Source organism: Mchenga conophoros, linkage group LG7, assembly GCF_057382185.1.
Source record: "Mchenga conophoros isolate Kocher_MC1m ecotype Shallow Benthic linkage group LG7, M_conophoros_male_GT1.1, whole genome shotgun sequence".
NCBI classification, from domain to species: domain Eukaryota; kingdom Metazoa; phylum Chordata; class Actinopteri; order Cichliformes; family Cichlidae; genus Mchenga; species Mchenga conophoros.
This window is the reverse complement of record NC_140532.1, coordinates 17,416,716-17,471,345: the sequence shown is the minus strand read 5'-3', so window position 1 is coordinate 17,471,345 and position 54,630 is coordinate 17,416,716. Positions and strand designations below refer to the sequence as shown.

The 54,630-nt window shown below is 40.8% G+C and overlaps 4 protein-coding genes across 6 annotated transcripts; all 4 read right to left on the bottom strand.

Annotated features, from left to right (window-relative positions):
- Positions 1-12,228: 12,228 nt before the first annotated feature.
- LOC146569946 (potassium voltage-gated channel subfamily A member 1-like) lies at positions 12,229-20,376 on the bottom strand. The gene is made up of 2 exons (XM_085282638.1): positions 19,524-20,376; positions 12,229-18,885 (listed from the first exon to the last, which is right to left on the bottom strand). The coding sequence occupies exon 2, from the start codon at positions 18,630-18,632 to the stop codon at positions 17,157-17,159; it is 1,476 nt and encodes a 491-aa protein (XP_085138764.1). The 5' UTR covers positions 18,633-18,885; positions 19,524-20,376; the 3' UTR covers positions 12,229-17,156.
- On the bottom strand, positions 19,976-24,698 carry LOC146569945 (shaker-related potassium channel tsha2-like). Its single transcript, XM_085282639.1, has 2 exons — positions 22,981-24,698; positions 19,976-21,807 (listed from the first exon to the last, which is right to left on the bottom strand). The coding sequence occupies exon 1, from the start codon at positions 24,426-24,428 to the stop codon at positions 23,001-23,003; it is 1,428 nt and encodes a 475-aa protein (XP_085138765.1). The 5' UTR covers positions 24,429-24,698; the 3' UTR covers positions 19,976-21,807; positions 22,981-23,000.
- A 10,806-nt stretch (positions 24,699-35,504) lies between these two features.
- Positions 35,505-42,211, bottom strand: LOC146569944 (galanin receptor 2a). 2 transcript variants are annotated; one of them, XM_085281115.1, is made up of 2 exons: positions 42,196-42,211; positions 35,505-36,707 (listed from the first exon to the last, which is right to left on the bottom strand). In XM_085281115.1, the coding sequence occupies exon 2, from the start codon at positions 36,683-36,685 to the stop codon at positions 35,762-35,764; it is 924 nt and encodes a 307-aa protein (XP_085137241.1). In that variant the 5' UTR covers positions 36,686-36,707; positions 42,196-42,211; the 3' UTR covers positions 35,505-35,761. The 2 variants fall into 2 exon arrangements, with proteins under 2 accessions (XP_085137241.1, XP_085137240.1); XM_085281114.1 differs by lacking the exon at positions 42,196-42,211 and adding an exon at positions 37,141-37,274.
- Positions 41,350-43,645, bottom strand: LOC146569943 (parathyroid hormone-related protein-like). 2 transcript variants are annotated; one of them, XM_085281116.1, is made up of 3 exons: positions 43,289-43,645; positions 43,019-43,124; positions 41,350-42,502 (listed from the first exon to the last, which is right to left on the bottom strand). In XM_085281116.1, the coding sequence occupies exons 2-3, from the start codon at positions 43,120-43,122 to the stop codon at positions 42,106-42,108; spliced, it is 501 nt and encodes a 166-aa protein (XP_085137242.1). In that variant the 5' UTR covers positions 43,123-43,124; positions 43,289-43,645; the 3' UTR covers positions 41,350-42,105. The 2 variants fall into 2 exon arrangements, with proteins under 2 accessions (XP_085137242.1, XP_085137243.1); XM_085281117.1 differs by lacking the exon at positions 43,289-43,645 and having other exon boundaries at positions 43,019-43,173.
- Positions 43,646-54,630: the final 10,985 nt, after the last annotated feature.

The window sequence follows — 54,630 nt, the reverse complement described above, 5'->3', positions numbered from 1 at the left end:
GGCGCCGTTTCTGCTCAAGTGGAAAAAGATCGGCACTGAAGAAGGCACGATGGACTTGCGGATTAGTTTATTGATTTGCTTGCTTTGATGAAGCTGCATAATTACGTTCATCATAAGGCTAAAGAGGATGGTGGATGACTAAGGTGTAAAGGTTAGAGGTAATTCGTAGAGAGGTATCGATTTTTGCAGCACATCGCAAAACACCTGGGTCAAAGCAGATCATATTGGATCATAAAAGAACGTTTATGCTTATGAGACTTTAAATTCCAGGCTTCTTTTGTCTGTTTTTCTACAAAACCAACTCATTTTGCACTGAAGTAAAAAAAAAAAAAAAACACACATGAAACTCTGCTCAGGTGTTATCTCTGGATGAAGCAGAAAAAGCCCTGATTTTTCACTCTTCCACAGAGCTGTCCTCTGCAGGGGTTCAGTCTGTTAAACTGCTGAAGCCTCGCTTTCCTTGAGGACTGCAGCTACAGTATATGAGGATGTGTGCAGAGGGCACAGTAGCTGCAGTCACTGTGAAGTATGACATTGACAAATTATTGACCCTTACTAAATTAGAACTTTAAACTTAAAGATATACACAAAATACAAAAGTATGAAATACTAACACAGAAAAAGCCTGTACAGAAATGATGTGTGGAAAATAAAAGGCTATTTTTTTATTGTTTTCCGTGGTGTCTCTCTTAGATACAGGAGCAGGAAAATGCCCAGCAGTCAATTCCATTTATTTGACAGGAAGTGACATCAGAGGTTAGGGGTAGCAGCATACTGACCTTGCTGTACAGCTAGTCTTCTTCATGTTACCTGAATCAACCAAAGTCTTCAGCATATCAGAAACCAAGTTACTGGTCTTCAAACCGTGCATTTGTGTCAGACAGGACAGTCTAAACTTAGTTTTAGGCTATGCAGTCTTTCATATGACAGCGTTATGATGGTCAGTGATGTACATGTGTAATTTCCTGGCCCTGGGCTGGTGCCCACTTGGGAAACCTGCAGGGACTGCTCTCAGCAGAAAGCACTCTCTCCATTTGTCAGCCTCTGACAGGCCCTCTCAGCAGTGGAGCTGCATGCACTGCAAAAAATGACCATTTTCACAATCTGTTTACTCTCATATTAGACTGATAAAAGTGGAGCAGAAATCTGAAACTGGCTAATAAATGAGTTGGTGAGCAGAAAACTAGACCACGGCCTTTGTGACAAATAAGTCATTTTAATGAAAAAACAAGGAAATGACTTTTGATAAAACATTTAAAGAAAACCAGAATGGTCCACCACAGTCAGCATGACTGGGCCAGGTAACACTCCATGTTACCTTATTTGACAGAACATTTTCTGTATATTTATCATAATACACATAAAATCCTTTAATGCTTGGATAAACAAAGCTTCAAATAACAAAACTGGTCTTAAAACCAAATAATTTGCCTTTGGGTCTGACTAAAGTATACAGAAAAAAACTTATCAGTGTTCCAAAAGCATAATGAACATATTTAACGGATTAATAATAAAATCAGGAAAATTAATCAATAATAAACATGAAATATTTTTTTAAAAATGGAATCATAAGAAAACATTACGGTGAATATTTTAGACTGAATTAAAATCTGTTACTTTTTCATAACTCAGTGAACGTATTAGCAGTTGCCTATTTATATTTTCCCAACCACAAATAGCAATGTAAGGAAACATGACAAGTCTGACAATTTAAGACACCTGGTGCACAAATTTAAGAGATATTTTATTTAGCTGAACAGTTTAATGAAAGAAATACTTTTTGCAGTGTGTACAACTCTAGACTGACCCACACGAGCCTTTACTGTAAATCCTCCAGCAGTCCAGTTAATGTGCCCTGGCCAGGAAAGCTGACATGATCCTCTATCATCACAGTATGTAATGGCTCCGCCATATGGGATCTGTGTGCAGTGCAACATGCACAGCAGCTTAGATCCAACAATGTCGCTGCATCTTGTCCTCTCCTGTGAGTTCAAACTAAGGCCACACCTTGCAAATGTCCAAGTACTTCTGAGCCTCTGAAAACGGGGGACTGTGGATAAAAGTGGCTTTAATTCCTAAAACAGTTCATGCTTCAAGTATGCACTTCTGTTGCAGCTTGTTTGCTTTAAAATTCACTGCGATGGTGTACAGAGGGAAAAATTATCCCCAAAATTTGCCATCGTCTAAAAACATGCACTAAAATCTACCTCCGCTTGCAGTAGGGAGTAGATTTCATCACAGTAGATGTCTTTCTGAAAGTCCTGTAACTAAGTTTAAGAGTATAATTCACCCACTGTTATCATATTCAAGGCCTTGTACCAACACAGAGCAGAGCAGCTACCTGAACGCCACTCCAACAGAGCTTTATTATCTTGTTAATAATTTTACCTCCTCACTATGTATGACTTTGGATACTGTAGCTGCTGTGAAAAAGAGAGCCTCAAATCAGAAGTACTTGACTCCCTGGAATAACTCTCAAATGGGCACCTTAAAGGAGGTAAGTTGTAAACTGGAGAGGAAAATCAAAAATTTAGAAGAACATCTTTTATCCTGGAAAAATAGTTTATAAAAAAGCTAGAATATTCATCATTGATTGAAGAAAATAAGAACAACCTTAGGTTTCTCTTCAGCACTATAGCGAGGCTGACAAAAAGTCAGGGCACCATTGAGCCAACCAGTCCTTCAGTGATAACTAGTAATGACTTCATGAATTTCTTCACAAATTTTTTTTTAATTATTAGAGAAAAATTACTCATAATCATGTCACAGATGTAACATTATCTACTTTCAGTACCATTGATATTCATTTACAGTCTTTTTCTCCAATTAAACTTTCTGAGTTAGTTCAGAAATTGCTTCCACTATGCGTGAAAGGGTTAGGCCAATCTCCAACCTTCTATTCATCTCAGAAATTCCTGAAAGAGTAGTTGTCAAACAGCTAATAGATCATCTGATCATCTGTAGAGGAATGGCTTTTTTTTTTTTGGCTTATTTAAGTTTCACCCAGGTTTCAGAGCTCATCACAGCACAGAAACAGCTTTAGTGAAGGTTACAAATTATCTTCTTATGGCCTCTGACAGTGGACTCATCTCTGTGCTTGTCCTGCTAGACCTCTGTGCAGCATTTGATACTGTTGACCATAACATGTTATTAGAGCAGTTGGTGCAAGCTGTAGGTATTACAGGTACTGCACTGCAGTGGTTTGAATGATATCTATCTAATAGACTTCAATTTGTTCATGTAAATAGAGAGTCCTCTTTACACACTAAGGTTAATTATGGAGTTCCACAGGGTTCAGTGCTAGGACCAATTCTGTTTACATTATATATGCTTCCCTTGGGCAGTATCATCAGAAAGCATAGCATACATTTTCACTGCTATACAGATGACACCCAACTTTATCTATCTATGAAGCCAGATAACACACACCAATTAGTTAAACTGCAAGAATGTTCGAAAGGCATAACGACCTGGATGACCTCTGATGTTCTGCTTCTGAATTCAGATAAAACTGAGGTTATTGTACTCGGTCCTGAAAATCTTAGAAATATGGTATCTAACCAGATTCTTACTCTGGATGGCATTACCTTGGCCTCCAGTAACGCTGTGAGGAACCTTGGAGTCATTTTAGACCAGGATATGTCCTTCAATGCACATATTAAACAAATATGTAAGACTGTTTTCTTCCATTTGTGCATTATCATTTTGAAATATCCTGTCTCAGAGTGACACTGAAAAACTAGTTCATGCATTTTTTTGCTTCCAGGCTGGACTACTGCAATTCATTATTATCAGGATGTCCAAAAAATTCCCTGAAAAGCCTTCAGTCCATAATGCTGCAGCAAGAGTACTGACGGGGACTAGAAAGAGAGAGCATATTTCTCTTATATTGGCTTCCCTTCATTGGCTCCCTGTTAAATCCAGAATTGAAAAGGTCATGAGTAATTAGGCCCCTTCTTATCTTAATTACCTTATAGTACCATATCACCCTATTAGAGCACTTTGCTGGATGTGGGCTGGATCAGGTGACCCTGAATCCTCCCTTAGTTATGCTGCAATAGGTGTAGGCTGCTGGGGGATTGCTTACCATCCCATGATGCACTGAGTATATCTTCTTCGGTCACCTTTCTCACTCACTATGTGTTAATAGACCTCTCTGCACTGAATCATACTTGTTATTAATCTCTGTCTCTCTTGCACAGCATGTCTGTTGACCTGTCTTCCTCCTCTCATCCCAACCGGTCGCAGCAGATGGCCCCGCCCCTCCCTGAGCCTGGTTCTGCTGGAGGTTTCTTCCTGTTAAAAGGGAGTTTTTCCTTCCCACTGTCGCCAAAGTGTTTGCTTAATGGGGGTCATATGATTGTTGGCATTTTCTCTGTATGTATTATTGTAGGGTTTGCCTTACAATATAAAGTGCCTTGAGGCGACTGTTGTTGTGATTTGGCGCTGTATAAATAAAATTGAATTGAAACTGAATTGAACCTAACTGTATTTGTCACAATAAGATGTGTTAAATTGCAAGGGTAGATGGAGGTAGTTGAGTTAATGGAATAATTTGCCATTTTGATGAAGATTCTGGTCAGTTAACATTCTCATGTGTTTGGTAAATATCAGTCAGCAACTTACTTTTTAAAATGGAGACACATTCTCTGGCCTAATGCAAAAAAACTCCCACCCAGCACTTTCAAGTACAGTAATTACATTTCTGCTTTAATCTGTATTACAAACAAAGTTTAAAAACAAGAAGTTATGTGCTGGGGTTTATTTCTTCCATACTCTTCACTGGTTCCTTGTTACCTCAGTATCAGTACAATATCATTCTAAAACTTCGCTCTCATAGAGACAGCTTACTTGTGCTTCCCAGAGTTTCCAAAAGTTAATTAGCAAGTAAAGTTTTCAAAGGCTGGACCAGTCTGTCTACACAAAGCAGACAATTTAGCAAAGAACCTATTTTGAATTTAATCTTTGGGCACTTTGGTACTGGCAGCCTGTCACAAAAACATGTTATTTCTTATTTCTTGAATATAGAAAATGTAACAGTAAAACAGTATGTTTGCATCCGCAAGTGGACTCTCAAAGAGCTACTAGCTGATATTTTGGTATTTCTCTGCATGGTTAAATCTGAAGAAATGATGAGCAGTACCTGAAAGTCATCTCCTTAAAAAATAGAAATAATCTCCCAGAAAGCTCTGACACAGGGCCAGAGAGAAGCATCTGGCCCTTCAGCTGATCCATGTACTGTTTGTAACAAAACAAACAAAAAAAACCCCAAACAACAACAACAACTAAGGTATGCCAAATTACACAATAATTGGAATAACAATCAATGGCCACAGGTCTTATGGATCCAATTTTAAAATTTGTGGGTCAAATCATTCATTCATATGTAGGCTTGCATTTCAGTCAGTGGTGTTGGAGATCTTCCCAAAGATGATGTATCTATAATTTATGGAATTATAGATGTAGAAAAGTAAGATCAGATTAAGATCCATCATGCGATACTGTCTGGAAAGCGTCAGATTGGCAGCAGCTTCATTTTTCTGCATGACTGTGATCACAAACACACTCCCAGTAAAAGCATATCTGGATAGAAAAACAAACAATGAAATGTTATCGGTTATGAATTGGCCTCCCTAGGGCCCAAACCTGAACATTATTGAAGCAGTCTGAGATCCTAGTGACAGACAACAGAATAAAAGGCAGCAAGCATCCAAAGAAAAGCTTTGAATATCCTTCAAAAAGCCTGGAAAACTATTCCTGAAGACTACTTAAAGAAATTATAAGAGAGAGTTCAGGCTGTGTTGAAAAATAAAGGTGGTCATTCAAATGATTGACTTAAGCTTGTTAGAATCATACAGACTCTGTTTTTGCCTTATATACTGTATTTCCATGTATATTTATGCATGTTTCAATAAACCACTCCACCTATTTCCCATTTTTCTGGCAAAATATAAAGAAATGAGAGTTGACTCGAGACTTAAGACTGAGAATTTAGCTGAACTCAGAGCGTTTTTTTTCATAAGGGAGAGGTGAAATAGATGTCCTGACTTTTGGCTCTCTTGTCACCACCATGAGAAAGTTGAACCGAGTGTATCGAGCCAACAAATAATCCAGCACTTCTGTCTGTATGATCTACCAAACATCATCTCCAGCATTGCAGTGACCTTTTCTGGTGGCTCAGACCCGACTCAGCATGCCCAAAGGGTTGTCGGGTTGTGTATATCTCAGCAGTGCTTCACATGGTGATATCCTTTTGTGGTTTTGTATTTGCCAGCCTTCTTGAGTTCAGCGGTGTAATTGAAGCAGGAAGGTCACAGCGGCAGTTTTGTTGATGTTAAGTTTTGAATTTTCTCCCTCAGACAAGTACGCTGACGCTGCACACTGGGCAGGAGAAGCATGTGAAATGAGATCCACATCACCCAATACCACAAGGACATATTCACACTGTGAGCACTGATAACGGATTCTACCAAATCTTGAGAGGATTTAAAGAAAATGTCCATAACAAAAAGTATTTAAACTGATGTGTTTTGAGCTGCGCGCTGGTCCACCGCTTTGGTCCAAACTGAAAAGCTACTACAGGTATTGGACTGAGTGGTTTTGTTGTTCCCAGGTAAGAAATGACTTTGATGATCCCCTGAATTTTCATTTAACAACACCACAACATTTACTTTTATGGGTCAGAGTGAACTCTATCAACACGTTGCTTACAGACAAGTTCCCCTGAGGGACATTTGAAGACCTTATTTGACCTGGAAAACTAATGAAGCCTCAGCTCTACTTCGTGTTTAGTGCTAATACTCAAATTCTGAGGTGCTAAAAGCAACAAATATTCACTTTTGTTTTTTTGTTTTTTTAAAAATGGAGTGTTTTCTGCAACCTGTTGGGGGTGAGGGGAGGGAGAGGGGACGAAAGAAAGACTGTTAAAGACTAATAATAACTAATTTATTCATTTTTAGACATATACACATAACATGCCTCTTTCATGCATCCACCTGTAGATTCCAAGGGGATATTTACTCATCACTCCCAAGTTTCCATGTCTATTACGTCTGTCTTGATGTCAAATTAAATGCAGTTATCTACTGTAATAAATAATTTTAAACATGAGAGGTGGTGTCTTTAGGTTCAGCTTGGGGTGCCAAACTATATGTTAACATGATGAGTGAATAATGGAAACTGAGTAAAGTCATGAGATTAGCGGCTGATTTCGGAGTTTTTCTTTGGGAACTTTCCCCTATATGAGCCACCAACTTCACTGGATCTTCTGTATCGCCACAGAAATGTGGGGCTGTCAGTGGCCTGAAGTGAAGTAAAGAGATACATTTAACTGCACTAAGTTTCACAGAGACCATTTGTGGACTTCTACGAGGACGAGGAAATTATGGATATGCCCTTAATTATTAAACAAGTGTGTCAGCAGCTTGGTCTGATGGAGGTAATGCAAAGAGGAAGTGGGCCAGCGAGAGGGCCTCAGCGACTGGGGGTGGTGGTGGTAAGAGACGGTGGTGGGATTGGACTTTGGGCCCAAGGGCTTTGCCTCAAGCATGGGAGATCCAATAATGCTGTCACAGCTATTTTGCACATTGTTAACAATGAAGTACCTGTATGATGCTGTTAGACGTGGGCTGCTTTGCACAGACTTGTCACTGATTTGGAGCTATAAATTCAACACCAGAGGACACTTGAGATTTGATATAGAGAAATCATACGATACTGTGCATACACAGCTGACTGGGCCTCAGTGAAAAGGCCCTTGAGAAACATTTTGGATGACATCGACAGGAATGGCATTGCATTTTTGTACGAGGGCTGTGGAATGAGTGTCTGTCTTCACAGAAATCAATCTGGGAATATCAGGAAGCCTGACTCAGGTGAATGGGCCAGCCGTTGTGTGCGAGTATGTGTGTGTGTGTGTGTGTGTGTGTGTGTGTGTGTGTGTGTGTGTGTAAGAGAAGCAGAATGAATAACAGAGAGAAGGAGGTAATGAGTACATGCAGCCACAGTACATCTCCATGCAGACCCAGCTGTAAGAACTTTTTGATCATGCATTTGTCTAACAGTTAACTAATAAAGTTTAATTCTCTGAGACGTGCTTAAGTGGTTGCGAGCTGCTCTAAAGCTTCCAGGGAGAAGGAGGAGGGATGCATTGAGCTCAGCTGAGGCCTGCTTCACCACAGCACTTCTGACTGTGCTCAGCAGGACAGTGGCTTAAACCCTCACAGCTTCAGCTACACTGAGGATGTTTCCTGGGTACATCTGTTCTACAACATGGCACTGCAAACAAACATCTGTGTGTAAAGTGAACTTTCTAAAGCAGGGGTTCACTAAGCACCCATTTGAGAAGCTGGTGCATGGATTAGTGTAATGTGTCTATTCAGAGAGCGCTGATTTATGCTGATGATTGTCATTTTTAAGCCAAAGTGGAAACAAAGGTGAGATCTTTTAGAGACCATGTCATGTTTCTTGACTTTTAAATTCTTAGTCAATATACAGTTGGAAAAGTGACTAATAGTAATTTGATCGCTTGTAGAATTTGTAAGTTTGCTCACTTCCAAAGAAATTAATTGACTGGACACTTTATTTTAATGGACAGAGACACAGAATATCAGCTAAAAAAATCCAGAAAAAATGCATTACATGAAAAATATAGACTCATTTTCACAAAGTGAAATAAGTTTTTGATCCCTAAGCAATACACGACTTAGTACATGGTGGAAAAGATCTTGTTAACAAGCAAGATGCTTCTTGCAGTTGGTCACCAGGTTTGCACACATCTCAGGAGGGATTTTGTCCGACTGCTTTTTAAAGAATCTCTGAATCCTTTACATTTCTTAGCTGCCACTGGGCAACTTGAAGCTTCGGCTCAATCCACAGATTTTCTAAACGATTGAGGTCTGGAGACTGGCTAGGCCACTCCATGGCTTTAATGTGCTTCTCCTTTAGTCTCCTTTGTTGCCTTGGTGGTATGTTTTGGGTCATTGCCATGCTGGAACATGCATTCACAACCCATCTTGAGTGTTTTAGATGAGGGAAGGGAACTCTTGTCCAGTATTTTGCAGGAGATGGTCCCATCCATTGGTCCCTCAGTGCAGTGAAGTTGTCCTGTAGCCTAAACAGAAACACAGCCCCAGTGTTGTTTTACTGTGGGGATTTTGTTCTTTGGATCATACTCAGCATTTTCTTCCTCCAACACGACACTCCCACATCGATTGGGTTTTTTCTTCATGGAACTTTTTGTATTTTGTTTAAGGTGTTTCATCAATTATGATAAAGGATGGTTTTTGGGTTAATATTCAGTCAACGATGTCCTGCAGTCTGGTCTTCTCCACTCTACGCCTTAACACACCAACTCTATTTTTTTCTGTTAACGACATTTAGAAGGCTTTGATAAATAGAACGGACAAACTGAAATGATAATGCTTTCTCTATCGTATGACATGAACTGCGGAACCAAATACTTCATATTCAACCTTTGGTTCATAGCCCTTGGAGATATTTGTTTCCTATTGTAAACAAGTACCCTAACACACAGCCCACACACTAACATGTGTGTTAGTCAATGCTTTGTGTAGTCTGTTTTCTTTGTGCCACAGTGTTTTTACAAATCATGTTTGCTGCCATAAATACACCTTCGTCCTGCGTTAAATATTCACTAGATTACCAAATCTTAGCTAAAAATAGATCAGGACAAATGGACAATTTACTCTTGTTTGTTTTTTAAAGATAAATTATTTATGGGTTTTGTTACAGAAAAATAGAGGCCAACATAGTCACAGAGGTGCAGACAGCACACAAACCCTCACCCTACTCCATTCACAATCCCAACATGCTAACCAAAATAAAAGCATCAAACAAAATAACAACAAAATCTATTCTTATATAAAGGTAAGACTGGTGTAGAAATTTATAGTGCATCATTTGCTGTTTTGGACTTCTGGATGTCCACATGTTGTTGTGATTTGTTGTGATTTGAGGCTGTACATATAAATACAATTGAACTGAATCGTTATAGCTAAAGAAAAAGCAAAACACGAGAGGTTAAAGGTTACAATCATAGGGATGTAGTCATGGTCAAAACGACCTGGTCCAGTTCAAACTCAGCATCAGAATGGGGCAGAAAGGTGATTCACGTGACTTTGAACTTGGTGTGTTTGTATGTCCCAGACAGGTTACACTGAGAAAAGGTAGATGTACTGGGATTTTCCCACACAACCATTTCTGGAGTTTAGAGAAAAAGGCAGTTCTCTACTTAAATGATGCCAGAGGTCAGAGGAGAACAGTTTATAATTTGGAATTCATCAAGATCTTGTTTACTGTGTTATCCTGAACTGTAAAAGCAGATTTGTGCCTCCAGTGTGCTCAAAAACTGAAAATATTAATTACTTAACTTAAATACCAGTGACTCATTAAATAATAATAAATGGTAAATGGCCTGTATTTGTATAGCGCTTTTCTAGTCCCTAAGGACCCCAAAGCGCTTTACACATCCAGTCATCCACACATTCACACACTGGTGATGGCAAGCTACATTGTAGCCACAGCCACCCTGGGGCGCACTGACAGAGGCGAGGCTGCCGTACACTGGCGCCACCGGGCCCTCTGACCACCACCAGTAGGCAACGGGTTAAGTGTCTTGCCCAAGGACACAACGACCGAGACTGTCCAAGCCGAAGCTCGAACCGGCAACCTTCCGATTACAAGGCGAACTCCCAACTCTTGAGCCACGATCGCCCATATAATAATTATGACCTTATTAACAGCCAATCAGTTTGGTCCCATGGTTAAGCTGTAGCAATGCAACACTCCTTTGAAATCAAATGCAGAATTGTAAAGTAAGGCAATATTTAGCTGACTAAACAGCTTTGAATTGACTCTTTCTGTGGGATCAACAGTCACTTTCATTAACTTTATTAATGATGAACTCACTGCACTGTTATTTTGGATCAGTCTTTGCTGAGAAAGAAACAAAACAATGTCAGAGTAGTCAAGTATTTATTTATTCATACCAGATATAAATGGCCAACAATTTAGTTATGGAAGTATTCAAATGAAAATAAAAACTGGATGCTAAAGACTGAAAACAGAAAAGCTACACTGCAAATAGGTAAAGGAGACAGGGAAAAAAGTGGGCCTGAGCGTGACGGCAAAAGATTCGTGTTTCAGTGGAATCTTGGGATGCCTGTGTTGGTTTAAATGCATGTAACAGAGAGTAGAAAACTAACAAGAGTGGTGTGAAATCCTCTGCTGTTACCGAGCCCCTCTTTTGCACGCTGCCTTCTGTTATTCCAGTCCAGCGGGGCTTACCAGCAGAGAGAGTGAGAGAGTCTATGTGCAAGAAGAGCGGGACCAGCGCCAACTCACCCCACCCTTACTGCTGCTGCCTGCAGAGTGAGGAGTGCTGCATTTCCTGAGGGCAATGCAGAGGAAGGGAGAAGAGGCTCGCTTCTGTTCAGGTCACCGTACGGCAAACAAAAAGCAGGGAAAGTGAGATGGGCAGAGTCAGGTGGACAGCGGTAGACAAGCTGCAGCATTCACCAGGATGGCTCTCTGCTGTAGGTGTTAAACGCACCGTCAGAGGACAGGAGTGGGAATAAAGCTTTTTTCTTTCTTTTTTTTACATTCAAAAAAACTGCACCCACTTCTTTAACTTTCTTTGACTGCTCTGTGACCGGATTCTGTCAGACACTCACAAAATCAAGATGTTTTAGAGTATGGTGAAAATGCGATAATTTATGGAGAGCAAAACCGCAACACTGATAACAGGTCAGCAAATATTTTGATAGTAATTGTAGAGCAGGGGTTTTAGACTTTCACTCTGACAAAATTAGCGGTTTGAGCATGTTGCTTTGTGGCTTCAGGACATACTGGTGTACACTTTTCTTTATATTCTGTCATTTTATAGAGCTAGGAAATTGATAGATAATGAAAAGGTGGCTAAGAGTGAAGCACTTCAGGTGTCTGACATGTGTAACAACTCGGAGGTGATGACAGAGGTAAGCAGCCCCCCTCCTGGGACAGGAGGATTAGTGTAGACCCATTACCTTGCCCCCATGAATCACTGTTAATGGCTTCAGTGATAGGATCCAGTAGTAGTGAAGGTATTTAAATGGAGACCTCAAGTTGTGCTGTTAGAGCCACACGGTAAAGTGAAGTCTTTTATGAATAAGCTCGTCCACGCTGCAGATATACGCCCCCATTCCCAAGCTGAAATGAGCATACACCATCTGATCCTTAAAAATTTATTGAAGTTAATGTCAGATGAAATCATAAGTGATATAAGAAAAAAACAAGTAACCCTTGCATAGATCACAGACCATGCCTTTGTCGTCATCCGACAAACTGAACACATTGTAGCATAACCCTTGGTAAACACAACATGACAATGGCGGCTGGATTGGACAAACACAATTTGAGTTTGGCTCGCTCACTGGATGAAAAGAAGAGGAGACGAGTTCAACAGTCCTTTAGGCGCTTTGCTCCAAAAAAACAAACAAAAAAACAGGTCCTTCCCCATCGGTGAATAAATGTACAGTCCTGACAGAAAAGACAAACTCGTAGCCATTCTCATACAAACAAGAACTTCTCCCAGTATTGTCACCTTTGGCAAGTGAGATACACAACATCGCAACATTCAGTCATGTTCAGTGCCTCTTTATAAGCAGGCAAAAAGAAATGGAAAAAAGCAGTCCAACATCGAGACTTTTAATAAACAAGTATGCCTTTAAACCAGTGAAGTACAGAGGAGGGTGTGTGGCACAGGCCCTGTTTAGACAAGCTGGACACGTTTCCCACAACGCTGTCGTTACAGTTTAGACTGAGATCAGAGGGGGCGAAATGTCGTTCGAGAGAGGATTTCAGTCCTACAGTGGAGATAAAGTCTAAGAAACTAGCCCTTGACGTCCTTGCTCACATTCAGAGCCTCGCAAGCACAACCTGAACATCACGCACAGACGCTGACAAACGCCGTCTCAGTGATGAGGTCAGCGCTAAAGTGCTTTTAAGAAATCCAGCAAAGGACACGACAAGTTCTGAACAGGGCCTTACAGGAAGCCTTGGTGCAGATGAAAGCAAGGGTTTTCTTTCTTTTGTTTTTTTTTTTCTTTTAAATGATGCAACTGTATTATAGTTGATCCACAGTTTGAAAGGCAAAGCTCATGCATTCTTCCATCAATCATGCAGTTTTTTGCAATTAGTAGACTTCTGTAGAGATACATTTTAGCAGTAGAGATTTGGAAAAAAAAATGTGAACGTGGTGATTTTGAATGAATCGTGGTTTTTTTTTTCATCATCTTCTTGGAACCAAAAAGACAAACTTTTTTTTTTTTTTAAATATATATAGTTTGTACACTTCTTGTCCATATCATCTAGTGTAAAGCACGTGGTCATAATACAGTAGTTTCATTATCATGGCTTACTTGGAGGAACATTTTGTTTTGATATTCCAGTATAAGGCATGTTCTTCCTAAATCATTCATGTTACGGTGCCACCACAAGTCAAACAAAACAAAGGAAACTAGGAACACACTTTAAAATTGTTTCTCATATATAATTGTAGTATATATTGGTTACTTTATCTTACTGTAGCTAAACTGCATGTTATTCTCATGACATTTTGTGATATTTTTTTCTTAATTAAATGTTTTTTTTAAAGATCTTCTCACTCATGTTTGTTTGCAGAAGCATAGCATCTGACAGGAAGCTAAACAAATGAGGATGTAAAATAATTTAGGCACCTTCTCTGTCTTTCTCTCTAACAGCTGATTCTCTGTAAGTGTGCTCTAGGCTCTTCCTTTGGGACTCTGCTATAAGTCTGACTGAACCCTTCGGGCGGCTTTGTTCCTCGCAGCGAAACTTCAGTCCGACCGGGGAGCTCAGTGGGAACGGCCACTGCTGCAAAGCCTACATTTGGATTTCTCACAAGAAAATGTCAGCCTCTACAACTGACCCCTCTGACCTTTGCAAAAAATCTCAGAACGAAAGACAAGAGGTTGGTACATAAGCAGCCCTGTTGTATCTGTCAAGTGTTTTTCTGACATTCAAAGTTGTGTTCCCATTTTTACAAAAAGCTTTTAAGGAACAGGTTACCTCTTATTCTATTGCTGTTAAGAATGCATGTTTCAGTTGGGTATTTGAATGTGTAGCACCATTCACACATGCCCTCAAAGCAGGAGTAGTGACAGTAATGTAAATGTGAGGGCAATCACTTGTATCTTCATCCCCTCGTGTTGGCGTTTCATGCAATCCTTCAATGATTTCTGGGTAGCTGCATGTAAGAAATTGCTATATTTTTTGTATTCTTTACGAGAAATCCTAGATAGAGTGATATCGTTCTAATTTTTTTTTTTTTTTTTTTTTGCATTTACTGACATTTGCCGTGCCTGAGGTGGACACACTTCATCAGTACAGTACAGAGATCAGTCCCAAATGAAATGACGGACAGTGCCGCAAACTACTCAACCAGCCACCAACAACATAACAGAGAGGAAGATAAATTACTGAGAAGGAAATCATCTTTTCCAAAATGATTCAGGAAGGCTTGCTTCAGCCGCAGGAAACGTGTTAAGGGAGCAAAACAAGAACGGTAGTCGTGTACTAGCACCGCAAAGAATAACCAAACAACTCTGACATTCAAGTAGCACTGCAGTGTTTTCTTTTTACAGGATACTGTCAGGAGTGTGCTAAATGTAAAAGGAAACAAGGCAAAACAAAAATAACAATAGCATACAGTACAGTATAAAATCTAGCTATCATTCAGAGAAATTATTCTCAATACTGAGTGTAGGTTGATGTACAGTAGCTGGAGAATTTCAAGTACATTTTGTTCTACTCTATCTGCAGTCTGCTTGTCTGGAACAATATGCTGAGAAACGATGCACGACGAATGAACAAGCACAGGCAAAAAGAAAGGAAAATCTCACTAGTAAAGAAAAATAAGGACTTACGCAGCAGAATAAAACAACTGTGCAAAGAGATGGGCTTCACTTTGCTGTGCATCACATTGCCCAAAAATTTCAGTGTGACAGCTTTTAAAACTAGATTCAACTTCTCTGCCGTTTTTAAACACATTCGCTAATTTTCCTGTGACACTACGGTAACTTGACATGGCACTGTTTCAAAGAAACGGACACATTAAAAAGTCGACCTCATCCCATTAGGAGAGTCAGGCAATCTCTACAAACTACAAACGCGTTCTGATTGTGCGTAGCTTTGAGTGAAAAAAAGGAGCAGGATTGTGGTACACTATTTACCCTAAGTGCTTGTGTAAAGGCTATGCTTTGGGACTCTCACATTCAATATTGCATGACTGCAGTTTACACTTAAGGTTCCATTTTGCATTATGGTATAGGAAACCCTGCGTTGAAGCTTGCAGCTCTGCAGTGTGTTTGCAATGACCTCACTGAGGTAGAGACCTTGAAAGGATGCATGGTGCACAAAGAAAAGCATGAAAAACAAAACAATGGATATTCCCTTTTGAAGTGGAGTGGTAAACATGCAGAGTACAATACATTGCTGCTCAAGGGTATAAATAAGTGCATGACAGCATAAAAACGGGTTTGTGCATGACAGCATGGATCTGGTTTTTTTTTCCTATCATATTGACCCAAATCACCTGCTCACCTGGCATCATAGCATCATAGCAAACACGGTTTCAACACTAAGACAGAAGGTGGACCAGCTCTGCTCAACCACACAAACACCGCTGAACACAGAGGCACTTTCACTGGTCCTGTTGATGAAAGGGGGAAAGGCACTAGCAACTAAAGTCAGAATATATTTCTGATAAATATCCTTCTCGGTGGATTCAAAACCAGCATGACCTAAATTGGAGATGGAGACAGAAGCATGAGTTTAATCTGTTCTGTTGTCAAAAAAGAAGGTCCATGCAGTGCACTACTGACTAATACAGTAATCGGTGCTTATTAGGATTATATGCTTTTTTGATAATATTTATTCAGTTTCTTTGCCTACTCTTAAATGATAAACTCTGCATCCTGAAGGTAGGTTCGGATATATTTGACCACAATTCAGAGACATCCAGAATTTGATTTCCTTAGTTTTCCTGACAATAGGGCACCACAAAGTGCCAAGATTTAGCAACAAGCTGTATACTCACGTCATGCATTAAATATACCAGGATACAAAAGTACCTTAGTTGACAGACCATAATGCAGGTTACTTTTTTTTCATGCTATGATCTCATTTATGTACTGTTCCCTTAAGATTTAACATTCAATTTCTATACTTCTAAATGATTTGCATTTTCGAACCAAAAACTCATCCAGTGCACTCGGTGTGAAAACAGAATGGAAGAGGGGCAGGGTGGGGGGTTGTAGGAGGGAATGGAGGCAGCTATCCAAAAGAACATCCTTTCCGGTGTTGTGAGATATGTCTTGTGCATGCCAATATCAAAATGGAAAGTCTCTAATCATGCTCATGTGAAGCTCACGTTCTCATTGTGCTGTGTCGCGTCTAAAGGGCATGGCATTGAATCACTTGGTGATGACACAATTACAGCAACTGCTGAGGAAAAAAACGAAACTAAACAAAAATGAAACAGCAGCATTGCAGATGTCTGTGAAGCAAGTAGATCGCCGTCTGTTTATATCCAAACAAGAGAGATCAGTCTTCCTCCTATAAGGTGCTTTGCCGAGTAGAAGATCCTTTGCGGAGAGAACGGGGAATGGAGGGAGGGTGTGTGTGGGTGGGGGTGGCGGGGGGAGGTCTCCTAACTTTTTTTGGCGCTTACCATTTGGCCGCAGATGCTTGCATGTCTGCAGTCATTTCTGGTGGGTTGTGCAACTTGCTGAAATGTTATCTGTACTCCATGCATATAAGATTTTAATTATCACACTGTGGTCTGAGAAGACGGCGTGTGCTCTGGGTCCTCGAGGGAGCCTGGTGTGTGTGTAATGATCAATGTCTTCTCTCTGATGTGACTATATATTTGTAGTATCAGAATAATAATTCTTTCTACCTGTCATGTACTCTAACAGCTTTGTTTTGTTTTTTTTCTGCTTCCTTTCGGTATAGCTGAGCATAATTGCAGGCCTAATGCCATAGAGTGCTTTGGGGAGGTAAATGAAGCATTCCTAACTTACAGTCTACTCCATCTATAACAGTCTCGTAGAGAGACTAAAATTCCTAGCTAGTGTCTAAACATCAGTAAGCAGCTTGCTTTTGTTTACACAGTTCTGGTTGGCTATAGTGCAATTGCCAGTTCTGAGGTTTGCCTCCCTAAAGTTATCGATGCTATTGTTTATGTCTCCATCAATCTCCATGTACTCTGATTTGCTGACGGTAGACGAACTACGGCGGCTGGAGTTGGTTTCAGACGGGATGTTGGGAGTGCTGACGTTGAGCAGCTGGGCTTGCTCTTCTCCCTCAGTTTCCCTGTGGTAGAAGTAGTTGAAGTTGGACACGATGACAGGCACTGGGAGAGCAATTGTCAACACTCCAGCGATGGCGCACAGAGATCCAACAATCTTGCCTCCTATAGTGACCGGGACCATGTCCCCATAGCCCACAGTTGTCATGGACACAACAGCCCACCAAAATGCATCCGGGATGCTGCCAAAGTGCGAATCTTGCTCCTCTGCCTCAGCAAAGTAGACAGCACTGGAGAACAAGATGACTCCAATGAACAGAAAGAAGATCAGCAGTCCTAGCTCTCGCATGCTGGCCTTGAGGGTCTGTCCCAAAATCTGGAGTCCTTTAGAGTGTCGTGACAGCTTGAAGATCCTAAACACCCTGACCAGACGGATCACCCTGAGTATGGCCAGAGATGTTGCCTGCTCTCCCACCCCCTCGTTTTCTGGGTCTTCAGCCAGCTCAGTGCCAAGTGTAATGAAGTAAGGGATGATGGCCACTATGTCAATCGTGTTCATCATGTTCTTGAAGAAGGCCGGTTTGCTCGGGCATGCTAGGAAGCGTACTATCAACTCAAAGGAGAACCAGATTATACAGAGAGTCTCGATGATGAAGAAGGGGTCAGTAAGGATGTCGGGCTTATAATAAATTGTAATGTTCCCCACTCTCTCTATTCGGCCTGCTGGATCCTCTTTCAGTTGTGGTAAAGTCTCTAAACAAAATATAACTATTGAAATCAGGATCACCATCACGGACACTATGGCAATTCCCCTGGCAGGGCCCGAGCTTTCTGGGTGCTCGAAGAGGAGCCAAATCTGACGCTGGAACTCCTTCTCGGGTAAAGGACGCTCTTCCTCCCTGATGAAGCCCTCATCCTCACGAAACTTCTCCATCGCCTCTACTCCCAGCTCGTAAAATTTGATTTCTTCTGAGAACATATCCAAGGGGACATTCACCGGTCTTCTCAGCCTCCCCCCAGACTGATAGTAATAAAGGATGGCATCGAAGCTGGGACGGTTTCTGTCGAAGAAGTACTCATTTCTCAGAGGATCAAAGTACCGCATCCTCTTTTTCGGGTTGCCCAACAACGTCTCCGGAAACTGGGAGAGCGTTTTCAGCTGCGTCTCAAAACGAAGACCGGCTATGTTGATAACCACCCTCTCGCAGCACTCGTGGTCAGTGTGGTCAGGGGGGTAGGTGTCCTGAGGGTGGCCAGGGACAGCTGAGGTCTCGTCCATATTATCGCCCGCTACTACGGTCATTTTGGGACGAGGAGGTGATTAAAAGAGGGGGAGGAATTTTGCTGGGGTGTTGGTTAGTCTGGCTGAGCAGGCATTCAGGATTGGGAGGAAATTTTCCACTCCTCAGCTCCCCGCACCCCTGAAACTGTTGGAGACGTCCCCAGATACTAGGGGGGGGGCTGGCTGCTTTGCCTCAGTGCGGCTCCACTGTGGTTCTTGCTGGCTTGACCATTGCTCCTCTCCGGTGCATCTGCAGCTATTGTTGCTGCTGCCTCTGTCACCAGGAGAGAGGAAGAAAGGCAGAGATAGAAAGAGAGAGAGAGGGAGGGAGGAAATAATGGGATCAAACAGCCCAAGATATTTGCTGTATCAGCATTTTCTGCAGTTTATTTATTTATTTATTTATGTCTCTCGGTGTGCATTGAGTGCAGTTATCCAACATTTAACGTGTAAGGAAACACATGTGGTGGAGAATTTCTGTAAAATGTGTCAAATATGACCACTTTAAAGCTCCCTCTACAACTTAATAGTGACTTTCTAGTGGTGATATGATGCGGCAGTTATTTTCTACCCTGGCTTAAAATTCCTATTAAAAACAAAATCCACTGGCATTTTCATGTAGTTGCAAAATATTTCTGTAAAACGCTGACAAATTAACGCAGGATCTCTTTCTTACAGAAGAACAACAGTGATTTGTCCTACGCCACTCACAACAGCCTGAATTATGACGCATAACATTAGCTGTTATTACTATTTGTACATGTAAGCACCCTGCAGCCCAAGTGCGGGGGAAATGTGCAAAAGCAGTAGAGTGAAAACACTCCAGCACCCCCACCACCACCACCACCAAAAAATCTACCTATGAATAAAAATAATCTAACCAGAAAGTGTTACATAAGTTTCGAGGCTTACCGTGGTTTGATCTTGAAAACGTCTTGAATGCGTCTTATCCTCGAGTAAAATCACCCAACAGCAGCGCGCCAGTGGGTGTCATGTGGCAACTTCACATTGTACCAGCAAAAAGAAGAAGAAGAAGAAGGAGAGGAAGAAGAAGAAAAATCCTAGAACCTCACTGTGCCCATCTCCATCCAAACTGTGTCAGTAAAGCACGATACAAAATCAGGTTTTTAAAGAAAAGAATTCTTGAAATGGGGTAGTGAGGGGAGCCTGAGATGGAAAATGAGCGAAATAAAAAAAAAGGGAGAGAGGATCGCAAAGCTGCGGCGTTGGCGGCACGGTGCTGTGAGCAGCTCGCTGTATACCGCAGGAGAAAATCTTGCACTGCAGTTCGGGGGGGAGATACATTAAGGGGCAATAAGCGAGCCCTTGACATTTCCAGACATCACTGCATCAGCAGAAATCTGTTTTGGGTTTTTTTTTTTTTTTGCCACTAGACAAGATGACGGGTAGAGTGGGCTTCAAGGCGGCATCGAGAGCGAAATGTTTCTGTTTTTTTTATGAACAAATAAATAACATTGGTGAGCTGAGAGAGAGTCAAGTGTGGCAGCGATGTCCAAATGTTTGCTCAACAGTGTCAAGCATGTTTTGCTGTGCGTTTTACATGCAAGTGCAGGGGAGGCGAGGGAGAAAAGAGGATGGGGAGGAGAGGGGAGAGGGAGGGCAGCAGAAGGAGGAGGAGGAGTTGGAAGGTTTCGACGCAATGCAGACCGGCTCTACCAAAGCACGCCGCCAGAAGTTCTCCATACACCACAAAAACAAGAACGCTCGTGTGCCAGCGCTGGTGCAATCACACCGCAAAGAAAATACAGAGATCCCCGGAACCCACTCCACGTCACATCTGAGATCATCTATATCTTAGAAAATGAGAATCTAATCAGTTGTTTGGCGATTAAAGCATCCGCTTTCCTTTCCGTCTCTTAATGATTTATGGATTAAATCGTTAGTTGGTCGCGTCAAGGACTTCGATGCGCAAGTCTGTATCTGAGCCAGTGCATACCAGATTCGGTGTAGTAAGTTTGAACATTGCACTAATGAAGAGCGTGCTACATTTTACTCATCAGCAATCGGTTTGAAGCCCTTAAAGCTACAAAGTACTGCTTCCTCTCCAGGCTGTGCAGCTCTCACATCCGATTCTTTATCATACGGAGTTTAAAAGGTTCCTCAGTGGTGAAGTCGCTGTTAGATTTTGGCCCCTGAAGGCATGCAGGTGTACCAAAAAAGGTGGGGAATTTTCCATAATGCTCCGCTGATGACTTTCAGCACCGCGGACAGCGCAGATGATTGATCGACGTCTGAAAACTTCCTTCGAAACAAAAATGAATAAAAATAAAATAGACGCACTGACAACGAAGCAAGTAAATAATCTGCTCCATTAGTTAATTGCTGAGCTGTATGCAGATACCTGACGGTGTGAGCAGATGGGCTCCTCTTACTTAAAGCAAGCATCTTCTAACTTTCAAAAACACAGAATAAACACAAAAGTCGGGTGATCGGATTTCTGTCTAATTTCTTAAAATGTGCTTAAAGACAAACCCCTTCATTTATCACTATGACATTTTATTAGGTTAATTGGTTTCGTGGCAAGACAATCCGATGTCTGCTTCTGCGCCCATTTTCCACGATTCAGCACCAAAAGTGATAAAAACGTATTAAACTAATTAGTGAGCATAGATTTTATTATTTAATTTTCTTTTTTTAACAAAGGGTTTGGTGTTTTTCTTTTCTGCTCTCCTCGGTGAAACAATGAAAAATGACAAGTGGTATTTTCTTCTTCATGAATCATTTATCAAAAGGATTAAGTTAAGTTCACGTTCGTGTTTACATTAGAAAAATAAATATTTTATTACATTTTTAATCCACAATGAATTCAGGTCATGCAGACGTTGCATTGTAATGCTCTGGCCTAAGATAAAATAAAGGTACTTTTTTTTACAACGTTGCATTATAAGCGGCAAGAGAGCAATATATACACAGTTCTTCTATACAAAGAATGCATGGTCATTTTTAAAGCGTACACAAAAGAATGTTTTTTTCTAACACAAAAACGTATGTCCATTACACAAGACTGAACCTTTTCCATGCGTTTCCACTGTAATGTCTCTGTAGGTTATAATACTGGCTGTGCGAGAATAGTCCGTGAGAAACCGATCCAGTGTTTTGGAGGAGAAGAGAGCGCCACGCGTGTGTCTTGTTGTGACTCTGTGGGAACAACAAGCTCCACTTAATCTTCTGCCTCCTGCAAGTAAGCACAAAACAAAACCCACCCCGTTAACATTTAGGAGGTGAGGGAAAGCAGTCGAGCATGTGCTGACCTTACTTAACCGCCACAAGTATCCGGATACATACAGAGTCAAATAGCAGGATCTCGGGGGCTTATGGCTAAATCAGTAAAGGCCAACTGCAACAGTGCAAAGACACTTAAGCTAAAGCGTTAATTTTGCGCACTGAGGAGCCTGAGCAGGAGTGCTGACTGCATGGATTTTTATCATCCACACAGCGGCGCACAGAGCTCACTTGTTCTTACAGACCAGAGTTCCACAGAAGCACATGTCCCAAAGAAAAATAAAGACAGTGACGATTTCTCTCGTCTTTCATATTGATAACTTTGAATTTCACATTTTTTTGAGATTTTATAATGCAAGAAGAAAATTTCATCAAATTAAAACGTGACACACACAGGGCTGGAGTCCCTGTTAACACACAAATGTACCATCCAAGAGGTCATTAGATCTTGACATGGGGGCTAAGGTGAAGCAGCAAGGTTTACAAAAAGCAGGATAAAAGTGATTAAGAGTGGGCACGAAAAACTGTTCACCACAAATCAACATCTGAGCGCCAAGTGCTCTCGTGACTGCAGCCATCTCGCCACAGAGCAGCCAAATACAGACACGCACATGGCCAGCATAAATCCCCGCTCTGGTTTACACGACGATTGTTTTTTTAGTGGTTCTGTTTATTACTGGTGCCGAATTCTTTTCTCTGGTTTTATTTAAAAAACAATAGTTTTCATTAACAAAAAAGGATAATGTGCGCTTTGTTTTCCAATGCCTTTGTGCGTAAACAAAGTAAGGCCACATCACTATTGTCATCTACAGAGGGTTTAAAAAAATCTGCAGTCAAACCAAAGTCAGGAAAATCTCCCCAGTTTTATTTTTGCTTGTTTACTGGAATTTCCTCTTCGAGTCTGTTATCATAAACTGTTCACTGATGGTGTGAAAGCCACAACAATGAGCGTAATGTTTTTGTTTTTGTTTTTTTTTTAAAATACCTGTGTGTTACATAAGCGGGAGGAATTACTGTTTTCTTCATTCGTTTTAGTGAAATCAAGTCAAGCTTTATTCTGAGGTGAGTTACAGACAAAAGGCTCAAAACGCCCACAGAAACCTGTGTCCACTGAAACAAAACTCACCAGATTTTTTGAGGTCTTCTTTATACATCTGTCAGTTTCACTGTGTATGTCTCCACTGGAGTCACGTGTAGATGTGTCAGAGCTTCTAAGTCGTCGCTTTCTTGGTAGGACTCGGTTTTGGAGAACGACTGGTTACTTTTGATCGAATCACTTTCACCGAAGGGCTGCGGCTGATGTCCACAGGTCACGTGTACGTATTGGAGGTTTTCTTCCTGTTTGTTCTCTCTGTGGTAAAAATAATTGAAATTGGACACGATCACAGGAACAGGTAGCGCTATAGTCAGCACTCCGGCGATGGCGCACAAGGATCCGACGAATTTACCTCCGATAGTGGAGGGATACATATCTCCATAACCGACTGTGGTCATTGTCACCACGGCCCACCAAAACGCATCAGGTATACTTGTAAATCCAGACTCGGGGTCATCTACTTCAGCAAAATAAACCGAACTTGAGAATAAAATAACTCCAATTAGGAGGAAAAATATAAGCAGCCCCAGCTCCCTGAGGCTCGCATGAAGCGTTTGCCCGAGAATCTGCAGGCCCTTTGAGTGTCTGGAGAGTTTAAAAATCCTGAAAACACGGACCAGACGGATGACCCTCAGTATGGCTAGCGAGGCCGCCTGCTGACTGCTGCCCTGATGCTCTGCGAGATCAAGGCCCAGGGTGATGAAATACGGAGCAATGGCTATAACATCGATTAGGTTCATCATGTTTTTGAAGAAAGCCGCTTTACTGGGACACGACAGAAACCTCATGGTGAATTCAAAAGAGAACCACACAATGCAAAGTGTCTCCACCATGAAAAATGGATCTGTGAACGGACTAGGCGCTTTCCCTTGCGCACTTGCATTGACCTGGTTGTCATGCACTGCGGGGACCTCTCTGAACTCGGGCAAAGTCTCTAAGCAGAATATAACAATGGATATTAAAATAACCATAACAGACACGATGGCAATCATCCTTGCGGGTCCGGAACTCTCTGGATACTCAAACAGAAGCCACAACTGGTGCTGAAACTCGTTGGAAGGCATCGGTCGGTCTTCCTCCCGAGCCAAGCCCTCGTCCTCTTTGAAAAGCTCTATGGTCTCTTCCTCGAGTTCATAAAACTTTATTTCTTCCAGGAAAATATCCACAGGTACACTGACGGGCCTCCGAAGCCTTCCTCCGGACTGGTAATAATAGAGGATAGCATCGAAGCTCGGTCTGTTCCTGTCAAAGAAGTATTCATTTCTCAGCGGATCAAAAAAGCGCATCCTTTTACGTGGATCTCCCAAAACCGTGGTCGGAAAGCGAGAGAGTGTTTTTAATTGCGTCTCAAAACGCAGACCTGAGATGTTTATGACCACCCTCTCGCTGCACTCCTGGTCTGCTGATTCCACGTCTGCAGCATCTTGTAACAAAGGAGTAACGGCTACAGTCTCTTCGTGGTTCTCCACCACAGTCATCTTTTTCACCCCGCCGAGGGTAAACCCGTCACTCACCTCCTTGGAGGCTTCCTCTTGCCCTTTTGCTTGCACTCCCTCCTGTCTCTCTTTCTCATGCAGCCGCCCGAGATTCAGGCCAAGTCCCTCCTTTTCTTTCTTTCTTTCTTTTTTTTTAATCTAAAACTATTTTTACTTGGTGATATGCAAAATGATTTGGTTGTTGTTGATTTACGCCGCCCTTTTGTCAGGTTAGTGCCTCTGAACTGTCAACTTTCAGTGGTGCACACAGATCTCCACTTGCATATGCTATACCAAGAGAAGGCTATCATATTCACACCATTTAAATCTCCAAAGCCCTCCCCAAGTTGGAACACCAGATGACACTTGCTGCTGCCGTCCCTCTCATACCAGTCACTGCACTGTGGCAGTGCAGTGATTTTCCAAGTAAACATGTAGCCTTAGAACACGTACTTTCAATTTGAATTTTATGTTTTGCGTGATATTCCACACTTTATAGTGCCCTGTCTTGTTTTGTTCAGAGTGGGGGCTGATACCTTTTCTTTTTGTTTTCAGATTCAGAGTCTATTCAGAAACGCAGTCTCTCACTCTGCAGGTCCTTCATTCATGAAATCATTGGGTTATTCTTGTTCCAAGGGGAACCTCCACAACCCAGGCTGTTTCTACTTTGGGCCACAGCCTGGTATTTTAGATACCAGATGTACAGATGAATGTAACAAACAGATATAGCTTAGTTGAGCACCATGAGGGGTTTTCTTCTGCAGCTACTCATTAGAAGTGTCTTGAAATGAATTAGATGAAATAACCTGAATGCTTTGACGTTCTGGGCCTCGTTTAACCAGGGGCCAGTGGAAACTGCTGGCTTGACTGATACTTGAGCAGCCAGAAAAGATGGAGCCTTCTGGAAGCTGCAGCCAAAATAACATTCATGGCTTCTTTTATTTAAAGGGCTCAATTATATAAGTTGGAGCAAGTGGAGCCCCAGAAGACAACTGACCTATAGCCTCATGGTTACTGATATTCAGAGGTGTCGAGCAACTCAGTTGCAATTCTTCAGACCTCGTTAGGCCCTTGTCAGACTGCAAATCCAATCAAACAGGATAAAATGTATTATTTTTCTCTTTCTAACAGTTTGAATCTGCCGCTACAACTAGTGAAGATTAGATAATAATGAAACATACAGACAATGTGCGGCCTACACGGTGAACTTATATGTGCACTGCAGCAGCAGAGTGATCTAATTATAGCTCGATTTTTCCACTTTCATAAAGCTGTGTCAGTTAAGTCATATACTGCAGACACACAAGCACAACAATAGCACCGGGGTGCTAATCAGGGTTATTAAATTCAAACGGGATGCTTTGCCTTATTATGCATACACAGACAGTATTTTACAGATAATTATATTCCATTATAAGTATATTTCACACCAAAGGGCGTGCTTCTTTTTTTTACTGCAATGTTAACAAGCCAAAGTTGTCAATAGAGCTCAATTGTTCACCTGCTGAACAAAAGGTTGGATCTCAGACTCGCATGTCAGTTTTAGGACATTGTTCCACCTGCTAATGTGTTAGCATATAGCATTCTCCAAATGACTGTCTGGGTCAAGCCAAGGTGTCAGGCCTTGGCTGTATCCAGGGAAACAAACAATAACAAACAAGTTAAGGAAGTGACACATGGCGCTCGCGTATCTGTCAGAGCAAAAAGAAAAGGCTCAAAGAATCCACAGTTGATAGTTCAGCGAGGATGGGCAGCAACGTCCTTCGGGGTATTCATCTGATCCCATTTGATTAGTTGCTAAGAGTATGAAATTGTACTGTGCGTGTGAAATTGTACGCACACACACACACACAAAGTATCCATTTAAACCTGTGGATGGATATACATGTGCATGCAATGAGACACATGCCATTCAGCCAGCAGGGTGCATGAACGCTGACAGTAAGGAACCTCCCATCATTATTAATGGCCTGACCTATGATTGTCAGAGAATCCCTTGGCAACAAGACCAGGTGAGTTCACCGAGCACCTCATACATTAAAAACTTTCTTTCTGGTTTTGTTGAGAGCATTTTTTATCATCATATTTTAATAACTCTGAGAGCAAATATGAACTATATTGATTTTCAAAATAGCACGATGCAAATCATGTAGAAGCTGAGCGAATAACAGATAGCCACGTCTTAAAATGAACACCTTCTAATAATCATATATTACTATAACATTTCAGCACTGCTCACATATTAAGATGAGCACTAACTATATTTCTTGAAAAGGCGTCGATATATATATTAGCCTCGTGATTAATTGCACCTGATCCGTTGAAGCTTGCCTTTGTCTAAATATACACAGGTTGAGTTTCCCGGCTAACCCATTACAGACGTGAGGTAATCACAGTAGCAACTTGCATGAGTGACCCCCCTTGGCTTTCAGCTCCTCCCCAAGCCCAGGCCAAGAATTTGCCAAGTGTACGTGTGTATTTCTGTAAGCGTGCATCTGGCGCTGGTGCGGCTGGTGAATGAACGCATGTGTGTATCATGTTTGCGTGTGTGAGGGTGTGTTAATAAATAAGTTGAAAGAGGAGTTTTTCTAAGGTCAGCAACGCGAGTCAGCAGGTCCTTCGGATCGTATCGTTGCGGTGCCAGTGACTCTGCTCAAAATGAAATAGGTGGCATTTGAGCCAGTCTGACGTATGCCCTTTAACGCTGGTGATGACAGCTTCTCAGGCTGGAATGAGTCTATAGCGGTGGAGTTATATCTGGGAAGCTTTATGGTAACTCTGAAGACTTATACAACAATCCCAAGTACAGATAGAGAATGAGGGGGCTGTCAAGAGCCCATTTAGGTTCAATTTGAGCCAAATTGACATAAAGTCAATCATTTTTACAGGTCTGATGAACATCAGATGAATTTTTGACAGCACAATCCATCTTTACTCAAACTTCTTTAGTCATCCGTCCTAGGCGTTTGACCTTCACCACATAGAAATGTGTGAGTTATTAGTGTGACAGTAGAAGGTGGCTTTCTTTTTCCTCCATGCAAAGTGGAAAGTTTCTGTGAGATATGCAACTTTAAGGCATGTCAGTGAGAGCTGGATTTATGACATCACATGTACCAGTGACAGTGGGTGACTGGCACAGGCGTGTTGTGGATATATGGGGACATATTCATCTTCAGCGGGGAGGGAGGAGTAGGTGCGATTTTAAGATTACGAAAGTAAGAAAATTACAAAAGTAATATAAATGCGCTGTATAACAACTGCTACAGCAGCAGGTAGTGATGTTTATTAACAACTCAGATGCAACCCCTATTTAGGGTTTATACTACTTTAAATACGCAAGAGGCCTTCTCGATGTCGCCTACAAGGCAAAGTCGTCTTGAATTTTGCCCAAGACTCCTACTGGAATTCTGATCAAGTGATAATGGCTATTCTTAGTCAAAAACTGATACAGTAGGGTAAACTACGTGCAGCTTACAGCATACATTTTGGTCTTCACTCATCAGCCAATGTATATGGCAAAGATGTGAGGACCATGCGCAGCTGCATCTAATTAATAGTGTGAAAGTTTTTGCCTAATAGCACCTAAGCTGTGTTTATACCATTCCCATTACCCACTCTGCAAGTGAGGAAAGTACGTAGTCCCCTCACTCCGAGGTGTCTGTACCCAGGGCTTCCACTTTAGAAAGAGGATACCCCACTCAAGCTGTTTGCCAGTTCCTGCATTTTGATAGCCACCACTTTTAGACTGCAGTCATCTGAAGTTGATGTTCCTGTTTTTGCTGATAGGTAATGAAGCATGCAGCAAGACTTGAAACTGGATGCCTCAAATCCAGAGGGCAGGGTTCTTTGGAATTACCTCTGCATGTCCCATCCCACACCTACCTCGGATTATCATTTCACTTCTTGATCAAGCCTTTCCCTTTTTTAGCAGGCAGTGTCGTCCAAAATCCAGGCTGAGGTGGGGGGTGGGTGGGGTGGGGTAGGCAACTCCAGGCGGATCAGTTCACAGGAGAACCACACGTGGGGTATTAATCAAAGATGACTTCAAAGGTCTCAAATTACAATTTTCTTTATTGGTAACTTTATGTTTATATCATCCTCCCCTCAGACTCCTCTTTCTTGGCACTGGGAGCTCCTGTTAGCTGCTGTTTGTATATGTTTGTGTGCACGTTCTCATCATGTTGAGCACAGCCAGAGTGTTTCAATGCATCACACAGGACCTGATTTATCTGCAGTATCTGAAGCAAACTGATTTGCATTTGTAAAGATCTGCTGTTTTCCCTGCTTTAAAATCAATTTGGGGGCTAGGCTGGGCAACAGCTTTCATTTTATACTACACTACTGTAGACTTAAAATACATAAAATAATACTTCATATATGCTTAAGATGGACAGACTGCCAGCAATGCAAACAGACTCCCCCAGAGTGTCTATGTGTATATATAGTAACATTTAACTTCTAAACCCTCATCAGGCAAATGGTTAATGACAAAGAGAAGACCTCTTATACAGGAAGCTTAAGTCATACAGACACCCACATTCTGCAGGTGCTTCACAAGGTGAGACTGAACTTTCTTGTGAGACTGTTTACAAAATTACTATAATTTAGTGAACTAACTAATAGAACAATATACAGCTTTTACTACTACTGCCTACTTTTGCCTAAGTCACCTTCATGCTTAGAAAACAGCTCGGACTCATCAGGGGACCTTTTGATGTGTACTTTGGTGTCTGGCACTTGGAAGTAGATCCTTTGTGTTATGTTTACATACACTGCTAAGATGGTGAAAGGTTGCTTAACAGGGGGACTGAATATGAACATATACACAGTTACCAGTTGGGGGTTCTGTGACTGATAGAGATAGAATAATGAGAGGAAGAGAGAGAGTATTGTGGTATGTAATGGATGGCTAGCTACTGCTGAATACACGTTCCACTATAAACCAAGCTCCATCTCCGTTCTTCTGTCGAATACACCACACTTTGGATTTTGTGGGCTGAGGGCACCAGGCCTCTGAATCCCGCAGAAGCTCAATCAGATTAGGATGTGAACTCTAGCTATTCTTGAGCTGTCTCCTCGATGTGGCTGTTCTGCTGGGTCCTTGTTATCAGGGAGCACCGCAGCCATCAGGAGAAGGGCTTGATTTGCAGAGATGCTTGGATAGATGGTATCTGTCAAATTGAAATATGCATGCCAAGGTCTCTTAACAGAACACCACCTTGCTATGAAAAGATCAATATTATTTGCATCACTTGTCAGTGGTTTAAATGTTTTGGGTGTAACTGAATCAAGAAAATAAGCATCATTAGGTTTTAATACCCCTTTTTGTCATGCTGCTCTGGTCACAAGTTGTTTTGGTGTCCTGTCAAGACCAAAGCAAGACCATGCTCAGAGTTTTGCTGAGGGTTGACCCCAAAATCTTCACATTTTCAATCTTCACATTACCTGCCGTGTTACAGTGTGTGCTGCACTGTCAAAGGGCTGCTGGACTCTGATATTAGGTCAGCCTGGAATCATCTGCATACAAGTTGTTGCCATGTGGCAGATAGTCTCCACCAGCCCACACCATGGAAATCTTGTGTTTTCTCTAAAACAAATGAAGCATTACTTCAATGTGTTCATAAACAGGGTCACCTTAAAGCAGAGGGGCTGATCTCCCTCTCTGCTTTCACTTAGCTTTCTGTTATTTGTTTTAAGATGATGCAGGGTGCTTGATGGTCCTATTGTATTTCTGCAAAGCAGCTTCTGAGCCCAGTGGATCTTTGGGTTACTCACATAACCGATGGAGAACTGGTTTTGTGATGACATCACATGCTGAGCTGTCCTGGGGTGCTTTGCAGTTTGTTGCACTTTGTATTCCAACTAAGAGTCAGTCAGCATGCTAAGAAAATAAACGCACAGCATGGTATATTTAACAGCCTCTCTTTTGAAGAGCCACCACTGCATAGTTCGGCTATTGTAAACACAGCACAATAACCTCTGTAAACCCTGTCATATTAAGAATTTACACTCGTGTTTGTGTCTGTATAGATGCTGTATTTTCATCTTTCAGCAGTGCTGTAATTGAATCCCGCTCACAGAGCAGCCCTCCGCAGTGAACCTTAGAGACTCCTATAAATAAACTGACAACTCTCCTTCAACACTTGCCTATATGGCATATGGAATGATTAGCTCATGGCTGGAGCCCTCTGATCTTACAGTGTGTAGCCACAACTATTTTCTGTCAGCTATTTGCATTGCTTAACTCGTGGATTGCATCAAGAATGGGGTCTCTGAGGAATTCATAAAATGTAGCTGTGTTGCTGTGTGTGTTGGCCAAACATTAACTTATTATGTGTAACATGATATTGTATTAACAGGATAATTTGTTACAAGAAATGTTTATAAGAGGACTTATTAAGATTGGTCAGTATAACTGTATAAATTGTTGTTTTGATCATTAAAAAGTGCAGTGAAATCTGCATCGATGGCAGCAATAGATAAAACAGATGCATTTAATCCCTTTGATTTTTGCGCTGTCCTGTAAAGACTTTGCTATGACATGTTCTTAATACTAATCTTGTCACCTCTACACTGTGGCAGAGGATCTTTTGGCATTTTTCACCTGTGTTAAGGAAAGTCTTACATGGATCAAGAAAAAGGATGGGCCAGCTAAGCTGCCTGCTCTATCCTCTGAACACCTTGCCATCACCGTGACGGAGACAGTGGTCACCTTTAGGTGCCTGTAGTAGAATAGCTCCAGCTCCAGTCCCTGCTTTCTTTTCAACTTTCTCATGTGCATGAAAACAACATGGAGCTTTCATGTCAGCTGTAATGGGTAAACACTCTTTACCCATTCTGAATGAGGCCATTTGTGTTGGATTTAAGACTTTTTTTAGCGCATTGTTAGTACTTATTTTAACATCATTTTCGACATTGCTGTTGATTCCTTCATCGACCACAGGTGTTATAGGTCACCAGTTCTAATGTAGGTATGATGCAGCACAAAACACTGGAGCTGGTAACCCAGTGCACCAGCATTTTTATTCAATAGGAGTATTTTTAGTTTCAAGCACACTGTACAAAAATATGACGCACAACTCTTGTTATGCATTTTACTTTTCATTTATTCAACATTAAGTGAAGTATTAATTTGAGGTAAGCCTTAAACTAACTGTTAGTTTTGATTCTTTGCTGTTAGATGATTTTATTTTGTTGAGCAGTTAATAAAGCTGCTATTTTGACTTGAGTTCAGTTCATTTGCCCTGTTTTAACTGCTCAGTGTTAGTTCATTTTGTACATGTTACGGTTCTGGGTCAGTTTCTACCCAGTATTTTGAGTTTATTATGTTTTGGTTTAATTTTGCATCAGGAATTGTTCTCTTGTTTGTGTTCTCATGCTTTGTGTGGGTTTAGTTCCATGTGTTTTTTTCTGTCTGTCGCTCAGTGTCGAGTCTGCGTCTTTGTGTAGTGTTCTTGTTTCCTGTTTTATTGTGAAGGTCTGCATCTCATGTGAGTGTGTGTGTGTGTTCAGTTTTACCTCTGTGTCGTCTTGTTGATTACTCCCAGCTGTGTTCCCCACCTGTGTGTAATCGCCCTGTGTTTCTCTGTGTGTATTTAAGTCGCGTCTTCTGTGTTTGTAGTTGCTGGTCCGTCTGTGTATCCACCCTGCTTCATCTGTGTGTTTCCCTGCTGTCAACCGTCATCTTTTTCCGCCCACTCTCATTCATGTCCAGGTTCGTGTTCTGTAGTCAGTTTGTTCCCAGTTTAGTTTAGTCTTTGCTCCGTTTGCCGTTTGTCCATTTCATTTTTGTGTTTAATAAACCACCCTCACACCTGTACAAGTGCCTGCGTTTGGATCCTCCTTTATTTTCCACACGGCTCATCTCACTCGCTGTGACAGTATATTTTTGCATTTTGGGGGTAAATAAAATGCACTTTTTCAAAATACCCACCGTGTCCTCGTGTCTAACCATCTCAGTCCCTCACAGTATACATATTATAAGTAAGTGTGTGTGTGTGTGTGTGTGTGTGTGTGTGTGTGTGATGCAACGTCTGGGCTTCAACTGAGGCCACAACTCAGCATGAGTAAAACTGCATTATAAGGGATGAAAGAACGATGAAGAGGAAAGTCATACAACACTTGCTGGAAGCCAACTACACACTACTGGGGCACTTATTCTGTCAGTAAGCAAACTGAACTGCTAATACAAAGTAAAACACCACACTAACAAAACATGCAAACAAATGATATCACCAGCACAAGTGAGCAAACTCCCAGGACAACAACCGCTCATGTGACCTGGGTGCAGCCACCTATCAGGGTATGGCACTGACAACCCAAATACAGAGGCAAAATAAGTGAAAGCAAGCTTTAGCTGCTGATGAAAAGTTCAAAGGTAACGAAAAGAGAAGTATGAAAACACAGGCAGCCAAAGACACCAGGAGTACACACTGAGTAAATCTTACAAGGAAGGGGACACATCCAGGAACATACACAGATCCTCTGCCAGAGAGGAGACAGGACTATATTTAAACTGACGACTGTCTGGGGACTGACAAACAGGAGAGGAATGAGATGAAGGTAAAAGTGACACAGAGGTGAGATAATCACAAAACAGGAAGTAAAACAAGACAAGAATGCAAAGAAAGCTTTAAAGAAAAATGGGAAATAAACAAAAAACATCACTAGAAATAGGATTATCATTAAACACACAGACAGGGTAGAAGTTCTTAGTAGTCTTCACAAGGGGTAACACGGGAAGATATCACATCAAAACTGCAAAAACTAAACAACACAGTAAAAACCTAATTACCACAGCAGCAATAACAACAACTACAGTGAATTAAACTGATTTCAAAATAAAATAAAACTTCCATACAACAGGACCTCTGTGACCGGAGGAGTCGTCCCCTGCTGGCCATTAGAGAGGAATTTTAAAGTTGCCTCGTATTTACTTAGTTTTTCATACCTCTGAGCTACATCCATGTTTTCTTAATAGTTTTTGATCTATCCTCATACTTAAAACACACAAATAGCTCTGATCGTATTGGCTATTGTTCCACAAAGGACCAACCAATCGGCTACGACTGCACAACTTATAGCCTGGCAAGCTATTTAATAACCAGACATTGTTACCTATAGTTTTTTCCCTGCTAAATTGTATTAGCATCCTCTAGCTTTGCCACAATAAAGTTATTTTGACAAATGCCATCAGAACAAGTTCTTTATCACTAATCTTCCTCTGAAAACAGTACATTTGTTTTTGCTACACTGAAACACTCTGCGTGCATTCTTTATTGTCTCACCACATACAGCATAGGGACTGACTACTAGCCTTACTGGTCAGTACAAGTCAGGCCAGCTGTACGGTAAAGAGAAGGCCAAAAGTCAGGGGGCAAGCTGACAGAGGGAGGGGCTGGTTGTCTCCTATTACTTGCTGCCAGAACTCAGCCAGCCTCATTATAACTTCTCTCACTCTGCTTTCTGTTTAACCACAACACCTGATACACAGTCATCATCTTACACCCTCCACAAACTTTAGGCCTGTCTCATCAAAGAGTGTGAACATAGATGTGGGCTTTTATCTGGGACCTGTGATCTTTTTGTGAAAGAGAAATATCAACCGCTGTTGGCGGTGCTGCCATGTGGTTAATCAGCAGCTCTTGAAGGGTTGAGCTCATTTTTAAATGAACATTATTGGTAAGGTTTGATTGTGCAGTTAGGATGTGGTTAAACCCCCAGTAAACAGCTGATCGCATCACCTTATATCATGGAGTCACTGCCCTCAGACAATCACAAAACAGCATTAAGAGAAATATCAAATACAAAATCACGCTTACGTGAACTCTCCAGTGTGAGAGTTTGGACCCGAGGCTTTCGAGATGTCACTTTTGATGGCTCAATTGAATTGTGTGAAGGTGAAAGCTGCGGCTGACCTCTGGGTTCTTCATTACATGTAATGTAGTGTAATACTACTGGATCATATAGTCCATATTTAATAGCCATTAGATGCCAAAGTAGCAAAATTTACTGAATGATTTATGGCTGTTTGGAAGAATAGCTGCTCTGTGAATGGAAACCAGATTTGTGGCAGGGTGGGTGGGGGGTGGAGGTATGTGCACACATGTGTAGAGAGTAACAGGAAGCAGACCAGCTTTCTCAAATAAATCATTAAATAATTAAATTTCAAGTTTCTCTCCAAGCAATATTCTACTTTCTGTGTACTTTATGACAAAAAAAAATGAGTATCAATATCAGCTGGTTTCTAGTGAGTCTCCCACCCTGTCAATGAACTCAGTGCCCACCATCTTTGACTGCAGCCTCTGGTGGTAACCTTAATCACACACGAGCTAGTTCTACACCTGCTACAGGTTCTGATTAGAGTGGCCCTCCACCTCAAAGCTGGTCATCAGAGCCGAACAAGGACTACAAATTCCACTTTTTTTCCAGATGGATGAGACTGGAGTGCTTTGAACCACAGGATGAGATCCTCTCTGAATGATATGGAGTACTGTCACAACAGCAACCTGAACACTGCAGCGTGTTTTATGAGGCTTGTTATTATATTCCTAGAAACAGAAGCAAATATTTAAGAGAAACACTGCGGCAAAACAAAAGAAAAAGCAAACTGTGTGCAATCAGTGTCCTGACCTTTTATCCATCCGTTTATTTACTGTTAAAAACATAAAACTACAGAATAATTGAGGTCATCATATTAGTTTTATTCTGAAATTTTAGTGTGTAAGTAGTGAAGGTAACAGTGAAAGATTGTGTACAAAGTTTCTCTTAAAAAAAAGTGAAGGAAAAAATCCAAACAGGGATACAAAAACATTCAAGCTTCATGATGTATTAAGTCTGAAAAACCTCTACATATTTTTACATTTACACCACAAATACAGACGGTTTCTCTAGTGATTGTGATCTCATGATTCTTCTGAATGTGTTTCTGTTAAAACAGATAAATTGTAATCAGATCTGTATTAATCCTCAAACACATTTCAACATGATGGGGAAAGAAAATTGACCCCCCCGATGGTGATGGGAAATCACAGTCATTTGTAAAAATAAAGTAGGATATTGTTTCAAAGACAAATCGTCATTAAGATAGCGATACAGAAACTGATTCCTCCTGCTTTTTAAGGCACATAGCAGATGTGTCACGCCTGAAAATAGACTTTTGATGTCTACTTACTTCTATATTTAAAGCGCACACTTGGAATGGGAAACTGAAATAATCACAAATGTCAACAACAGCAACAACTAAAAAAAATGGCAGACACAGCAGAAATTTTGATTTGTACAAACAGTAACTGTAACAAAAAGGTGTCTTCAGCTCACAAACAAATCAGCTGACTCTAAAGGCTGTCTGTGGTAACACTGGTGACCTGCGGCTGCACCCTGTTCCTGTTACAGCTGAAGAGCCAGGCTGCCCTCCTGTGGCGGTAGCGCTTAGACAGCAGCACATAGAGCACTGGGTTGACACAGGGGTGCAGGTATTGGAGCACAGTACAGATAAAGTGGAATATATCCCAAGCCGCTCTGTGGCGATACAGCCCCAGGTACACACACAGCTCCAGCACATAACTAGGCAGCCAGCACACTGAGAAGGTAGCTGCAGCCAAGAAAACCATGACAGAGGCTCTGCGGGTGTTTTTGGCACTGGACACTGACATTACGGGACTCTTGTGGAGAAACAGAGCCAGACGGACATAGTTGAATGCAATGACTAGCATCGGAATAAAGTAGTAAAGTACAAACTGGCTTAGGACCACTTGGTAGTGGTGCTCATGAATGGTTGGAAGGCAGAAGGTGAAGTTCGTCAGGTTTGGGCCCATGCTCTTTTTGGTAGCAAACATTCGCAGAGGCAGGCTAATAAAGAAGCTGAGGGCCCAGACTAAGACAAACATAAGAATGACCAGATCCATGGTGGGAGGCTGGTACGGGTTGGTGATGATCATGGCTCGGGTCATGGACACAGCGCATAGCGAATAGGTGCTAGCTGCCAGACTGAAGGCTAGCAGGAACTGGTAAACCTTGCAGGAGATGTCACCAAGAGGCCAGGAGTGACTTACAGCAGAGTGCAGTGTGAAAGGGATGAGCAGGAGAGTTAGGAAGTCAGCCAGAGTCATGCTGAACAGAAGGATATCGAGCCGGTTCTTACGCAGTGTGTTGTACTTGGCAAACAAAGAGAAGACCAGCAGGTTGGCACACAGCCCAATGCCCAGGATCACACCACAGGTACAGGCAAAGATTAACCCATAGGTGTTGGGAAAAGCCATGTTGTCATCGGAGTGACATCATCTGTCAGAAAAGAATGACATTTGGATTTTGAGATTTGGGTTAAAAAAGAACAATAAATTAATTAGGGAAATAAAATCCCGATTAATGACTCAACAAACTGAAGTCCTGTTTATATCACATTTACTCTGCTTAATGTTAACACACAAGTGACAGCTTCATCACATGGCACCTGTAAGGCTTGTGTAGACCTACGTGTCACAGTAAATGACACATATATACCAAAACACATATATGATGCAAGGCAGAGTAAATGTACTGATCAACACTTTTGTTTACTGACAAGCCAAATTTATTTCAATATCACTTTAAGACAACGCTGAAAGCTACTAAATATCTACATTTACACTAAATATAGTGTTAAACAAATTAATATGGTTTAACTCAGACGTCATAGCACTGGAAAGAGACATCAGGTTAATCATTTTTTACTTACCATTGTTGTACCTCCATTATTAGCTCATGTCCACAAGTGAACTAACCTCATTATGTAAAATGAAACATTTGCTGGTTTGTATCCCGTTAAAACAAACTGTGAGATGTGAGAGCCTCTAAGGACTCATTACAAAGTGTGATCGCTGAATGTGAAGGCAAGAAAGGCAAACATTACTTGGGCCAGATTGATTCTGGTTGACTAGGTTTAAAGAGAAATGGACTCTGGTCACTCTGGGAGAGATCAGTGATATACAGTGCATACGTGTTTTGTTAGCATTCATGTTTCTTAGTTTTGTTATATGATGTTTGAAGCTCTGTAGTCTAGCAGTACATGAATAGACAACACTGGCCTATTTAGGGACATAAAAGGTGCTTTGTAAAAGGTCTGGTCTGGCAATTAATCATCAAAGCTAACTAGGCACCTATGTAAACCTGAGCAGATGATAAACACACTGATAAATGTGAATGCCCTATAAGATGTGTGGCAACAGCAGCAATGAGCATTGCAAAAGTAAACAGTAGCAGTTTTTCTTTAACCTCTAATCAAACAAAAGTGTTGATCATTTCACTAATGTGATATTTGCAGTACGATAGTGATAAGTTTTACTTGAGGGAAAGATTTCTTTTGCATTTAAAACATGAAAATGAAAGAAAACGGGGCTACTGCAGTAGGCCTACCCTTGATGGTAGGCCTACTGCAGGAGTTCACAACCAATTCACTGTATTTATATGAAATGTTTAATGTCTGAGTGCGTATGCCCTGTGAGCCAAACACTTCCTGTCAGAAGTCTATTTAGAACTAGAAACGTCTGTTCTTGAACACAAGCAACAGAATGAAAGCTTTTCGAAGATTTGGCAGTTCAAGCTGATATTGTGCCAATTTCACTGTTTTATGTTTGAATGTGATATCTTAGCCCTGAGATGTTTTTCTTGAGATTTTCTTATTATTCATCACAAATGTTCACTTGGACTCAAGGATGAACTGATTAGATTTTATTTTTACTTCATAAAACAAGTTCTTATTCTAATTCTTACAAAAATTTTACACAAATTTCTAATAGGATAAAATGATAAAATAATAATGTTTTAAAACCAAAAGGTCAAAGTTCACCTTCACTACCCCATAAAACACTCCACCACAACTAAGGAACAGAGGGAAAGATGGATTTATGTTATCTATGTTTCGTAAGTAGGCGCAGCAGCGACCTGTCTTTGATGGTAAATGGCCTGCATTTGTATAGCGCTTTTCTAGTCCATAGGACCCCAAAGCGCTTCACACTACATTCAGTCATTCACCCATAGGCAATAGCAAGCTACATTGTAGCCACAGCTGCCCTGGGACGCACTGACAGAGGCGAGGCTGCCGGACACAGGCGCCACCGGGCCCTCTGACCACCACCAGTAGGCAAACATGGGGTTAGTATCTTGCCCAAGGATATTTGGCATGCAGCCAGGATGCAGCCTGGGATCGAACCACCGACCTTCTGATTATTGGCTGACCTGCTCTGCCACCTGAGCTACAGCCACCCCGATAGCAACAAACTAGCATTAGCTTCACAAGCTTTTCACCAGTACTTACCTGCAGTGTGCATTTGGTTATATGTGTGGACCAAAGAGAGGGAGCAAAATACTGACAACTCTACATCAAATGTAACCTGAGAGAATATAAAGATAAATGCATGAATATAAATGTGCTTACCTCTCTCTTTACCACTAGTCTTTGGTGTATTATAAACCATCTTTTGCTCGTATTGTGTTTTTTTGATGTTTTGTTTTTGTTTTCTCTTGTTTTGTTGTTTTTCTAATCCCATAATATGGCCAGTGAGCGATGTCAAAAAAAACCCCACCTAGCTCATTGATTATGTTCTCTGTTCTTTCACGTCTATAGATATTAATTTTTCTCTGCACTGTTTGATTTCTTCAGTGTGAGCTGCAGGCTCCTAACGGTGGCTTTATCAGGCTTTCCACAGCTTTTATGACTCATTTTAGCTAATGGTGTACACTGCTGCTCTTAGTTCAGGATAGCTGACGTCGATGCATCTGCTAACCCCTCCATTATCGGTGTCTGTATCTTACGTTCAGTGGCTGTTAAAGTGCCACGTGTTCTCAAGTGGAACATTAACAGCTTCATTGTGTTCTGTTCATGCCGAAAGTCAACAACACTGTTTTTCACGCTGCTACCTTCAGCAAACATTTTAAACGTCTGTTTTGACCCAAATGTTACACTTACTATTATTCGTACTATTTTATCTTGATAATAATACAGCATTTGTAACTATTTTTCAAAGACTTTGAGGGAAAACTTACTATGAGCACTATAATAACAATATAATATAATAATTAATCAGTTATTGGATAAACGTTTTTTCAGACAATGTTGTAATCTTATATGATTCACAGAATTCATGGAATATGTTTCTATTCTGAAGTGCTGGTTAAAATAAAAAAAGCAACTTGGTAGTGATCTCAAAGGCAACACACGGTCACAATAGGCTCTTAAAAATTGCATTTTCTAGCTCAGATTAGTTATTGATGATGCAAATAATCCCTTGTGTTGTCAGAAAATGTATATATTGCATACATACATCTGTAGGATATAAAAGAGTACTGAACGCCAAGTTTACTTATAATGGGTTGGATCCCCTTTTGCTCTCAGAACTGCCTTAACTTTTTATGTTAAAGATGCTCCTCAGGAATTTTGGTCCACGTTGACATGACAACATCACACAATCGCTGCAGATTGGTGATGTGAATCTCCTGTTTCATCACATGCCAAAGGTGGTCCAGCAGGTAGAGATCTGGTGACTGTGGAGGCTGGTGAGTGCAGTGAACTAATGATCACATTCAAGAAACCAGTTTAAGATGATCTGAGCAAGTTATCCTGCTGGGAACAACCATTAGAAGACGGGTACACTGTGAAAAAGCGATTACTGGGTAACATTACTCAGGCTGTGGGATACAAGTGATGCTCACTTCATTTCTAAGGGGCTCAAGTGTGACAAGACGATATCCCTAACACCATTATACCACCAGCAGCTGGAACCATTGATACCATTGATGGAGCCATGCTCTCATGTTGTTAATGCCAGATTCTAGTCCTACCATCCAAATGCTGCAGCAGAAACCTAGACTCATCAGACCAGGCAACATTTTTCAACTATTTTATTGTCTAGTTTTTGTGAAGTTGTGTAATTTCTATCCTTGGGTTTTTGCTCTTAGCACAGCACTTGGTGTGGGCTTCATCAAAGGTTGATTTGTGGTGCTGTGTGAGTGTATTTCCAATCTAACCATTCTCTGATCTCTGGCATCAAAAAGGCATTTCTTACCCAGAGAACTGCCACTCAGTGAGTATTTTCTCTTTTTTAGACTATTCTTTGTAAACCCAAGAGATGTTTGTGTTGGAAAATTCCAGTAGACCATCAGTTTTTGAAATATTCAGACCTGGCTATTTGGCACCAACAACTATGCCACGTTCGGAGTCACTTAAATCACCTTGCTTTCCCATTCTTAAACTTGAGCTTTAGCAGGTCATTCAGGTCATCGTGCCCATGGCTAAATACACAAGGTGTGACTGGTTTATTAGATAGTTGCATTTGTGAGTAGCTCAACATATCTACCTAACAAGTTGGCCATTGAGTTTAGGATTTCTAGGTGATACAGACGACACAGTTCACTGCATCATAATGTTGTAGTGTGACACCCACGAGGAGCTGGCAATGCCTGGTTAAAGGGGGATATTTTGCTGATAATCATATGATCAGGTCTGTGGTAAAAAACTAAAAATAAAATGTTTTTTTCAGGTTTTTTCTTAATTCATCCTCTCTAAAGACTTGAGCTGTGACTTGAACCATGGTTTTAGAGGATTATTAGTCTCTTAGTAATTTGCCATTTCTAAATTTTCTCTTATTTTCTACATTTGTATAATTTGAATAACAAATTCACAATTATCAGTGCCTTTATACGCTTCTTTTTCTCTTTTTTTTTTGTTTTTGCTTTATTTTGGTCTCACAGTCAAAAATTAAATATTAAAAATATTAAATGCTTTATTTTTAGAAGGAGTCCCAATTAATCAAATTGTTTGAATAATTTTTCTCAGCAAATCATTTTGGCTCTTTCTTAATGCCAGATTTTCCATTTGAGCTGCATATATCCTGGTAATAAAGACACAGAGAATAAAAAAATAGCTCTAAGGACTACATATTTAATGTTTGAATAACTGGAAAATTATACAGTATGCCCTCAGTGCACGTGCAGAACATTATCCAGTAGATGATTCTGGCTTAATGTAAAAGAAAAATCCAATGTTAAGTGATTGAAGTGGGTTTAATGAAGCGTACGCTGAGTTATCTAAGGTGTGAAAGGAAAGCAGGACCATCATAGAAAAAAAAATTACTAAACCATAATCTCAACCACAAAAGAACATATACAGGATATAGCTAAAGTGCATTATGGGATTTAGTCAGCAGCACTGAAATACATTCACAAAATAAATATACATTTTAAAGTACAATAAATTATGAACTGATGTATTCATTGACCAGTTTGTTGTGTGTAGGTCCGTAACGGTCAGCACTCAGAGCCAAACAAAAAGCAGGGTGCCCAGCATCGCATTATTTGTAGAAGTTATCATGTATAGGAAATAAATACTTCCTCCCGTGCTCTTGCATACATCTGAAACTACAAAACATATCACTGCTTGGAAGTATATCAGGGCTGCAGAGTTGTAAAGATTTTCCAAATAAATATGGACCTAAGCAGGTGTTATCATGAAACTAAAATGAAGTGTGAGATTTTTTTACAGCAAAAATACAAACAACAAAGCCAAATATTAATATACAAGCACAAACTCAGGGTTAAGATATAAAGTGACTGAGTCTGGCATCGTTAGTCTGTCAGGCATCAGTCAGCCTGCGTCAGTGTCTTAGTGCAGTACATAAAGGGTACTGTTTTTTTTTATTTTTTGCTTTTAGATAGCCATCCGTGGTGGCGCCTTTGTTAGAACAGACCGTGCTCGCCTCCTCTTCTTATCGTTTTCTCTACGCCGGCCCAGCCTCACCTTTTTTTTCCTCTTGGTGGCAACTTTAAGTGACTCCTTATAAGCCTGAGCTTTGTTGGTCTCCTGAGGGAGGTTAGGGCCCACTCTGTCCTGCCTGAACCTGTCAGAGAGATCTTTGGTGGCTCCCGAGGGCTTCTGGTGGTTTCCACTGAAGCTTTGGCTCGAGGTTCTGCTTTGTGCAGGTGGAGCACGATCATCAGCCGTGTGCACCTCCTCCAGCAGCTCGTGTAGCCACATGCGGCGCGTGTACTCATGTATGGTGCGGCCCTTATCATGCATCAGCTGGGCGTGGCCTACTGACCTCTTCCTTACAGCAAAAAAAAAAGTGCCAAAGTTAGATTAAATTGTATCAAAAACAAAGGTAGTAAAAAAGCCACATGGTGGACTATTAGAAATCCGTTTCAGTCTCTGATATCTCTTAGATTACTGCTGAACATTAATCCCAGAGGAATATATCATTTCCTCTGGGATTAATAAAGTGTCTGATTCTCAGTCAGTCATTTAAGAACTTTTTTTGTTCCAACTTTAAATTTTATTTGACATCTCAGTGTTAAGTTAATAGAAGAAGTGGTTGGCTATTATAAATTTTAGGTCAGGCTTTATGAAACCTCAATACAGTAGGTGGCAGCATAAACAAGTGTGAGAGCTGTCACTAATCTGAGTTTGATATGGACCTAAAACAGAGAAAACATCCCATGCCTTACTTTAAAATATTCAAACTGCAGAAAATCTCAAATATTTTTTTCTTAAATTGCTAGCTTTTCGAAATCTTGCATAGAATTTGTTTATTCGTTTTTTTAAAGGTATCACAAAGGTAACTCACATTCTGCTACTAAGTGCATCAACTGGTCTCCCATCGAGAGTCACCGGAGAGCACAGCAAGAACACAGCCAGACTCCACTGATGAAGCACGACTATAGAGCACATCCCTGAGGCAAAAACGTAAGCAACACAATGAATATCATCAGTCTCTCTAATGAGTAATGAATTAATCCTAAACTGTGTCTGTTTTTTCAGTAGAGTTCGTTTCATCTGAAAAATGACACACACAGCCTTTAAACAGTCCTCTAAAAATATAAACATTTAAACTTACTTTGTTTCCAGTGAAAATCCCCCCAAAAAACCGTAAGCTCTTAAGTGTTGATGTTCTTGCAAAAATGATTTCACAAAAAAGATGTGTGAAAATTAATGTGCCAAACACAGTTTGGCCCATTCAGAACTTGTGAGCAGATCCATTGGTGTAAATGTAGCCTAGGGAAATCCCCTCCGAGTCGACTCCATTAATTTGCCTCCCAACAGTGTGTGTTAAGCTATTTATAACTTCCCAGTGTCCAAATAAAAGTGGGATAAAGATAGAAAGAAGAGAAGCCCATCAGCTGCAGAGCCACAACTCTGCTCAGTCCTGCAGTAATCTCATGTGAAGTCGCACTGAAGCATCATCTGCGGTAGTCAGAGCTGCTGAGCCGAGCTGAGAGCTCTGTGTGTGAGCCTGTGTGAGTCCGTGTGAGAACAGGCACTGAGAGAAAGTCAAACTCCTCTTTGGGTGAAGATGCATGCGCTACCTCAGCCCCTACCCATTAAGTCCAGTGCTAACACCCTGCCCAACCTCCCAACCCTCACCTCACTCTCACTCCCCACCAACCCTTCACTCACACCTGCTGTGACATGAACGTGGCACTGATGCAAAGTCCAGTCATACAACAAACAGCGTACTGAAAAAAAACTAATGAATAAACATATATTTAGAGGAATTTCTATGGAATTTCGCCATACTTTCAAAATGCAGTCTACTAGTATATTTTCATTGGGTGCTCAGAAATGACAGGTGTGCACCAGTGTAGGTAATCACGAGTTACCAAGCAGAGAGTGAATGGTATAAGGGGAGGGGCAGGGTTACTCCAAAGTAAACAGCCAGGCCTAACCACTTTCCCAGGGGAGAATGACCATAACCTCAGAGAAACCCAACCCACAGCCTCTCACTGCAGACCATTCAGTTCACCTCCACTCTGCCTCTGCAAACCAGCTCACCACCAAATGGTTACAGTGGGTTCTGAGGTATCTTTCATATTCAGCTCATAATGAGACTACTGAGGTTTGCATTAAGGCAGCTGTATACAACCTGAGGTTCACTATGCATATTCAGGTGCTGAACCGAGTCTCGAGTGCCTAGTGATTTAATAAATGCACTTGTTAAAGGCTTGGCACTCTCACATAAGAGGTGCCTCTGTGACTAAAAGTGCATGTATTTTTAGTCTCACATTGACAGACAGTGCATCATGTCCCAAGTGTGGAAGTGCATGCAGCAAGAAGGAGTGTCTTTTTTAAATATAATGCATTGCTTATATTTGAACCTTTGTTTTTTGTTTTTTCTGAAAAGCCTGATGTACACAATCAGACACTTGCAGTGCTACTGTGAGCAATAAATTGTGCAGAAATACCAGATGTAGCAAAAATAATAAAAAATTAAAACTCAAATATACAAATTGACATTCAATCTTCAAGTGCCCCAAGTTTCAGTAACATTAGAGTTTCAAAATAATATGAATTTTCTAGCAATTATTTCATGGGTCAGGTTTTACAGTGTTAATTTGAACTACAACTCCTGTCACCATTTGAAAAGCTGGGCTAAAAAATAAGTGAAAATTACATTCATTTATAATTTACTAGACCAGTATGCAAACAAAGAAGTTTTTGGAATAGTTTCTTAATTTGATGATTTTTATATAATTGCACATCTCACAAAACAGATATATTTATGTTTTATCAAACATGCTACCAGTGCCACGCTAAAGTCCTAAATGCGGCACAGCTATTTGTATTGAGCTAAATAGAACTCTACTGTTTTTACAAGCTTTGTCACTTGTTTTTTATCTTTAATCATGCATGCTTTGTCTGGTATCTGTGACAGCAGGCTAATGTTTCTGTATGTTTATGACAAAGCACATCACTAGATGCTAGCAATAGAGTTAACATAGCATGGAGGAAGCTAAAAGCCAACGGTCCTCTAGTTTAAAGTTTGCACTGCTATGCCAACAACTTTTGTTTGATTGCAAATTTTTGACTTACCTGGAGTTTGCATGGCTCACTAGTTCAGATGGTGCTTTCCCTGTTGGCTTCTTTCATCCATGCTTACGTTTGTAACATTTCGTCAGGAAGATTTTATTACACATGTGACCATGTTTTGTTGTCACCTCAGTTAATATCCTATTGCCGGTTACTTATGAGCTCAACTCCACAAGATGAGGTGCACTCGCAGTAAAAGCATGTAAGTGAGAAACTACCATGACCATAAATGACTGCTGTATGCATAAAGACTCTCACACTAAGCTGAAATCAGACTAATGGAAAATAAATATTAATAAAAGTTGTTAAATAGGAAATCCATATTTAAATTTTTTATTAGACCCCTTGTCATAATGTAATTTTTGTCGTCTGCTTGCAGAGTGAAATAAAGCCTCTTGATTTATTAATCGAATCTGGAATCGGCATATTTTAGAAATCTATATACTGTTAGCATTTATCTAGTTTACTATTCATATTTTGTTCTTTCCTGTTTATATTATGCACACCTGTATTTTAAGCCTTTTAGTTTGTGTTCTCCTTACTGTTTTATAAAGTCTATTATTTGTACTTTGTTTCCTCAGTGTTCTTTTTGTTCAGCGAGTCTGTGTCTGTGTATAAAAGTTGTCCTTTGAGTTAGATTCAAGTTTACTTTGGTAGTTAGTTGTGTCCTGTGTTGAGTTTACTTCCTCCCCTCCCTCACTGTCTTGATTGTCTACAGCTATGTCTAGTTTGGTCCCCTCTATATTCTTGCTTTTTGGACTTTGTGTCTCTGAGTCTTGACCTGGGCTAATGAAAACGGTTGCTTTCTGTTTTCTTACTCTGTCTCCTGTGTTTTGGGTCCTTTTAAAAGACTTCCCTATAACATCAGCTACATAACTCCAGATTTAGTCTTTTCTTTCTTAAATATTGTTTAGGTTGCTGGGATATTTGAATTGCTTTACTGATGAATTTTGTCACGCACTATTTGGTTTTCTTTCTTTTCATTTGGATTTTGAAACCCAGCATTGTGCCTGCAGTTTATTACAATAATAACCAGCACTTATTCAAATGCTGGTTATGTAAGTCTAAATGTAAGTCTTTTTTTTATTATGTAAAAAAATGCAATGTAATGTACACGATGAACAGACTCCACAATTGTTCATCTATTAATATTTATATATTATTTCTAAGGCAGTAAATACAGTTTATTCAAAATCCTGAGTCATTTATGTAGTTGCTGTAGCTTGCTGTTTTACTGGATGGAATAACTGGCATTTATCCTCATGAAAAGGAACCATAAATAATTTCTGTGTGCAGTGATGATTACTAGAATCACTTCAGGGCAGTCTGGAGACCAGTTGGTGGTAAATTATTTAATAGAGGGCTCTGTATTTTACAAGCAGTCATGATTCAGTTCAGCAAGGTGTCCAGAAAGGGTTTGGGGCTAGGACAAATATATGGCGGACCCCCCTGCTGTCTCCCAAATTTTAGCTTTCTTCTCCTGCCAGTGAGTCTGCCCCAAACTTCCAACACTTAAACATTTGGTAGGGAAAAAATACCTCATCTGATTCCGTTCTGCAAAGACTTTACCTACAAGAAATATGAAAAAAATCCCATTTCCTGGCAGACTGCAGCATATGGAATAGGAGCCAGGAAAGCTGCTTTTGATTCATGCTAAATTGCACTCTCAACACAGAACAGTATTCCTGTCGGTTTTTCATCCTTTTCACTTTGCCCCTACTTTACATTCGCACATACAGAACATATACACACCCGCCCACTCTACTTTCAAAAAATGTGGAACCAACCGGCATTGACACACATTGCATTCACAGAAACACCTTCATTTCATCTTTAAATTCAGAGTTCATCATCTATTTTTAGATGCTTTTTACCCATTGCCTGCACTGGCCCACCCTATTAGGTCATAAATCCTGTCTCAAGATGCAGTCACAGTTCCTGCTTTTGTTGTGGAGTTGCATTCAGAGTCACCATGTGGATGTATGATTTTGATTTTAGCAGTTCCCTATGATCGCAGTCAACATCCTTTATTATATTATAACTATCTCAAAGTTCGTCTTTAACTCTGAATGCTGTTTGTTCTTTAAGAGGGATTAAAACATTTTAGCAAAAATAAAAGCAGTAGAATTTCTTTTTAACATCTGTAGTTTAGTATAAGCTTGTTTGATATAAATATGTGACAATAATCAGCTGCAATGAATAAAGTTTTAAGTTTTAATGTGTGTTTGATAATGGTTCCTTTATTACGCAGTCCGGACTTTGATCGTTTGACCATTTGTTCACATGAGAACTTCAGGTTTGTTATCCTGGAAAACCTCACTTGAAGAATGACTTTTGCAGAGTTACTTTCCCCTCTTAATGGTTTTTTAACGGCGAATTTCTGTATGGACCATTTCAGTTAGTTCATCTGAGGCATGCTTCATAATGTCGAATTGTGGGAAGTTGGAGGAGTTTTCTGCAGATCATTCACACCTAACAATCATAACTGTCATCCAAGGAATGCTCTTTATTCCTTTTTACCTTCAGCTATTTTCATCAGCTCGGCTACAGGGGCCCATTTTTATTCACAAGTACTCCTGAGGCAAAATGTTAAATTGATCCGCTCTGTTTTCTTTGCGTTTGGTGGTTTATTGATGCTTAAATCGTCACTTATTTAAGAGCAGGTTTTGAATATCAAGCACATACTTTAGTGAATAAAATGAAATCTGTATTAAGTTGAGTTTACTTTTTTTTTAACAAACTCACTTAAAATGGGGGAACTTTTAAAAATGCATATGAAGTGTAACTATCATGTTTATAAGTCCTAGGGATGTGGCACATTTAATGCATTGTTTTTGCACTGTATGATCATGAGATTTTAATAATATAAGCATCAAATTGACCAAATCCCCCCACCCTGCCCTGACCTGTATTATTGAGCTTCTAGAATGTCAGAAAAAATTTGGCACACTGTGTTAAATGTAAATAAAAATGGAACCCAATGACTTTCTAATCTCAAAACCAACATTTGGTCAAATGTTTAAATTGAGAGGAAACAAAATGTAGAAAAATAAGGTCATTTTGGATTTGATGGCAGCACCATGTCTCAGAAAGTTGGGTTAGGATCAACAAAAGTCTTGAAAATAAGTTGTACTACAAAAAAATAAAACAGCTGGGGGAACATTTTTGCAGCCAATTAGAGTAACTGAGAACAGGTCAGTAACATGAGTATGAAAAGTATTAAGAGTGCACATTAGTTTTTCAACAGTAAAGACAGGCAGTGGTTTACCAGTCTACAAAAACTGCGTCTACAAATAATGTTCCTCAACATACAACAGTAAAGACTTTGAATACCTAATTATTTACTAGGGGTGCAACGATACACAAAATTCACGGTTCGGTTCGGTTCGATACTTTGGTGTCACGGTTCGATATTTTTTCGATACAAAAAAATGTTCATGCCTTTTTAATTTGTCATTTATTAAAATTATAAATATATATTTTAACTCAAAAGTACAGTTTTTAAATTTAACCCTAACCCTTGTGCGTGTTTTTTATTTTGACAGCGAATGCGCACCTGCGGACCACTTATGTGCAGCCCTGGTTATTTAGCTCGTCATATTGCAGCCACAGAAATTATTTTGTCCATGAAACCATAAAGCTGCACTTTCTTTTTGCCTTATAGTCTGATTTGTCATAACTTCTCCGTTTTGTGGTAAGCTTTTCTTTGGCTGTCACTTCTTCACCCTGACCTGTCTTATTTGGCTCAGCAGAACTGAAATATATATCCTGCTGCTTTTACACACGCACTCACATAAGCTCAGCGATTCTCTGCGCGATCAACCTCTCACATGTTTAAGCTTGCTGCGGGAGATTTCACTTGTCATGTTTGCATAGTAAGCTAACGATTAATAAGACGATGTCAGAGGAATTGGTGCACAAATTATCATCACTCACAGATCAGTGCTGTCGCTCTCTATACACAGTTCGCACGATTGCAAAGTGAAAGCAAAAAAACAAGCGCAAATTCAAACGCGACTTCAATATGTCACATATTGACAGTGGCTCACCGATGCCAATGACATAATTACCCAGCTACATTTCCGAAAGAATGCAAAAGCATTGACATATATTTTTCCTTCCTACAATAGCCCGACGGGCAGGGAAGAGATAGATTTTGGTACCCCGACTGAAAAAAATCGCTAGCCCCGGGACGTCGGGCTAGCGATATTGCAAGCCCTGTATCTGATTGAGGAATCACTCATCTTTGGAAAAGAGAGTTTATTACAGAGAAATGTCTCTTTCCAAAATAAAAGCTATACTATCCGCTTCTTCTGGGCTATATTCTCAGCAGCATAAGGAGAATCATGTGCTAACAGCTGTCTAAATGACTCGGCTAAAGTTAGTAGCATGCTTGTTGTTTTTGTCTTTGCACTAGGATGATGTCGGCGTAAATGTGCAGTCATATTCGTTGTGTTCCCACTAGTGCTTTCAGGTTAATCTCGTTGAAATGACCTTAACGCCACAACACGGCAAATCTCCGTCAACGAGCTACCGCCGATCGCCCGTGCATGGGGCTAGACGGCCAACACGTTAACGAGCTAACTGCGCTAACACACTAGTTCCCACCCATGTAATTGAGCATTGCATGGCACATCCAACATACTGTTTTACTTTAGTCCATGACTCGCTTACCTTCAGGGTCATACGTCACATGAAAACCAAAATAATTCCAAACGCCAGATCTGAATGAGGGTGGGGGAGGTCCATGTTGCAAGGAGAGCTTAACTTCTGTCTTGCTAGCTTGCCCTGCGCTCTTCCTTCTGACTATGCTGTCTGTGTGGAGCGCTCAGTGGATCTGCGCTCGACAGTGCAGCCTAGGCGGAGTAGTCGAACGCAGATTCACTGAGCGCTCAACACAGACAGCATCGTCAGAAGGAAAGTTGATAAAATAAATTACAAATGTTGTATTGTTCGATACATATGCGTACCGAACCGAAAGCACTGTATCGAACGGTTCAATATCGATACGAATATCGTTGCACCCCTATTATTTACAGCACATAATGTCATCAAATGATACTGAGAATCTGGAAAAATCTCTGTGTGGAAGGGACAAGGTGGAAAATCAGGCATGAAAATCACTGCATGGGCTCAGGAACACTTTCAGTTCACCGTGACAATGTTCACAAAAAGGCAGAGTAAAGCTCTATCATGCAAAGAAGAAGCACGTGTGGACAAGATCCAAGTTTTAGAATATGAGAGGTGAAAACTGAAGTCTGGGAGTGCCAACTACATGACATCTTTTCCGGCAAAGTCATTTTTCAGTCTCTCACTTTGTAGATGGTCCCTGTACACTCATTTCGCAGACAGCTCCACATGGACACAAGGAGAAAGGAGAACAATATAGAATTTTTACGACTCATACCGATATTTGGTGATTTAAAAATCAGCCGATGTTTTTTTCCTTCAGACACACAAAACATACACAGATTTCCCTAATATTTGCCATTGCTAAGATCACAAGGCAATGCAGTTTAAAAAATAATCGTTTATTGTCACAAGTCTACTCATTTACTGGCCAGCTCTGCTCGGATGAGCTGGTTGTTGTGTTTGTGGAGTTTCAAACAGGTGGTGCTAACAGAGAAAACACAGAGTGCCCCCTGATGGAAAAATTACGGAACATCAACACTCACAGCATCTCTTCTTTACCTTATAATATTTGTATTAATTGGCCATTATAAATGTCAATACTGATATATCAGGAAATAGCCAACATCGGGATCTTAAAGTTGTTCTTGTTTACCAGATTGGAGGATGACTTGTTTTATTTTAAACAAGCTCATAGTTTGTTGTCTGCCTTAATGATATAATTTGAAAGTGGTGTTATTGATCTTTGAAGAGGTTCAAATATGATACATTTTTTTCCAACTTACGTAAAAACTATTTTTTTAAAAATAAACCCTTCCCATTACCCAGCCCTTGTGTATGTTACTTTGACTCAAAATAACATTTAAAATGGTTTTGTACCACCACCACCACCACCCCCACCCGAATCCACATTCATGTAAAGTTTGACAATGATATGGCTTAATTTATCTCTCATTATAATGTGCCAACATGATCAAGGTCTGCAGCTATTGTGCAACGACATGATCAGCTTGTTGGTTTTCCATTTGGCTGTAATAGAGTTCAGAGTTCCTCTTTGGAGAAAATGGCTGGAATAGTCATAGTTTTTGGCCTTGCAGAATTCACCCCAAGTTTTAAATTCAGGATTTGTTGCCATCCTCCATCCATCCTCAAGATATGCAGGAGGTTAGGTTAATTGCTGGTTCTAAATTGACTTTAGGTGTGATCAGATGGATGGATGGATGTTTACTGTAATTTCTTTGTGTCAGTCGCTGAAAAAAACGGGATCCCAACAATACTGTGAATGTAGCTCAGGGTGTTTAACACTGTATTTCACACCTCAATCTCCATTGTATAACATATATCAATTCACAGCTTTTGGGTTATTTTCCAGCTGCAAATACAGACTTTCACCCACAATGCACAATGGCCTGTTCAGTCAGAATGTCACAGAAGGGTCACTGCTCCACGCTTTAAGAGGCGTACATCCTGAACATTACCTAATTCCTGTTCAGGGTTACCCAAACACGGCCTCCTCCGACATTTATTTGATCTGCAAGTAGCTGCAAGATTTGTCTGTTTCTGCTGCCCGATATATAATAATCCTTCTCAGGTAATGCTTTGGGGCCGATTTCTTATTTACAACTCCTTTTTAAAAAAATGTTAACCATAAATGTCAAGCTCCTGGAGACAGTGAGTCGGGGAGGTCCTGCCAGGACAAAAGCATGCTGTCCAGACTCAGTCTACAGCATAGGTGCATTAAATCATTATTTTTCAGACAGGAAATCTGCCATTGGACATTTTGCCTGTAAAATGTATTTTTAAGATTAAATGATTCCTGCCTGGCATTGCTGAAGTGTTCTTACACTCATCTATTCAGTGTTAAAGCTTGTCTCTAGTGAAAACTTAAAATGTTGTTCATCTTATGATTAATCCGTGCCTGATCAAGGTTTACTTAAATGTGATTCAGACTGATTCCAAAAGGGGGAAAAAACAAGTCCGGAGCTTGAGTCTTTGACCTGGCCTTATGCAGAGCCCACCACATTAGCATTTTTCTCTTGGCAGATGTTAATGGTGAGGTGCCTGACTCTCTGCAGTAGCCCTGTGCTTGAGGCTCTAGGGAAGAGGGGGGGCTTCTTGCTTCTTACTCCTTACTCACCCACCTCCAAACCACAATATGCTCAATGTCTGATGCCCCCCTCTCATCTGACCTCAGAGGCAGGTACCAGAGCAGTTGGACGTGGCTTAAAGCCCCACAGGGCCACCACCAGTGACCACCACCACCCTCCTGTCCCTGACCTATCACCCAAAACATTACCATAAACTCCTGCCCAGGTGCCAAGCATCACAGACACAGCCGTGCTTACAGTTATATGCTCTGCACTGACTCTCCGTGTAAAGATAGCTTTGTCAGAGGGCAGAAAGTGGAGCTGGTGGAGAGGGAGAAGCACCCTGGTTTATAATTGCATTTTACACGCGACGTTAAACCTACTGTGGTGTTTTTACGTTTTGTGGCTTGGGGCATTGCCCGTGGAACGCGCCCCTACCCGCTGCATCAACTACTGTGCGATATTTGAGGCTGATGAAAAATGCGCCCGCCAGTGTGTGAACTGTTTTATAACATGCCACAAGCCAGCATGTGCCATGTCCTTTACTCACTTGACAAATCACGCCGTTTTGCGTTGCCCCAGCCCCTGTGAAAATTGAAGAATCAATAGAGGTCTGAGGGAGAAGACCACACACACATGGTGTTACGGTAATGATGGGCTGAGTCTGTTTGTTTGCACAAGCGAAGAGCAGGCTCAAATCATTAATGAGTGCTTTGCGTCCAGCGTGTAACCACAGCTAAGCCAGTGGGTCAACAAGGTAGGCCAGACTAACCACTTTGTGTGTGTCGTGCGCAGATGCATGTGTGTGTGTGTGAGTGTGTGTGCTTAAGACAGAGCGAGAGAGACAGAGATCTGTACATTTCTGCATGTCTTTGAAAATAAAAATGAAATCATTTATTATTAAAATGTGTCTTTTTCTTGATGTGTTAGTCGCTCTTCCATTATCTAGAAAGACTCACTATAACGTTTCTATATTTAACATGGTGCTATATTTACTTGCGCCGTGACACACAAATGCTGTTTTGTTTTCCCAGTGAGTAATATTTCTGAGACATTTCGTTGTGAATATTTAAACACGTCAAAAAAATGCTTCACTTGAAATTTCCAAATCGTTATAATGCAGTTTTAGCCAAGTGCACTTCAGCAACTCAAAGCTGATGCATTTACTGTAAATGAGCTTGTCTCTGTTGGTTTCCTGGCCAATTACTGTACAGTGAACTTAGGTCCTGTATTTATTTATCCATAGGTTATTTTAAATGGACTGCACTCAATGTAGAGGCCTTGTTGAACGGTCTTGTCCTCCCAGCCTGCCCTGGGACATGCTAGCAGTGCTTGGCAGACAGACACGGATGCTGAAGGCAGCCTCTGGACAGCTTTATCCTGAGTCGAGCGAGGCCACCCGCTTCGTTCTCACCAGGGCACAGTGACTGGCACGGCACTCCCAGGCTTCAGTTTTCACCTCTCAATTTTCTGTTTCTCTAAGAAAACTAGAGAACACTGAACACTGTTTAAAACCCAGAGTCCATGAGAGGATATCAACATTACAAGAGAATAGGAAAGTTCAAACTTGGCATAATACATTAGTGAGCAAATTATGCTTTAAAACTTTCCAATAAGATGATAATTAAGGGGATTGAATACATGCATAATGACTAAGTTACAGTTCCCAAGAAGTGTTGTCAAAAATCAAATGAGCTTATGCTGGATCTAAATGGCCACTAGGGAAGTTATACAAAGAAGGGGAGGAGAAAAATGCTTTTCAGATTATCTTTCTGTGCAGCAACAAGGTGCTGGAAAGGTTTCTCAGAGATTTTACTCCATATTTACATGATAGCATCACACCATTGTCACAGATTTGTTGCTTGCACGTCCATGATGGGTGTCTCTCTTCCACCACACTCCAAAGGTGCTCTAATGGGTTAAGATCTGGTGATCTCATGTTCAAGGAACCAGTTTAAGGCGACACAAGGCAAGATTGATCCATGTTCTCAAGTTGTTTCTCCCACATTCAGAGCCTAATATCTGAAATCTAGATTCATCGAACCAGTTAGCAGACAGGCGTTGTCACTCTTACCCAGTGTGGTCTTCTGCTGCTGTAACCCTTCTGCTTCAAGGTTATGTTAGTAGAGATGCTCTCCTGCATATCTTGGCTGTA

Excerpts from the sequence above, each read along its gene's own strand:
- LOC146569943 (XM_085281116.1), bottom strand. The coding sequence starts at position 43,122 with ATGTGCTCTATAGTCGTGCTTCATCAGTGGAGTCTGGCTGTGTTCTTG. Across the intron at positions 42,503-43,018 it reads GATGCACTTAGTAGCAGAAT|GAAGAGGTCAGTAGGCCACG; the intron begins GTGAGTTACCTT and ends TTTTGCTGTAAG.
- LOC146569945 (XM_085282639.1), bottom strand. The coding sequence starts at position 24,428 with ATGACTGTGGTGGAGAACCACGAAGAGACTGTAGCCGTTACTCCTTTG.
- LOC146569944 (XM_085281115.1), bottom strand. The coding sequence starts at position 36,685 with ATGGCTTTTCCCAACACCTATGGGTTAATCTTTGCCTGTACCTGTGGT.
- LOC146569946 (XM_085282638.1), bottom strand. The coding sequence starts at position 18,632 with ATGACCGTAGTAGCGGGCGATAATATGGACGAGACCTCAGCTGTCCCT.